The following is a 64,144-nucleotide window of genomic DNA, read 5'->3' on the forward strand; positions in this document are numbered from 1 at the left end:
TCCTGAGATGGAGGTGGACCAAAAGACTCCCGATCCCAAGGGAGGGGTTCCAGCCGAGGGAATTGTAGATAATGCCGAAGGGCATAATGTTGAAAGTGCTGAGAAGCCCGCTGCTGAGGGTTTCTCAGCTGATATTGCTAGAGAGGTTGAGGCTTTCGTCCTCAACCCCGAAGAGGAAGCAGAGGTCATTGTCATCGGCTCTGCTGAGGAGGAAGAGAAGACTGCTGAAGAAGAAGAAGTTGAACCCCAAAGGGTTCATGAAGCTCCTGAGTCTTCCTTCCCCTCCTTCCAGACGCTGCACTCTGGAGAGATGGGGTTCTCGGCCTCCCGAATTCCAATTCCAGATCATATCTGGGACGTCATATGGGGCCAGAACCGAGAAGGTGCAGAAGCCTACTTCGGCAGTTTTGCTGGAATGTCCGAAGTAGACAGGGCAAGGGCCTGGTCGTTGAAGGCCACTGCTGGGATGGGTGAATCCAGCAGATCTGTCCCAGACCCTGTAAGGACGAATCAACTGCTGATGATGCAGGTAAATCCTTACTCTTGTTTCTATTTTTCTGTTCAGCTCTTCAGCTCTAAGTTATTATGTTTGTTGTTTTTTTTTTTTACTGAGTTGTGCCTCTGCTTTCAGTTTGTGCACAATCAGACTCTCACTGTAGAGCTGATAGACACCCTACAAGATAGGGTGGACGAAGCCGAGCATGCCCAGAAGGTGGCTGTTGAAGAGCTGAAGCTTGCTCAGATGAGGCAGGCAGCAGCTGAAGAAAAGCAGAGGGAAGGGGAGGAATACGAAAAGAAGGCTGCTGAAGCCCTCCAGACCTTCTGCACTGCTATGGAGAGGGAGGTTTTCCCCCCGCTAATAGAAGGGGAGAACTTTCTCCGAGATCACATGGGAGTGGACGTTACCAAATTCAAGGCTGCCATTGAAAGCCGAATCAAGGATGGAGCTACTGCACAGGCTGAGGTACAGCAGAAACTGGAAGCTTCAGAAGCCAGTAGGATGGCTGCTGAAGAACAGCTCCAAGCCCAAAACGTCCAACTCTCAGAGGCTGTTGCCGCTGCCGAAGCTGAGAGAGCGAAGCTGAGAGAGGCTGAGGATCAGCTAAGGGTCAAAAATGACGAGCTGACTCAACTGAAGGCTGAAGCTTCAGAGGTTCAGCAAGAGCTGAACAAGCAGAAGGGTGCCTCTTCCAAGCTCGCTGAAGAGCTAAATCAATCCAAGAAAAACTTGGAGGAGGTACAGAAGAAGCTAGCAGATGCTGAAGCCCTGCTCAAAACCCGCATTTATACTCAAGAAGAGTACGAGATGGGATTTAAGAACGGGTTCAGAGTATGCCGAAGACTTTGTCTCCATGCTGAGCCGAATCTGGACTGGTCCAAGTGTGCTGAATGGGGCCAGGATCCAGAAGATCCCCATATGAAGTTCCCTACTCAAGCCGAAGCTGAGATTCTTGCAGCTGAGGAAGCTGAGGAAGAAGAAGAGAGGAGGGAAGCTCAGCAGGGTGCACAGCCTGCTTCATCTGCTGCTGGAGCTGAAGCCAGCATTGCTGATCAGTCTGATCCTCGGGCTGAAGCATAGGAACTCGGGCAGTCGTCTTCAGAATCTTGCGGTTCATCATGCGCTTAATTTTAGACTTGCCGCTTCTGAAAAAATTATTTTGCCTTGTTTTTTGCTTCAGCTTGCCTTGATGTACAAACTGCTTTATTTGTTTTTGTATTGTACCTCGGCAGCTGTATTTTTCCGCTTGTGGGCGGCTGCCGATATTTCGTTATGTCCTAGACAATTCTGAATTCTGTAGCTCATGACATGAGCCTTTGATTTTTATCTGATGCATTTCTCTTCGATTACTTCGCCTTATTTTGAATGCTTTACTTTTTTCTCAAAGACTTGCTAAGTACAAAGCTTTCAGCTTGCAGAATTCTGCTGAAGATAAACTTGCGCTGACAGTGCTTCCTGCCTCCCTCAGTAATCTGAAGACTCAGGTCCTTGGATTACTGAATTGGATTTCTGTCTAACTTTAAAAACGGGTATCTGAAACACAAGGCCAACTGAAGGCAATGTTTCGAATAATGGTTTTCTGGGATACGAGGCTCAGTTAAGGCAATATCCCAGACTTGTCCACAGATTTAGGCCTTTGGAGAGCAAGTCTTGCTGAAATTTAACCTCAGCTGAAAGACCAGAGCTCTTTGAAAGGCGAGTTCGTCAGCAATCTGAAACCCAGTTACCCGTAGGCGAAGGTTTCAGACGAGGCTGAATAGATATTTTATAATAGTTGCCGCTATCCTTGGTTTTCTCTCTATCTTTAGAAATGGATATCTGAAACACAGGGCCAACTGAAGGCAATGTTTCAAATAATGGCTCTCTGGGATACGAGGCTCAGCTAAGGCAATATCCCAGACTTGTCCATGGACTCATGTCTTTGGAGAACAAGTCTTGCTGAAGTTTTAGCTTCAGCTGAAAGACCAGAGTTCTTTGAAAAGACGGGTTTGTCAGCAATCTGAAACCCAGTTACCCGAAGGCGAAGGTTTCAGACGAGGCTGGATGAAAACCCTTAAAGAGTAGATAGAATGAAGAAAACTTAAAAGAATAAAAAGTTGCAAAATTTTATAGAAATGGTGGCTCTGAGGCCTTTCATTAATAATTCAAAGTGTACTTACAAAGATTGTTCTGCCCCGAAGGGTTTACACATGGTATTTCTTAAGTACATCGGCGTTCCAGTGATTTTTCAGCTCAGTTCCATCTAACTGGCGGAGTCTGTATGTCCCTGGCTGAAGCTCATCATAAATTTCATAAGGTCCCTCCCATGCAGCTGAGAGTTTCCCATGGATTCGGCCTTTCTGAACTGCAGCAGCATTCCGAAGGACAAGATCTCCAATTTTGAGAGGCCTTGCATGGACCCTTCGGTTGTAAAATTTGCTGATTCTCTGCTTGTAAGCAGCCATTCTGTCTCGGGCTGAGCCTCTCACTTCGTCAAGGAAATCAAGGGATTCCTTCATAAGTTGCTCGTTCTCAGCCGAGAAGTGGTGCACTCTTAAACTTTCAGAACCGACTTCCACCGGAAGAACGGCTTCGGCACCATACACCAACTCAAAAGGTGAATAGCCCGTTGCCTCTTTTTCAGTTGTCCGAAGCAACCAGAGGGTTCCTGGAAGCTCCTCTATCCACTTGGACTTTTGATCTTCAACCCTTTTCTTCAAGGCGTTGAGGATTTGTTTATTTGCAGCTTCGGCTTGGCCATTACTTTGTGGATGACACACTGCTGAATATGCCAGTTTGATGCCGAACTGACCTGTGTACCGCCTCAGCGGTAGATTATCAAATTGCCTTCCATGATCAAAGACAAAGACCCTCGGAATACCAAAGCGAGTAATAATATTCTGCCAGATAAATTTCCTGACAGTTTGCTCTGTGATATTCGAGGCTGCTTCAGCCTCAATCCATTTGCTGAAATAGTCGATGCCGACTATTAACCATCTTTTTTGGTAGGGTGCATCTGGAAATGGCCCCAGAATATCCAGCCCCCATTGGGCAAATGGAAGCGGATTTAGGATCGGCTGAAGGTTTCTAGCTGGCTGATGGATGACTGGTGCGAATTTTTGACATTTCTCGCACTTCCTGACCAGCTCCTTGGCGTCAGAGACCATGGTGGACCAGTAATATCCGGCCCTCAATGCCTTGTGGGCTAGGGTCCTTCCCCCAATGTGGTTTCCACAGATGCCGAGGTGAATTTCCCGAAGGATATAATCTGCATCTGTTGGTCCCACGCATTTCAGCAATGGGGCTGAAAAGGACTTTTTCAGAAGCTCTCCTCTGAAGACGACGAACCTTGAGCTAGTTCTCTTCAGCTTGGAAGCTAGAATTTTGTCTTCGGGGATTTCTCCCCGAAGCTTGAAAGCTAGGATGGGGTCCATCCAGCTGGGCTCTGGGTCAGCGCAGCACACTTCGGGTGCTTCGTCGACACTTCTTTCTCGGCGCACCTCCACATATACAGATCTGTTCAGCTCGGTGAGAGTTGAACTGGCAAGTTTGGAGAGTGCATCGGCTTGAGCATTCTGACCCCTTGGGATCAGCTGCACTTCAAAGGTTCTCAGCTTTGCAATAACTGATTTGATCTTGGCAAGATAATTTACCATGGAGGGCTCTTTGGCCTCGTAACTGCCACCAATCTGATATGCAACTAGCTGAGAGTCCGTTTTCAGACAAACATGCTCGGCTTCCAGAGAGATGCACAATTCTAGGCCTGCAATTGCTGCCTCGTATTCAGCCTCGTTGTTCGAAGCCTTGAAAGAAAATTTTAGTGCATACTCAAAGGATTTGCCTTCGGGAGAGGTTATCACTACCCCTGCCCCCGAACCATTTACGGTGGAGGATCCATCCGTGAACACGGTCCAGATTTTCTTTTCATCATCTAACGTCTCCTGGTACGAGCATTCGGCCAGGAAGTCCGCTAGAGCTTGAGCCTTGATGGCTGCTCTCGGCTGGTAGCTGATGCTGAATTCAGTGAGCTCAAAGGCCCACTTGGCCAGCCTACCTGATTTTTCCACTTTGCCGAGAACTTTTTCCAGCGGCTGATCTGTGAAAACCACTATCTGATGGCAATCAAAATAGGGCCTCAACTTCCGAGCGGCTACCACTACTGCAAAGGAAATTTTTTCGAGTAGAGGGTAACGAGTCTCGGCATCTGTCAGAGTGTGACTGACGAAATAGATCGGTTGCTGAATTTTGTTTTCTTCCCTCAGCAGCACTGCACTGATGGTGGCCGGGCTAACAGCCACGTACAGATATAAAGTTTCTCCCTCCACTGGACTAGCCAGAGTTGGGAGTTGAGCCAGATGCTCCCGAAGCTGCTTGAAGGCCTCTTTTTGCTCTTCTTCCCAAATGAGCTCCTTTGTTTTTGGAAGTTTCAGGGCTTTGAAGAAGGGTAACCCCTTGTCCGAAGCTCTTGAAATGAACCTCGAGAGGGCTGCCATTCTTCCGTTGAGCCGCTGAACGTCCCTTTTTGTTTTCGGCTCAGGAAGATCTAGAGCTGCTTTAACTTTGGAGGGATTGGCATCAATCCCCCTCTTGCTGACCATGAATCCAAGGAATTTCCCTGACTTCACCCCGAAGACACACTTCTTCGGATTCAGCTTCATTTGATGTTTTCTTAAGGTGTTGAAGGTTTCAGCCAGGTCCTTAACATGGTCTTCAGATTTCTTGCTTTTGACGATTGAATCGTCAACATAGACTTCCATGTTTCGGCCTTTTTGATCGGCAAAAACTTGATCCACCAGCCTTTGATATGTTGCCCCCGCATTTTTCAATCCGAAGGGCATCATTTTGTAATTGTACACCCCGGCGTTCGTGACGAATGCCGTCTTTGCTCGGTCGTCGGGGTGCATGAAGATCTGATGATACCCCGAGAATGCGTCCATGAAACTAAGCAAGGCGTGACCGCTCGTCGAGTCGACTAGCTGATCGATTCTCGGCAAGGGATAGAAATCCTTCGGACAAGCCTTATTTAGGTCCGTGAAGTCAACGCACATTCTCCAGGTACCATTGGACTTCTGAACCATCACCACGTTGGCCAGCCATTCTGGATACTGACAAGGCTCGATGAAACCTGCGTCCAGCAATTTTTTGACCTCGGCTGCGATGTCTCGGTTCTTATTTGCGGAGTAATTCCGCTTCTTTTGCTTAACTGGCCGACACGTTGGGTCGACGTTAAGCCTATGGGAGATGAGGTCTGGACTTATCCCAGGCATATCGGCTGCCGAGAAAGCAAACACATCTCTGTTGTCCCGAAGGAGTTGAATAAGTTCACAACGGGTGTTTGGATCAAGGTCCATCCCGATTGTTACACATTTCTCAGCATCTCCTTCGGTCAATTCGACCGTTTCAGTCTGATGATCCGTGTCCATTGCTGATGGACTGGATTCTTCACAATCTGGCCTGCTGTCTATATCAGCAGGCGTCCCAGACTTCTTTTTCTTCGGCTGGCTCCCTGAGTCTTTCGGCTCAGACGAAGAGCTTGCCTTCTCTTTTTCTGACCCTCTTTCTTTGGGTACAGAACCTTGCGCTGAAGCACGTAGGCCTTTCGGCTTCTTCGTGTACGGCTCTTTTTCTTTTTCTTTCTCCTCCTCATCCTCATCATCGTCCTCTGGGCGACTAGTGGATGGCTTGAGGTAGTTGCATCTTCGGGCTTCCTTTTGGCTGCCCTGGATCCTTTCGAGGAAGCCGGCGTCTGAAATGTATATCATCAGCTGATGATAAGTTGAGACAACCCCTTGGATCTCGTGAATTATGGGTCTCCCCAAAATCACGTTGTACACTGAAGGAGCATCAATGACCAAAAATTCGGTCATGACATTCCTAGCTGCTTCGTCGCAGCCGATGGTGACAGGAAGTAGGACCTTCCCATCAGGATAAGTTGAAGCCCCATTGAATCCGGATACTGGGTAGGATACCGGCGTGAGGTGCTTTGGCTTCAGCTTGATTTGATTGTAGGCCTTCCGAAACAGAATATTTGCCCCGCTACTACCGTCAATTAAGACTTTGCTGACGTCGTGGTTGGCAACCGTGGCGATTATCACCAACGGGTCCTCGTGAGGGTACGTCACCCCCCGACAGTCAGCGGATGTGAACGTCATGTTCGGCACCGGTGACTGGGGTGGCTGTATATCAGCATGATTCACCTGATGGGTCAGAGCCCTGAGGTGACGTTTGTGCTCCCTCCGAGAGCATGTTCCTCCCGAGATAACATGGATTGGAGGGAATTTTCCTTCCGCAGTTTTGCTGTTCTTTCGGGGGAAGTCAATTTCTTGCCGAGAGTCTTTCTCAAGCTTCTCGGCCTCTTTTTTCTCGCGGTGATCCGCGATATATTTTTTCAAGTACCCTTTCCGGACCATATCCTCGATTTGGTCCTTCAGCTGGATACATTCTTCGGTGTTGTGTCCCGGTGATTCGTGGAACTCACACCACTGGTTTTTATTCTTGCGCTGATACCACTCTGGAAGCGGTCTCGGCTTTCTGTAACTCTGCTCCTCCTTCGTTACACTGTAGATCTTAGCGCGCGGAAGGGAGAGCGGAGTGTAAGATTCGTACTTGCCCGCGAAAGGAGCAGATTTTTCCTTCTTCGACTCATTGGCCGAAGATTGTTCCGAGGCTTTCGCCTTTCCCTTTGCCTTCTGGCCTTGGCCTTCAGACGAGGGTGCTTGTTTTGTTTCCCTCCCCCAGATTGGGGTTGGGTTTTTGCTTTGTTCCACTCCTCAGCTCGGATGAACTTATCCGAGGCATTCAATGCCTCCTCCAGGGTCTGAGGTGAATTCATGACCATGAAGTCGGAGAACGGCCCAGTTCTGAGACCGTGCTGAAGGGCGAAGACTGCCAGCCCTTGGTCCAGCTGAGAAATGCTGGATGACTCGTTGCTGAAGCGAGTCAGATAGTCTCGGAGGCTCTCGGCCTCACCTTGCTGCAGGCCCATGAGCTCTGCGGTAGTCTTTTCTCGACGATTTGCCGTGGAAAAATTGCTCTTGAACTTGGAGGACAGATCGTCCCACCCAGTAATTGAGCCCTCTTTAACTCCCTTGGAGATCCACGCTTGCGCGACCCCCTTGAGAGTGGTTGGAAAATATTTGCACCAAGTTGCTTCGGACCTGGGGCAAAGATGCATATGAGCCTCGTACGAGGCAATATGGTCCTTCGGATCCGAAGTTCCATCATAAGTAATGTGCGACGGGATTTTGACCGTCGGCACATGGGACTCCAGTATCCATTGCTCGAATGGAGAACTGGAGGGCAGCATCACGGCTTTGCCCTTATTCCCAGCCGAAGGGACCGCGCTCCGCCCTCTCAGAGAGGTAGAAGTGGTTTTCGTCCCGGGCTGGGAGGTCCGGGCCTCGGCTGCGGGATAGGAGAGGCGACTGTGCACACTCCGTTCCCTATCGCCGAGCCGGTCGTGAATGCTTCGGCGAGCAGTTTCTGGCCGAGAGGCAGAACTGCTGCTTTTATGGGTTCGGCTCGTGGCGAGCTGAATGGAGGAATCCCTGAAGAAGTGAGAGTTCCTGTTTTTCTCCCTCTCGGTTCTCCAAGTATCCTCTTCCCATTCGCCAAGCTCCTTAAAAGAGGAGAGTTTCCCCCCCTCCTGGCCGAGGCACCTCTGCTGGTTTCTGGTTTGCGGAGGGGTTCGGCCGCGTGGAGGTGGCACGTTTTGAGCCTTCATGGCTTCCATGAGGACCGCTAGGGCTCTCACTACCTCTTCTGAGTTGGGTCCCGTCAAGGGTGTCCTCGGCTGAGAGCGAGAGTTGGTGCGAATGCTCCGAGATTGGCTCCGAGCATGAGATTGAGTCCTTTGACTGGACCAGTCGTCCTCATTTGACCGAGGTGGGCTCGGCGGATGATTGGACTGGATGATAGGAGATTCGGATCTCTCCCTAGGCTCCTCCCGAGAGTCGGGTCCCGCGGAGGGGCTCCTATCCCGAGGAGGAGATAGGCTAGAAGTGAGGCGTTCCGAGGGACCCCCTCCTAGTGACTTTCGGCGCTTTCTCATGGGAGAAGCCCCGTCGTTTTTGTTCTTGCGATTCTTAGCCATTGGAACTAAGATTAAGGTAGAACGATTGAAATTGGCTTAAAGATTTTTTGAAAGTCTTCCCCACAGACGGCGCCAAATTGTTTCGGGTAAAAACAATGGGACCTTGCCGAAGGTCCAATGAGGTGGTGAAGATTGGGCTCGATCCAAGTGATGATGGACCGAGGGTTTCCTGCACAGCAAACACACGTAAACTAGCCTCGGGGGTGTTGCCAAGGAAGGCCCCTCCGATGCTAAAGTTAGTACAATGTGTAGAGAGAGAAAGCTATGCAAGAGAATTAATTGCTTGAGGCTTTGTGTGTTGTGTACAAATGTGATATTGATGGCTTTTATACCTTGGCATATATGGGAGAAATGGGCTTGGGCCCAATTGACTTGCCTTGTGGACTGATCTTGACTTTAGCATTATTTGGAGAGTTGAACCTTGACCTTGGGCTTTTAATTGGATCATTTAATGACTTGGCCCAATTGGACTAAATTGGACCCAAACAATAATTATGTACTCTTCAATATACACGGCCATGTGGTTCATGGTACATGGTTGTGTAGTTCCTCTACTACAAGACTTGTCACACGATCATGTGATTCAGGGTACACGACCATGTAGATGGGCGCACTATTTGACTGCGCGAGTTACACGACCGTGTGGGTCAAGGTACACGGCCGTGTGGTTTTGGTTCGTGTGGTTATTAATTGGGCTTTGGCCCAAATCAGTTTCTGTTTTGGAGAGTCATAAGTTGAGTGTTTATTCAGAAATCTGAGAGTCTTTTGTGTATTTCTCATCTGTGAGATCTGAGAGAGATAACATTAGAAACCTGAGAGACAATCAATCTGTTTCTATGATTGGTCTCAAATCTGTTTGAATCTGTAATTTGTATTCCCCAAGATCAATAAAACTATTACTCTCGCCTGCCCGTGGACGTAGCCAACATACTGTTGGTGAACCACGTAAATCTGTGTGTTATTTATTTGTTTTGCATTTATTAATTTGTTCTTTTTCACATTCGTTACAACACTATAATTAATTTGACCGTTATTTTTCATCATACTAATTCTAGCATTAACAGCTTCAATCATTATAAATAAAGACCTTGGAGTCCAAGCATTTTAAACAGGCACCTTTCTCCTGTTTAGAAATGCAAATATTCTTGAAAATCTTAAATGGAATCTCTATAACCCTCGAGGTAAAACCTAGCAACACCATTGTCGATCTCAAATCGATGATCGAGGCAAAAGAAGGGATTCCGATGGACCAACATCGTCTTATAATGGGCGAGAAAGAGCTAGTCGATAACAAGGTCGATTACGAGGATTGCTACGAACGTACCTTAGCAGATTACAACATCAACAAGGACACAACCCTCCAACTTACCTCTAGACTAGTTGGTGGTTATTTCCGTTATTCATTGATTCCTGCTTAATTATGAAAATTGGCTTACGAATACAACTTAAACAAAAAGATATGTCGCAAGTGTTACGCCCGACTTTCACCTCGTGCTACCAACTGCCGTAACAAGAAGTGTGGCCATAGTAACCAACTACGTCAAAAAAAGGTGTCTCGATATTTTTCACGATATTTTAAGTAATAAACTAATCATACAAGTTTTACCTCTATTTCTTATTATTTGCAACAAAAGAATTTTTTACGTCTCACATATAACACTTCTTACCTAGGCAACTTTTCATGAATTGCATTTGTTAGCCTTGTATGTTTTGCACAATCGTGCATTTTTTTGAGTTTTAAAATTTTGGTTGGTGTTCATCATTTTATCTAAAGCAAATTTAACTTTCACACTCCTATTAATCATTGAAACTTGTACAGAAGTATCTCATTTTACAAACAATTACAAGCAATCAATGTCAAAGACGAATGTTTTACACGCTTTAAGGATGTTTTTGTACAATTTCTTTCTAATAGTGAAGATGTTTTGGCAAATAAATCTATTCAGTGATTCATTGTCACGGACTTCTGATCATCCCTTAGAAAGACAGACACCGACAAACAGAATGTACAAAGATAGAATTAATACAAAATTTGGCAACAGGACTTGCAAAGACAATATGCCATGCTACACAGCAAATCTCAAATCAGACTACACTCTCTACAGGTCTACAATCACGACACGTCGACACAATTTCTCTTTTGTACTATACTATAATGTAATGAATGCATTTATACACTTAAGAATTAAGAAGAAGACTTGGGTATCTTGAATTGTTTCTTCACAAACTGGGAAGCCTCCCAATCACCCCGATGGCACAATATTCTCAGCAAGGTCTCAGTATCAGCTCCTAGTTTACTTCGTCCACCGTGTCCACTTGTGGATTTTAAGTCTTCAATCAATTCTCGGGTCTGCAAACAGTGACAAGCAAAAAACCAAACATGAGGTTACAATAGACTGTATAATAACTCACTCCCTGCAGAACTTCTAAACCCTAGGTTTTTCAGTTTATATGACAGGCTGAAAATGTATTTTTTTCATGATGCATCGAATAAAAATACACATTTAATATGATGATTTAGCTTTGATTTAGAGGCATCACTACTTCACTAGTGTCTGAATTGGTAAGACTAACAAGAACATCTTTCATTCAGTTGCCACTTTAAGAAAAAAGTTCCTCTTTCCAAAGCAAACAGCTATTTTCATGCTAACTTGCCCACCAACCTCTCTCCAGCAGTACCAAGAGTGCCAAGATCACCAAAACACCTCAGCACGACTGCATGACTCCAGCCGTTAACGTGGTCTAGAGAGGTCAAAATGTGGACTCTTATCCATCTCACAGTATATAATGCTGAACCTCATCACAAAGAATGAATATTGAAACTTGTTTGACATGAATCACCATGAATTATGCCTACCAAACAAGATCAAAATTGCCAGCCTAGCTCCATGAACAAATTGCCCTTGCTGCTGGACTTGGGAAGGTTAGGGTGCATAAGGTCTTACCCCTAACTACTCAAGACTGGAAGCAGTAGAAGTACTATGGATGAGAGTACAAGAAAAACTCAAGCCCAAAGTACTAGTATCCTAAATGAGACGCTTCAAGAATATAGCAAGTCCATAATTATCTGATTGGCATCAACATGGAACTAATTTATCACTACAACAGCTTACCTCATATCCGAGCAATTGTGTTATATGTCGTGCACGAGACACTAGATTTTCCACTACTCCTCGAGGAAGACCATCTCCTCCAGAAATAAAAAACTCCTGCAATAATATACCGCAATTATAAGGCTGAAAGTTCATTTTGTTTGACAATAATAAGTAGTTTCCAGACCAATGCATAGGAGGTTCTGATTAACATATTAGAGCTTGTTAGGTACTTAGGTTCACCTTATTCACACATGAGTATAAATTAATCGAGGGTTGTTTTTTAAGATAAGACTTTCAAAAAAAACATCAGATAAGCAAGTATTAAATCATCATTCGGATTACTAAACAATTTCATTTTAGAGACATTTACACTTAAATAAACTTGAAATCAGATTCAATTACACGTAATCAGATCAAATCACCACATATCAAAAAATCAAACTGTTTGATTTCCAGTACTCCATATCTTAGTTTTAAAAGGCGCAAGGCGCACCAAGGCGCAAATGGTCCTTGCAGCCTAGGCGCGAGGCGCAAGGCGTGCGCCTTTTGTATGCAAGGTGCATGTATTTATATATTTATTTCAAATTATATTTTACTTTGATTGTACATGATACCAATTAAAAAGATTCATAATAAATTAAATAATGATATATGTAAATCTAAGGTAGTCTGAATTTGAAAAAATGTCCACCATTCTTCAAATTATAACTTAAACCTTAGTTATTTTCCTTGAGGCGCAAAGGCGCAAGGCGCTTTGAGGAGCACGAGGCGCGCGCCTTCCGTAGGTGTCTGAGCCTCGACTAGCTAAAGCCCATTTCCCAGAGCCTGGGCCCGAGGCGCGCTTTTTAAAACTAAGTCCATATATAACAGAAAATCTGGTACAGTTGGGATATTGGCTCTACCTTTAAAATATCTAAATCTTCTTCGATCAGTTTGGCATCACTTTGAGAGAAGATACGAGATGGGCCTCCATCTAACAATACCCGTATCAGACCATCCTGAAAGATAATAAAGGTACTCAGTAAAAGAAAAAAGAAAAAAATGATATTACAAAGCGGACAGAAAACCCTAACAAAGTAAGACATATATTAAAAAATGTGCAAAAAGAATTTTAATAAAATAAAGAAAATATTTTGCTTTCCCAAATATAATTAATGAGGAACTGACAAGAGATGCTTGTAGAAGACTAGTCACGAGTCGATCACGTAGAGGCTCCATGATTATAACACATAACTGATTTAGTGCCTGCAAAAAAGGACTACATTTTAGTACCAGAAATGCAATCAAATCCAGAAAATCCAGACACAAATGTTGAACAATGAAGAACAAACTTCACACTCCTTAAGCTCATACAAACATACCGCACATAATGCAATTTTATGTCCTTACCAGGTCAAGTGGTTCAATTAATGCTTCCAATCTAGTTTGAGAGACACTGGGTTTGTACAAATTGTCAATAAATGGTTCCCTTAACTCACAAAAAATGATCTTGGTACCTACATTACATAGAAGAGAAACAAAGTCAAAAGCTACGTGGAGATATGTAGAGAAGGGTGGGACAAAAAGAAAAGGAGATAGATAGTGAAAATTAGGCCAACTTAGGTGTTTTTATAGAAGTCAGACTCACCAGTATATTCGCAGATTCTGTCAATAGCAGCATTGAAATCTTTTCTGCTACCCTCAAAAGTGTTACTTTGGTTTAAGCCTTTTGAATTTTCATTGAAACTCTTCTCTGCAAATCCAAAAAAGTGGACAAACAGAAAAAGGCTTTAGAACAATGCTAACTGAAAGAATCTCTCTGCATATTTTTGAAGGGGTGGGGGGACTTGATCCATTATTTCTTGGATGCACGTTTCATGTTACAATTGCTTCAAAGAAAATACTAAGCATTAATAATGTTATTTTATATCAGATTTCCTCAAATACACTCTGTTAGTCCCAAAATAAATTTAAAAAATTGCTAAGCTTAGCCATCTAAGACATGGGTGAAGTTGCACAGGAGATATACATAATGTAGATACAAGTGATAGATGGTACATATAGCAGTGATCACCAATTAAAACAAGTCATTTTTCTCACATAGCTTCCATATTCTCACATACAAGCAATTCTAATGGTAAGAAAGATTTAAAGGCCAAATTAGGTCAAGATGTTTGAGAGGATTTAATGTCAAGTTTGCAACAATATAACTCCTGAATTATAGTTAAGTTTCATAAGGCTCTGCAACAAATCGACCCACTAACTAAGGCACCACTAATCTACGAGCTGCCTATTCAGAAGCTACAATCTATAATCTGAGCTGGGGCAACTGAAGATAGAAAATTGTGATGAAACATACTGGTAATCTTGTCAGTTGGCTTCTTCTTCAACCATCGCTCTGAAATGCTGTCTTCCAGCTTACCAAGATGACTAACTGCATACTGTGATTGTAAAAGGATCCACATCAGCATATATTAGGGGAAAAAAGTACACAAAAGAGAAACCCAAGTATGCAATATTTTAATACTTGAAAAAAAGATTTCATCACTTTCATAATCTGTCTCATCATTTGTCCAAGGCAACATGGCAATTCTAAAATCATAAAAGTTTATAGCTAATTAGTGGCATATTATTTTTAAAATGCTCAAATTAGATGTGTGGCCAATAATAGGCAAACATCATCATTACGATATCTCCCAACTCTTTTTATTTATTCATTTATTTTAATTTTATTGCAGTCAATCATTACTTCAATTTTTGCATTTGAATGTTATATACAATAATTAGAATTTTGACAATATTCAGGATTTCACTCATTTCAGGGACGTCCAGATTTGGAAAAATTGAAGTTACAAATCATGCAGATTGCTAGGAAAGAAACCATACTGTAAAATGATAGATTTGTGGAATATTATAGAAGATAACAAACAATGTCATGCTGTCAAAACTTCATATCCTTGATTGGCCTAAAAAGTAAACTATTCATGCTTTAGTTTTACTTTCAATATTAGTGGAGTTACTGTTATCAACTTATCTCAACAACTCAGTATTGAACATTAGAAATAATCTATAAATAACAAACAACATAATGTTGTCCAAAGTACGTTTCCCTATTTTGGAAAATCAAATTGTAGAAACTGGAGAGATAATGGCATTTTTTTTAATGATCAACTTCACTACCCTAATATTTTCTTCAGATGAAAATTCAGTAATTTAATAAAGGATCAACTTACATGAAGAGTATTTAGTTGAACACACAAAACTGGGGTAGGTAAAACACTGATCTCACTAGATTTCCTCTCTTCAGGGAGTTTTTGGTGGTCCAGAAGCTCTTTTTTCACAAAGGCCTTAATACCAGCTTCCTTCCGATATCGTGTGAGGATGGGCACAGGTGGCATGAGATCCTCTTTGCTGGCTATACATCAAATCAAACAATAAATATAAAAAAATTACCAGAAGTATTGACACCAATGAAGAGCATGCACGATGAAAACATACAGAGAAAAGGTAAATTGATAATGTACTAACACCTTTGTAATAGTAGACACAATGTTATGTAGTTACTAGAAAATGAGAAAGCGAGATAATATGAAAATTGTCCCTAAACAGAAAAGCTAAAGTTTAAGGTCTCGTCACTGCAGTTTCTAATTAGGATCAGCTCACTGCCAACAGTTGTGTATTCACTAAAATTTCCATCATATTAAATCCCGTTAGCATCACCCCCAACCTATATAGTGCCTCCTGGCTGGTACCTTATGCTTCATGATAAAAAAAACGAAACATCATCTGTTCTCATTGGTAGATGACACATTGAACTAATATTAAAAAGCCAAATTTGTAGAGTTGATTCAGAACCAACAAGACTACTAAAAATCTAACATTATAATACAACCAGAAAAAACAAGCATAAATTTGCATGTATAGCATGTATGCTTACCCAAATTAGCGACAATAAGATTAGAATACCCTTGAAATGCATTGTCAATACCACGGCATAAGCTACTGAGCTCCCCAGAACCCATTGGAACTTTAAGATCAAAAAATTGGTCCACTGTCTGCATGATGAATATAAATAAAATAAATAGAGTTAAAGACCTCTTCAACTTGGATGTAAATGGCCAATACACAAGAGGCCAATGTTGAAACAACATTATGAGTAATACTTATCACCCTCATAGTTGACGATATCCCAGATTTGAATTATGACTGTACAGGTTTTTATGGTACCATTATCCCAAAATGGGGGGCCTAACAACCCTATCTATGTCGAAGAAGTAAGGCCAAAAAAAGAAATCAAGATGAGAGTTTGGGTGTTTGGTTATGTCAATTCCTTTGTATAGATACTTGATAAAATTGCCATTCATTGAAAAAGTAAGCTCCATATTAACACCAAGTAAATACTAAATAATGGTGAAAATACCTAAAAAAATAAAAAGAAAATACCTCTTCAATAATCCTGTAGACTTCAACAATTGAAGTTCCATGGCGCTGCTGAGGTGATACTGGATCCCATCGCTGTAAAAGTACAAGAATTAAAGATCATAATCCATGGCGCCATGGCGGAGACAAGAAAGAAAATGGGATATTTAATAAGTTACAGAAAATGAAACACATCACTTAGTGAAAGTGCTTTCTAATTTGAAACAATAAATAAATATTGATAAGTGAAAATTTTTCCTATAGAAACAGAAATTGATATGTTACAAAAAAAAAAAAAAAAAGTGTATTCTTTTGCATGGGAGCAATTATCTGGACAGGAAACCCAACTACAAACACTGAATTACCCTGCCAAAACTCAAACCAATGAACTTTAAGGTGATGAATTTAAGGAACAGGATTTACGTGAAATATAATTTAAGTCTGACATTATTGGCAATAGGAAGGCCTCAAATTCGAAAAAGATTGAGTCAGTGGGGGGTTAGATGCTATACTTCAGGGAATTAAGTTTACATGGTTAGTGAAAATTAGTTGAAAAATATCACAGCATTATACTAAAAGATGAATTTTACACAAATAAGATAACATCCTATTTACAGGCCAGTACGCTGTCCTTCACCGCTATTACAAGGCACAAATGGACAACAATAAGGCCACATCTTCTGTATATAAATGGCAGTACATATGAGAATTAATTTATTAACGGGCGCAAGGTTGAGAATGACCTCAATAAAATAATACATTTTAAGCTCCACTTAATGGCTCTGGCACATTGAGAGAAGAATCCAGTAGCTACAGTGAGAAGATATCATCATTCAAAAGGAGTATACAAGAGAAAGAACTAGGAAAAGCTAGGCACTAGTAATCATATTGAACTAGGCATACCAAAAGCTTGTTGACAGAAAATAGTTGTAATCCTTGCTAAGAAGCCACTACCTAAATAGCTCTAATGGTTCATTGGGCCCATACCTTTCCAGTCCTTCATGCTTCTATTGCGTGCTTAATTTGTACTTCGTAATTACTAAAACTAAAGCCTTTTTACCATTTTCTTCTAGCTAACGTTCTTTCATTTCCTCTTATTAGTATATTGGAGAAATAACTACCATATCTGCGAGGCTTCTACCACTATACTTTACCTAATTCAAGTAATAGAAGACATTTCTTCCCATTAGAAGGTAGGCCATGTATGTCTCCCATATGTTCTTGTAGAATACTTCAAAGTATAGAGTTATTTAAACGGGTACACTCAATTTCTCTAAAAACCTGATTAAATGACAGATGTGTAAAAAAGACTCCAAATTTTTACAGCACATATGCTTTCTTTTCCATAGTTGTTTTCAATCCATAATGATTGCCAATGGGCGTTTACTGGATCCCATCTGCCCACAAACCAAACAAGCCTATATCTTCAAGAAGAAATTACCATGTGCAGACACTAGACAGCACAGTCAGCTACAAAGTACTTGCATTCATAGGAATGAAAAATGTGATGAAGGCCACCTTTTACTTTTACAAAACCTTGTGCTTGTCAGCCTTCTTTTATTTTACGTGCAAAGTGTCACCTTATATATCAAACTAGGACAAAATTCTGGCTATACTTAATTTACTGAAGGTAAGAATAAATAAATATAAGTTACTAGCTGCATGCGAAGTCTGCTTGGCAATCAATCTAATGAAACTACAGAAAAGTTAAACTATTAAATTCTGCAGAAAAGTGAAATGAAAGAAATCTTAAGTTTCCACTTGGCTGTTCATCATGAAACTATAAAATAATATACAGAGAAGGGATTTAATTTCTGTAACTAGAAGCAAGGAAATGAACCAAATAAACACGGCGCTTTATCCTTTTCTTTAAAAAGGAAAATTAAGATTTTTTATTTGCTTAGATTTCCAGTCTTTTCATCACTTTTGAAGGCGCAACAAAAGGAGGCAAATATAATTGAGAGTTTACACAAATACACATAATTCCTTAGTTTTTCCTCATACATAGTTTTCTCGATCAACAAGCTATAAACCTAAAATTACAGTTACCTTACATTTACACTTTCAAACAGATGTCCTCATAAACTTAGAGTTCCCAAACGCAGAGTACATATATGGATTACAATCATAAGTGAAAGAAATATATAAATTCAAAAAAATAAGAAAGTTATGTAGTTACCTCCTGTTGAATGGCACGCTCAACCCAATTCTGTATCCTTTGCAGCTGTGCATTGACCCAGCGCATTACTAATGTTCCAGATAAACTTTCGATCTATGCAAAGGAAAGAAGAACCAATAAAGTGATTCAACATACCCAAGAATATGATATATGAAAAAGAAAAAAAATGCAAAATCCACAAAAGGCCTGATTCCAGTCATGAAACTTAAAAAGAAAGAGTGAATTTAGTTAGTACAGAGATAAAAGGCATCTTCACCCAGTAATACACTAGCAACTTAGATGAATTAGAGTGTCACTCTTTATATTATTCCCTCCATTAAAAATCAAAAGCCACCTTAACAGCAAAACTATAGAGGGACAAGAAGCTCACAATCAAACGATTGAAAAATGCTTGATTCCAGAAATCAAACACCCCCCCCCCCCCCCCTCTTCTCTCTAAGAACATGACAATTAATAGAACAAAACACAAATGGACAACAAACTAAAATTGATAAATGAAGGCAAAATCAATTGGCAACTACATAAGCATGTAACACTGCATATTTTGACCAATTCTAAAAATGAATGTACTGTAAACAGCATCTGCTCACCTGATATCTCCCAATTTTTTTGCAGTATGTCTCAGAAACCTCTTCACCAAAAGTAGAAGTCAATAGGCCCAGAATATACTGCTCAAGACTATGAGCTGCTGGAAATACAGATACTATATCCTCAGTCAAATGCTCAGCACCATCAAGGAATGGTTTCTAGAGAAATGATTACGGCCGTTACTCTTTTGTAAAACCACATTAATAGGAATGGACAACGAAGAATACCGAGAAACATATCCTAGAGAGAGACATAAACTTACCAATTTCATTCCATAAAGCTTGTGAAGAAGAGATGTTGAAACAACAAGTGCTTGTGGATGCCACCAAGACAAAATTGGGACAAACAATGTAGTCTCTTTCTTCAGTAATTTCCTAATTTCTTCAGCAAGCAACGTCAATGGATGTTCATGCACTGTTTCTGAAGTTGTGTCAACAGCATGTAACGTCTGCAGGGTCATACAATCTTATTAACGTCTGCAGGACAAGTTCTCTATAAAATATCAATGTACAAAACAAGTAAAGCTCAGTCACATGTTATCCCAGAATAACAGCAGTAGAAGCAAGCCACAGACCCCTATCCCAAGTTATCACAAATTTTCCCAAATAGTTTTATACTTCGTATGAGCGAAATATTTGACCTGACATTCCTCTCCGACCATGAAATCTAAAGAAAGACCATTTTCAACAGGGATAAAGTGTAGGTCAACATTAAGCATGTTTAGAGAGCAATTTTATGAATTCTGGCAAGAAGTGCACCACTACTTAATGAACAACCATATAAGACCCGTGAAATTATAGTATAAATCAATACTCCCTCCGTTCCCGAAAAAGTCAACTAACTTACTATAGACCTTATTTTTTAAAAAATGTTTGGAAAAAGTGGGTAGGTGTAAGTGTATAAATTATGAGAGATAGAGTAAAAGGAGGGTGAATGTAATAAAAAGGTGGATAAGATAAGAGAGGGGGAATGGAAAGGTGAAATCAGTGTAGGGTAAAAAGGGTGAGGTAGTAAAAAAAAAGGTATGACAAAAACGGAATAATTAAAAGCTATTCAAACTTTCTAAAATAACCAAAAGAAAAGTGAGGCGAATTTTCGGGACGGAGGAAGTGTAAAAAATAAAATAAAACATCATGATTAAAGCAAGCAAGAGCCAAGTAAGATCCTTAACCTCCAGTAATGAACTAGCATTATGAGAAAATACATTATGAGAGCTATTTTATGAACTAGCATTCCTTAGTTGTATTTGCAACATGCTAGAATCGCTACCCTCATAATAATATCAATAAACCCATATAATGCATAAACGTCTACCCTCAAAATGATACCAATCAAAACTTTTCAGCCCATCATACAGAACAAAATTCTCAAACATGCATCTTCAATAGGCATCTTAAGCAAATTGAGTGACTTACCCGGGCAAATACACTTTTAATTGATGAGTTTACATACGATTCAATCTGTTCCTGATCGCTGATAGTAGACTGCATGAGTTTTCAAGGGGAAAAAAGGAAGAACATGTTAGCCTTGTAAATAAAAAGAGCTATTCTGACATGGGAAAAGGACTAAGACATACTTTTAAGAGTTGTTTACATAAAAAAGGGAAACAGGAAACATACAGATTCTGATTCCTCCACAAGTAGTCTGCGAGAAACCATTGCGACAGTTGCAATATTCTCCATCTTGTGCGAATCCTATCAGATATATATATATGTAAATAAAAATTGGAAAAAAAAAAATCATTTTCTAACTTCTCATTCGGAGTAGCAAATGGAAACAAGAACAAAATGGAACATTGGGCACAAAATGAAATCACAAACAGCAGTGTCTAGTACTTAGGAAATATGTTTAATCAAATGAATATGTAGATGCAACAATGTATTCAAGCAAAGCCTGTTCTGTTAAATTAAGGCTTTTCTCTAAATGATTTTCACTTGTCATTGCACTAAAAGGAATTCTGCATTCGGTGATTCAAACTCACCCCAACAACATTGACTGCTAGTCTGCTATTGCTCTACAATACATAGGTGTGTTACTAAGTCAAGGTTCCATAGCTAGAGAAATTCAATTGGGAGGTGTTTTAGATGATAGAAATCCAGGTACATAATGCTCCGTCCTCTTTCTACACTATAAGTGTGTACAAGTTTGATTTGTCACAAAAACTACATGCATGTTCATTTCCGTGCTTGGATCAGCATGTGAGCATAATTTCAGTATGGTTAAAGCGTCTTCAAATGCATGTTAGAACAAGGTAAAGATATGGCTACTGTTGAATTCTTGTTGCAATACAGGTTAATTGAATTCTTTTTTACAAGTATCAAAACAACATTGCTAACTTATACTCCATAGTTCTGTATTCTAAACATGGTTTCGTAGTCCCTCTATAATTTCTAATCTAACCACTTAGTATTCTGCAAAAGAATTGAAAAAAGGAGAGAAAGAGAAAGAGAGAGGGGTAATTTCCTGTAGATTGTAGTGGGCTCAATATCTAAAGATCAGTCATTAAGAAGAAAAAAAAAAGGGGGAAATTGCAGGATAAAATTTGATCATTTTAGGAATGATTCAATGTGGGTAAGATATAGAAAACAATAAGGAAAGTGGGTTAATGTTTAATTAATAGAGGGATGACAAATTAGGTACAAGAATTGTCCTAATGAATCACACAAAGAAAGAGGCAGATCCAATTTATAAGGATGAGAAGGCATCTGGATTGTTCAATGATCCAAATTTAATTAAAGATAGTAGCATCATCCAAAAATGGCATATTTGTAATTTCTCGCAACCTATGCAGCTGAACCAAAAGATTAGGACAAAAATAGTTCCCAGAGCATATTCAATTGCATATCTAGAAGGAACCCAACTAGAAATAGTACATGATTTTGTTCTGAATTACACATTATAACAGTTTGGTCCTGATTCCAACAACAATTTGTATTGTTCAACCAGTATCTAAAAACAAAACATACATACAAATTACAAATTGTGCTCTGACTAAGGTTCCTTAGACAAATTACAAATTACAAATTGTGCTCTGACTAAGGTTCCTTAGACAAAGTTCAGAGACATGTACATGATGTTTTTGAATCAATATTAAATCTCAAAGTATCACAAAAAAAAACAAGCAAGCAAGCAAAATTGAGCTTAATTTAAAATTAAAAAAGGAAAGAAAGAAAGAAAGAACCACATAAGCAAATGCAAATTAAAAACCTTGCTGAAAGAGTAAAGACTGACCCAAATCCACATATAAACTAACTTTAACTGAAATGATAAGTGAACATGGCACACCACAAGCTCAGCAATTGCCTCAGTTTAATTAGTAAAGATATCAATACATGTACGTAACTGACCTCAGAAAAATGCAGGTGATAGTCTGCAAGCTGTCTATTAGCCCACCTCTGGATTGGCCCAAGGAATGCTTGAAGAAAAGATGTACTTTGGGATCCTGTTTCACAATCTGTCTTTGATTGCAAGCTATTCAGGTGCAACCTTTCCTGTGGGCCACGTTGTTCTTTTAAAGGGATTCTCTTCAACTGCTCAATGGCATGTTGAAGCATTCCTTTCTCACTTGTAATCACATACTGTAACGCAATACCCCAAATGAGTACTAGTAATAAGCAATTATTGATTGAATATATATGAGTTTATTAATACAAAGGACTGTCAAGTATTTCTAGAGATATTAAACAGATATAGCAGTATAGAACAACTACAGATGAATACATAGGAAAACAAAGAGACAAAACATAAGAAAAAAGTTTGTACAACTAGCAGGCCACGATTAACAAGTGCAACAGATTTAGCTAAAAAGAGGAGACAAAGCACACATAAATTTTTATAAACAATAAAAAACACACACACACAGAAGACATTTAAACAGAGTGTATATAGCACTTACTCTGACCTAAAAAAAAACTATTGACCTTGTTATTTTTCTCAAAACTCAATAGTTTATCTCACAGTCATGAGTCATCTTTGCTCTTTGGCCAATTACACTTTTTTCATGGCTTTAATTAGAGTGGCGGATCCCCGTGGGTAACAGATTTATTGACCTAATCCCTTAGAAGAAGCTTCGGCAGGGAATACCTTTCTGTATTTCTTTTCCAAGCTACTACCAAATATCCCATAATTCATCATGCAACTACTTCGACTTTCTTGTGCCGTTATGGGAGCAATACTTCTTGGGACATTTTTATTATAGGAAGATCCCTAAACCCTATTGAGGGGGAGTTTTTATGCAACATGACTTTTTATTTTTATTTTTTTTCACTAGGTGCACACTTGTGAGACTAAAGAGTGTGGTGGTGATGGTCATGTGATTAATCTTCTGGTGTTTTCACACGTCATACTTCCTATAACTATTTTTTAAAAATAAAAAAGAAATTTAAAAAAGTCCACAACATTTTCCAAATTCTTAATTCAATTAGAGCTTTAAAAAGCCAAGTTTCCAAAAAGCTTTGCGAAGGGCACCAAGGTGCAAAGGGTTCCCAGAGCCTAGGCGTATGTCTATCGTATTCTAGGCACAAAATTTAGTTAAATTTATCTAAAACTATTCCCGCCAACTAAAACGTGGTAGCTATAAAATGAATTAACAATAGCACAAATACTATTATTTATAGTTTGCCACTAATTATAGAATGAAATGCTGTACAAAGTAGCATATTTTGTGATTAATTATTTTTTCATAGGGAAGATAAGAAAAGGACTCTTTTTTTCTTTTTTTTTTTTTTTTGGGGGGGGGGGGGGGGGGGTGGGGGGGAGGGGGGGTGGTGTTACTGTCAAATGTGTCAAATACATACATATGCGTCACATAAAAGGGGGGGGGGGGGAATTAGGTGTTACACTGATGCTAGCAGGGAGGAGTGGGGGACACCTATAGTCTAACAGAATACCAAGATTAAACTCTGTGACAGAAGAGCAAGACCACTTTTCATCCTAAATTCCATAAGAAACTTGAAGAGCTCCAATTCTGACAACAAAGATCTCCAGAAAATATATGAGAAAAAGAAAGTATTGCTCTTTAGAAGTCAATTTCCTTCAGCTACTTATTTTGTTTTATCACTTCGATTAGCCGACAAAATGCCAGCTAAAATCATGCTTTCATCTAAAAGCAATTGTCTCAATTCTAAATGGTTATGTTAAGCAAGATTGATCAAAGATAGAATGATGAAAGAATTGATACATCGTGTATACTCTCATGGATATTAATTGAATAAATTTTACAGTTTTTATTACATAAAAGCTGGTTTTGTTTCGGATAACCAATAACATATTCTCATGCTGTCTCACTTTCCGTTAATGGTTTTTTTTTCTACACACATTACTTAATTTCATTTTTGGCATATCCCTATACCATCTTACGGTCTTACCCCTCTTATCCCACAATATATACACCTTTCCCATCTCTCTCTCTCTTACTTTTTCTTACACCCACCCAACTTTTTCAACACACACACACACACAAAAGAAACAGAATCATCAATGATTTTCAGGTATTATATATAATGCAATGCTAATTTAAAAGGCATATTTCGATGAGTTTAAGGTAAAGGAGTATCATAATTCATATACCTGACGAAATAATACCCAAGCATAACATGTATAGTGGATGGTCTCTGTTATTCCCAACACACGCCATGTTGCCTTCAAAAGCTCAAGAATCTCTTCCACTTCCTGCATTATAGATGGGTTACATAAATAGACATGTTTTCAAAAATAAAGGAATATGAAAAGGCTGGCTCATGACTTCATGAGAACCCTAAACATATCAACCTTCAGCAAACTAAAAGGTAATAAAGTGACATGCTTTGAAAGGCTAGGGAGGCCTACTGCTTACATCTATCATGGATGAATTATACTAAGAAATGAATTCAATTAATTATCTCAAATGGTTGGTAGATTTATTCCATTCAACTCAAAGATTCTACATGAGTATGGTTGTATACATCCAAACCTTCTTCATAAAAGCAGCATAACCCCAAAGTTGTTTCTGATTGACCATTAATGTGATACACAGCAACTCAGGATTGAGCACAGGGTAAAATTCAAATGAGAATCATTTATAAAGCTGATAAGTTAAAAGCAAGATTCTGAGACTTATCATCATGAAATAAAAATTACAAGGAATACCAAATGTTCGTTTTCAATTCCCAGCATCCCCAGAATTTTTCCTTTTTTTTTTCATTTCGGGGGCGGGAATTATGAATACTGACCTCTGTAAGCTTTCCTTCATCCAGAATATCAAAGACACTAAGCAGCAACTTCTCATACAGCCGAACATTAAGATGATAGCCATCAGCCCAGTGACAAATTTCACCAGTTAAGTCACCACGAGCTGCCCTTTCTGCAAGAGTATTAGCAACATCCCTAAGAGATTTTAAACATTCCGACCTTTGAAGTTCTCCGGTATTTGCTGGAAGGAACTGGGGAAAAAAAAAAAACAAATATATATGTGAAGTAAAAGTAAGGCAATTCATAGGAAGGTGACACAGACGAAAGTCGTAAAGAATACCCACCTCAGATTCCTCGATTTTAGCTAGAAGAATCCGCACTTCATTGGCCTTCCGTCCAGATTCTCCGAAACCAACAACGGGATGATTAATGAGCCCTTCCTCCAACATGTTTAACTACACTGACACAAAATTATATCGAGCATGGATATTAATTGAAGAATATCTAGAAACTGGCATCATGGTGTCAACCATAAACCAAGAGATGGACCCTATGCATATATAAATTTGTTCAGATTCATGCCAGTACAAAGCGTAAAGGCATGTATTAACTACAGACACAGCAATGACAACACGCACAGGGTAAGTGAAAGAAACGGAGGATGTTACCTGTCTTTTCTGCCACCTTATATATGCCTTTTTGTCAGGGAACTCTGTGCGCGAAATACAGCATAGCAATTCCAAAGGTACCAAAAGGGTGTCCATTCTTTTTCCTGCCTTTCCAGCAAGAGCATTAAGCAAGCCCTGTCTTGTTCTGATATCCATAGCTTCTGAAATCTGAATTTACAAGCCAAAATAAAAGGTATAAATGGCAACATTTTAGCATGTCATCTAACTTTAAAATCAGAGATATGTCAGATGCCAGATGAATCTAATTCTAACATGGTTTGAAATATTCTTAACAAGCTTACTCTCTCACTCCAACATGCTAACTTGGATTATAGTGAGCAGCAATTTTATTCAGCATTTTGGACCCAGGTTCCTACAATCCACACCCGGCCACCCGGGAAATACAAATGACTAGTTATGAAACAAGGCTTATACCCTTAGTTAAAATATTACTTATTCCCCCACTTGCATCCTTAATGAACAATATTTTAGTCCAAGTTAATTCAAAATACTGAATCCCAAATAATGCCATGTTTTAACCATATCAACTTTATTTTTCTCCTCACCAACTCTTAAAAATTTTGAACTTTAGAAGTGACTACCCACAAGGCCAAAGCACTAACAAATATATTCTTATACAACGCACAAGGTAGATTTAGATCCAAGATTAGCACAAGGGACCAAGTAGAAATTGCTTGGTTGTATAAGATACTCTTTTCAATAGATAATTCAAGGCTTTTACACTGTATCACCTTATGGACCACAATTGAATTTTAGCTGCATACAGCAGTTACAAGAACAAATAAGGAAACTTCTAGAACTACCCTCTTGATTAGAAACAGGGTCAACAAAATGGAAACAATTACGGATGGAGACTTAAAGCCTTTAGATGGACTTACCTCCATTTGAACCCGCATAGTCTCTAACAAACCAACCAAGCCAGGTGCACGTTGGGGCTCAGCTGCAGCAGGCTCAGTTTTACTACGCCCAAGCTTTTTCAGTAATTTGGATGACTTCTTCTCTTTCTTCTTTTCTTTTGATGGTACTATAAGACCTCTACTCATCACATACAGGGAGATGCAGAATGAGAAAGATGCTCACTGATTAGAAGAGGAAAGGGAAGGAATGCAATGACATTAATGTGCATTATCTGACAATACATAATGATCAAATGAATATAAAGTGCAGCCCATGACTGACAGCATACCCTGAAGCTCCAGCACATGCTAAAAGGATCTCATAAGCAGTTTCACGAAGATCATCATCAGTGATACCTGAAAATAGAAATTAAAATTATTAGCATCCCCATCATGACAAAACATCTTCCAAAAGTAATTTTATAAATTGAAACACCAGCCTTATGCAGCAATAGATAATTATTTGAAATATATTTGTGGGAAATGGAATATGTAGCACAAAAGCATTTGGCAGAGTGCAACTTCACTAGCAGACAAAGAACAATCAAGAGAGGATTCGTTAATTGTATTTACAATAGTCAGGCACTTCAACAACTTTCATAATTAAGTCCTTAACATATTCAAAGCAAATCTTACAATGGCAAATATATTTTACATTATTAATCTATATAATACCTTTGTTCTTTGAAGTTCCATCAAATTCCTGTAGATATGTAGTTTAATGCAATAAAAGAGAGCATAAGTTTTGGGACCACTTGCTTCGTTCACTATTCTTACAAAAAGAAGAAAGAGTGGAGTTCAATACATTTCAGGGAAAAGAGGGAGAGAGCGGGCCAAAGGTCCATAAAAAAATTTACTCCCTTTGTTTCCATAAGGTTGACTAGCTTAATACAGACTCTTATTTCTAGGAATGCTTTGGATAAAGTGGGTAGGTGTAAGAAAATAAGTGACTAAAGTAAGAGAGATGGAGTAAAAAGGTGGGTGGGCGTAAGGAAAAAAAAAAATAAAGAGAAAGAGAGAGAGTGTGTGTGTGTGTGTACAAAAAGGTGTAAATAGTGTGAGGTAAGAGGGATAAACTAGGATAAGGTTTTTGACAAAAATAAATAAATAAATAAGAATTAAAGTAGAGATGAGTTAAACTTAAAAAAAAAAAAAAAACAAAAAAAAATAAAATGGAAAGCAAGTCGAACTTCTGAGAATGCAGGAAGTATAGAGTTTACGTGTAGGAGGAAAAATCTAAGTGGGTAGAAGTTGTAAAACTTTAAAGAACGAACCAAAATGGAAAGTGAGTAAAACATCATAGAATGAAGTTTGTAGATTCTTTTCCACAAATTGACGGAAAGTATATTAGTGAAGCACCTCTATTCCAATTTAAGCTTTTCAATTTATTACTTTTTATGCTATTTATACTGTACTTGCAACAATTAATATCTCACAAGGCTATAAGTTTTGGCCATTCTAAAAGCATACAGCTCAATTTTGTTTTCTGTAACTTTGAGAGAGTAGTGTAGTCGGTAGACCATTTAATGCCAAGGATGACTTTTCAAGACGACCAGTCTACTACTCGTTTTGTACAAGTTTCCAAATAAATCCTGTAAATATTCTACCATGTGTTTAATATGAAGATCTTGTATATATGCATCTTTGAAGGAACTTTGAACGTTCATGTGCTCAGAAGATAACTTCGGAAAGCAAGCTTCAAGAATTATGGCCCAAGCTATGATGTTTGTGCAATTGATTCAAGAGGAAAATTTATTAATCCAACTACCGTCATTCCATTTACTCAGCACTGGCAATCCAGTTCTACTCAGCACTGGCAATCCAGTTCTACTCATTTTTAATACTACTCATTTATCAACATAAGGTTCGTTTTAAACTTTTGATGAAACTTTTCTTTAACTATTAAATAATTTCTTTGATTTTTTATTTTTTTAACTATCATCATAAGGAGTATTAACCATACATAAATTTTCGAGAATTGGTAGGAGAGATCTACAAAAACAGGCCTTTTACACTATGCACATGCATCAACCGCTACTAATCTAAGCCATATATCGAATAACAATTCTAAATAATACACTATCTTAACTGAAAACCACTGATGCGGCAACAATTTCAGAATATTCAGCACTCAAGATTCAAACATTACGTGCATTGTCAGTATCAAACTTAGCAGGCTCTGCTTATAAGACACGGAAATAACATGCATGACATAACTGCCTAACCATACTTGCCTGTAGCAAAACTTGGTAATACTGCCACAAGATCAGACGCATCATTAGGCATTCGCCTTGAAACTCTTCTGCTATCAACTTCTTCCAAGTCATCATCATCCTCAAAGTCCTCAATGTCATCCACTGTCAATTCTTTAGCTTGATTCGAACTGAAAGATTCAGCCTGAGACATACTCCTCCTAGACAGAAAATCAACATTTGAAGACGGATCTTGCATAGAAGGCTCTGAGTTCGGTTCCAAGTCGTCATCAACCACCTCCGATTTTGACAAACTCGGAAGAATGGTTGGTGGGGCAACTAATGGTGCTGGTGGTGGTGCTCGCCTCGGGGGTGAACCAGAAAGTTCATGGTTTGTAACAAGAAAATACTCATCACTAGCCCCGCCATTATTCTGCAAAGATAACGATCACATTTATTATACGACGAGGTCGACGACAGACCTTACAAGTACTTTCATGGCAACTTTGAATCAGTTAAGCATTATCTCACCATAAAAGGGAACTCTGAACCATCATGATAATCTCTGATAGCTTCAGAGAGTTCAAGCATTTCACCTACATTATTAACATCAATGAAATAAGCAAACATCCAATTAATACAACAGTTAGGGTTTCGAGTTCAAACAAAGCTTAACATCCCACCTTTTCTAACACAGTTAAGAACATAATCAACACTGACTTGATCTAGATCCACATCATCTAATGAAACAGCCCCAGGAGGAAGTATAACTTTCTTAATCAAGCTACCAGAAAGCATAAAATTCAGAAGCACACGTCGGTCACGCCGATATCGTTGTAGAAGCTCTAGCTCACTCTCCCTAATACAATTATACAACAGTAGAAATTAAAAACCCACCAAAATCATCATGAAAATCCCACATTGCAGAAATCAAAGCTTGATGAATAATTGAATACAATATGATTTAAACTGAAATGAAATGGAGTGTTCACATACCCTTCCATTGAATTCAGTTGCAAATGTATGTACCACCAAATTTACCTAGCAAAATAAAGTAATCTCATCCAATATCAAAATCCCATCAAAAAAATTGAAATTTTTTTGAAATAAGATTAAATGTTGAGATTTCATGCCACTATATCAAGATTAACAGACCCAATTTGACAAATAGCTTCATCAAGTAAACCCATCATTAATATAAGTAATAACTCGAGAATCTATGAAAAATTGATAAAATCATGACAAAATTCAAGAATTGAAAATGACAATGGATCTATAAAGAAAAAAGATTAAAGGGTTTCATAAAGAATCAAATGAAGTCGCCAATTTTACAAGCTTACTTACCAGGAAAAGGCAACAAATCAAGTTCACTGCATTCTGAAACTACAGTATGAAAAGAGAGGGATTCGAGAAGGAGAGGAGAGAGAGATTGAGTCAGCAAGAGTGGTGGATTTAGTTGGATTTAATTTATAAAAAAAAAAAAAAATAAAGAGGGGTTTAATTTTGGTTGGTATTTGCAGCTATTTAATTTCTTTTCTCCAATCACATCTATCAAACTATGAACTATCGTTGTACAACTTGTACCACAACGTTGAAAACATTCTGCCACCAGGTACTCCCTCTGATCCGAGTGCTCATTCCGTCCCAAATTACAGTTTTTTCGGATTATTGTACTACATATATACATCTCTATTTTCACACATAAAATTATAAAAATAATTATAAAAATTTTGATACTAATAATATTAATAAAATATAAAATTGATTCCAACAATATTCTACATAACATTATAAGTACGGAGTTTATAATCTCTTAGAAATTTATGGTCAATTTTTTACAAAACCTAAATATTGCTAAGGGGCAAAAAATAAATTGGGATGGAGAGGATGTACGATAGTTAATAAATGAGTAAAGTAGAGTAATGGGATTGTATCGTTGTATGAACGGAAATGAAATTTGGGGGAAATGTCTCTAATAATAATTTGAGTCATAAATGACTAATAATGCTTGTTGGTATAAAATCTATATCTATACTTAGTCTATAAAAAAGCAAACCAAAAAAAACGTGTCATCATTCTATTACACTTCCATATCTTCTTCTTCAACTCAACGTGCCACATGTCGTTTTACATTTTTTATTGTTTATTATACAATTTTTCTTAACTCTTTCATTAAACACTTCATCTTCATCTCCCCTCTTTAATTCAACCTTTTTAATTTCTCTCTTTGATTTTAGTCCCTCCATCTTCTTTCTATTAAGTCTCATTTCAATTAAAGTCCCACAATTTTTATTTCTTTAATTATGTTTTCATTTACATATTACACTCATAATTATTTATTGGTATTTTCTCACTCATCTCTCAATGCAATTTTCTATGAACAAGCCGTGCATTGCACGGGCCAGAAGACTAGTTGTGCTTAGATGACATTACCATGATATCGATGTACTTCATTTATGTCTTATGTCAATAAACGCAAAATGCTTTGTTAGTATCAATAGGATTCTTTGTTGGTATTAAGATAATATCACAAATACTCCGTAAAATTTCACACCAACAAGTTTTATTAGAGTAGTTAATTACACAAAGTTATTAGAGGCTGGAAAATGCTCGAAATTCGAAGTATGGTGTGCATATTTTTAATATATTTTGTATTATGATGAAAATTTGGTATTCATATTCCGCTCAAACCAAGTCGAATACTTTCAGTTTTTTACTTGACTCGAAGGTCGATCTCAAACTAAGGCTTGTTCTTTGTAAAGAGTCTAAGACAAATTGTAATTGAATCTGCAAATATAGATTCAAAACAAATGAAACAAAGTGTTGAATTTATTAATATGATAATTTATGGGTATAATCTCTTTTTTGCTTCTCTGATTCGATATCCACTTTAACTTTGATTTGGCTCACGGGTTGACTTGACTCTTTCGATCGTGATGTAGAACTTTGACTTGAGTTGCTGATTGAGGGCCGGTTGTATGAGGCTTGATCTCGATCAAAGATTGTTGATGTAAACCTTTTACTTGAATTTATTTTTGGACCAACGAGACTTGATCTTTATCAAAGATATTTGATGTAGAGGTATGAACTTATGATGTGCTTGATGGCTGTTGTTCTTCTTCTAGGTTTTGAAAGGTTTTTTTTGGAGATGTTTAGGATTATGATATGTTTTCTCTATTTTTTTTGATGTAGTCTCCTTAAGCTCTTCCTCCCAAAATGAAATAGAGAGGACTCCAATTATAGTGTGAATGACTCATATGATTAGAGTTTAATGTGTATTGGGATTTTGACTTGGTAATCGTAATTCATTTATTATAGTTTAATCCATATATTCAGTTTAAACCCTCAAAATGAACCTATCTATACTCTATACTTTTTAGTATTTAAAAACACAAACCATAATTTTTCATATGACATATGTCATCACAAGTCACTCAATACCATATATGACACATGTCACCCCTTTTAATCTTTTTGTTTAAGTCTTAATGTATTCCATAACTTACAAATTCAATTAAGAAAATGAAGTGTTTCATTTCCATCATAATAAAATAAAGTTGAACCAATTAATATACTTCACATAAACATATGAATTGAATTATATAAAAATTTCTTTTTAATTCCTACACTTAAAAGATAACTTAAACTAATATGTCATTTCATATCCTACAATCTTCATGTATATATACGTAATTAAATTTCATTGTCATTTTCCATTGTTCTACCCTCATTCTTTTTTTCCCTTTAAGTTTTAGCAATGAAACAATTACTTCGTATTTCATATCAAAAGTTTCAACTATTGAAAAACATACCTACATATGAAATAACTTAGGTAAGAACCCGTCCATCGAACGGGCCAAAAGGCTAGTTTAATCAAATAAATGAAATAAAATGGGCTAATTTAATACATTTCACCCAAATGGATTAATTCAAATTATTAGTCAAATAACCCTTAAGTCAATAAATTGACTATTGACCCAAGTGCTACACTCTTAAACTTATTTTGGATACTCATTACGAAATACTTACTCCGTTTCTATTTAATTATTTATTTCAGTGCCCTATTTCAACTTTTACGCTATTTACCTGCACCACTTTGAGTCTTTGACTATTGTTTTTGCTTTTAAAATAAAATTATACAAAGTACATAATTATGCACGTGCTTGTTAGAATAGTCACTTGCATATTTTTCAACTATTAACTTTTTGTAATCTAAACTTATCGATAATTAATGATATACTTCCTCTGTTTTTTTATAGTTGTAATACTTCTCTTTTCACACTTGCTGATGCTTGTTTTGGATCGTTAATATCTTTAATTACCAATATGTAAAAATTATAAATTTTAGATATTAAAATTACATAAATCGTGACGAATTTAAGATCCCACACGACTATATTTTTACTCATGTATAAATCGTTAAAGCTAGTCGAAGTGAAACACATGAATAGTGTAAAAGTCAAACTGTTACAACTATATAAAAACAGAGGAAGTACTATCATTTAGTCAAAGTTATGCATTGACAAATGTACCGATTAAACCGGGCATCTAAATAAAAGGGAGTAATTTCTAAACTCCCCACATAAACCCAGAATTCCCCGTCATTCCGGTTGCTTATTCTCTCTCCTCCGTTCTCCGCCCCTTCATCAACCGCTACGATAAGGTACAACGATCCAATTAGGGTTTCGTACTTCTCACAATCGTTTGATTTTCGTTCCAGTAATTTAAATTTCAATTAGCTAAAAACAATTTCCTTTTTCATATGCATTTAATTTTAATATTGGTTTGAATTGTATTTTTGTCGTAATTTCAGCTTCAATTTGGTGGGACTCAGCAATGTTTAAGAATACATTTCAATCGGGATTTCTATCCATTTTATACAGCCTTGGGTATGCTATACTTTCATTGAATTCAATTGAATTCTATATATATATAAAATTTTGATTTTATTTGTGCATAAGTATATATATTTTTAGGGATTTTCTTATACATTATTTGATTCGTATATTGTGCAGGAGCAAGCCTTTGCAAATATGGGATAAAGAAGGTAATTTTTAATTTTTAAGTTATAAGATTTAGTTTAGGATTATCAGAGGATAATTTGGTATGTTTATATAATTATAATGTTATGTTAGTGAAACTAATAAGATGCTTTTGTTTTCTTGTATGATGATGCATTGATGCCTACTGTGCTATTACCTAATTGCCCAATTTGAGAATCTCGAATCTCAATTGGGTTTTATTGGGGTTGTATTGTGGTATCTGGTATGTTATGTGAAAGATGTTGGTATACTTGATATAATGGAACACACAAAACAGGATTGTGCTTGTATCTTTTTTTTATCTTTTTTGAGAAACGATATTTGTACTGTTTATTATAGTATAAAACCGAAGGTAAAAGGCTAAAAAGTTGCTTCAGATTGTTGTTTCATCTTCATTGATGATGCTTCTAGTTCCTTAAGTTTTTGCAAATGTACATAGATTTTAGTGTGGCTACACGAAAGGCCATTATTTATATTGAAGCTGTGCTTCTTATACAGGTTTTTTATTGGTTGCCTTAGAGCTCTTTAATGGGCACAACTAGCTGTGTTAGACAAACTATTCACTTATCTCCCCCTATTTACTGTTCATCCTTATGTCGTTATTAGAGGGTGTGAAGTGTCGAATGATGTTTGGTAGGGGGGCTGAGTAATGAGGGTACCATCTTTTTTTCTAGTAATCAAGACTCTCTCTTGTGCGCTATATGGCACATGGTTATCAGGAGCTTATAGAGAAAATGTTATACCTTGGCACCTTATTAAGGCCCTCATACACTTGTGCGGATCTTAAGCGTACCTATAAGGTTCTCTTTTTCTTGCGTCTGGGGTATCTTAAAGTCGAAAAAGACAAGATTACAATGTTTTTGTAGAAGGATACCATCTGGTATTTCTCATGTAGTTTGTCACCATCCTCTTGCCGCTATAGCCTATAGCTCTGTGTGCTGTGAATCTTGTAAGTTGTAACATGACTTCAATACTCTGCATAACTCTATTGTATTAAGAGTTTCCATATTTTGTCACATATCCACAAGTTGGGATTAGATAATTCTTTTTCTTTTTTTTTTGTTGCTGAATATCTAGCATTTGTTTCCAATATGGAAATTTGATAGCTTAGTGCCTTTTATTTTTACACCAAAATTTCATCACTGAACTTCTTATATCTTCTCCTTGTCGCCAATTCATTTGGAACTCCTGCAGCTTCTAAATCTTTTCTTGAACCAAATATATGGGTTAAATAGCATAGACATAGTATGATTAGTGTCAGACTATCATCCATACACAAAGTATGGCTAGGGTCAAAGCTTTTGTTTGGATTCTTTGAGCATTGTCTTTATCAAACTTTTAGTCAACAATCTACTGTAGAGGTGGGCTCTTAAGGTTGTTGTGTTGATGCTTGTTCAACTTATCATAATACAAATATGACAAATGAACACGTTTTCTTGTAGTAGCCTTTTGTGCGACATAGCTATGTTGAAGTTTCTAGGGGTTTGTAGGAGTGATTGGCATGACCGCTTTTCTTAGTGGTGATGCATCAATATGGTTTACTAGGGTGTATGAAGTTTCCTCTTTTCTCCGCTTCCATCTCTGGTCTTTATGTTGCATTAGCATAGGTGGCCAAAATCCTCAAGGTGGGAACAAGGTTTAATAAATTCTAAATTTAGGTACTTGATGTTCCTTACGTTCTAAATAAGGGCATCACGTGCCTTATTCGATCTCATTTTCGAATAAGTGCATTACTTTCATGAATGGTATCTATCCTATATGTTCTATTATTTCTTCGTCCTCCTACCTACCCCTCGTCTATTCTTTTATTATATTTTCTCTCTTCCCATGGTCTTCATCCATTCACACTATCACTTTCATAGAATAAAGAATTCAACCACTGTCATTTTCTTTCAATTAATAATTCACTCACCCGCTTGCACATTAGTACTCTACAAAATTAACCCTCCTAAAACTATGTGCCCAACCAATTGATTATTTTATCTAGAAACAATAGGAGTAAAAGATGATTAGCATAATAAAAATTCTCAGATGTAAGCAATATTTTTTATTTTTTATTTTATTTTTTTATTTTATTATTATTTTTTATTTTTAATGGGCATGACATATTTGTGAAAGGTTTAATGCATTTTTGTTGTCCAACTAAGTGTATGCCCTTGATGTATGTATGTTATGCATAGTGTGCTGTGAGATGAGAAACCAACTAAGGTGGCAGCTTGCCTGTAAACTGAATTGTTTGAATTCATGGGTGTTCCATGCTGGGCTTCCTTTGCCACCCATTTCAGCAGAGAAAGTACTTTTAGCAATCAACGTGCCAGCTTGGTAGAGCAAAATGATGTAATCTAGTGTCCTAGGCGTGAGCTATTAAAGGATAGATTAATTTATCTTTCTTTCCTCGCTGCAATCTCAAATTTTGTCCACGATAGGCCATGTCAAATACTGTATTGAATAATGTCAAAGGTTATATACTTATATTGTCCTCTTTGTATGTTCAATGTTTCCTGTGAAAATTATACTCCTTGTCCAAAATAATGTTTTTGATGACCCAAGTCCTATAGCTTATTTGCTACCAGCCTCAACATTCATGATATAGTTTGTTTAGTTTTGTTTCACTATGTAGGCAAGTCCTATAGCTTATTTGCTACCAGCCTCAACATTAATGATATAGTTTATGTAGTTTTGTTTCACTATGTAGGTTTATCATGGTTCTTTAAAATAAATGGCAAAAAATGTAGGTATTATGTGTCCTCTGAAATAATATATGCATATTCATGCTTTCTGGTTACTGGAATCTGCTTTATGTTCCCTGTTTCTATTGCTTTGATTGGGCCTTTGCTTGAAATCCGATTAAGCATCAGCTTTCTGTATGGGATACTTTCTGCTCTTTCCTACTTCATGAACTTTCAATGTAATTTTATAGACCATGAATGGGTGAGCTCTGTCTCAAAAAAAGGATGAAAACTTTTAAATGGAGTACATTATTGAAAAATTCATCTGGAGTAAAATCAATAAGGCTGTCCATTGTTTGCAGCTACATGGTACTCAATCTATATCTATGCTGCATTGCATTTTGTTGTTTCTGAAAGTTTTTCTGCTTTTATAGTACTTTCATTAATATTCACACTATCCTTTTACATCAGTTCCAATTTAATTGTCATATTTCCTTTTATGGCATGAAACTACTAATATTTTATTACCTCTCTTCCTGCTACCACAATTTAGGGTCCCACACCCTTTCACATTTAATCAAAAAATTCTTCTGCCAGCCTTTAATAACTTATCACATAAACCCTGACCGTGTGATGATAAAATTGAGGATGGAGGGAGTAAAGTTTTGTTTTTAATCACTTCATTCCTACCCAGTAAAATTTGAACATGTATTCTCTCTCCCCCAAATTACTACATTTTCTTATTTGGGGTAACCCAATATACTTGCCCCACTTCTTGGGTCTCATACACCTATTTTTTCTCTTTTATCTTGTATATGCATAAAATCCCATGCATATGACTATGAGGGAAGTACATTGGGATGGGGGGAGTAGTTAATCTTAGCACAAGTTTGAACAGCTTTATACAATAGAGATAGTGATGCCCTATTGTTCTATAATGGCACCCTTTCTACCATTGAAGGTGGCAGAAGAAAGTTCCTCACAGGTTTTGAATGTGACTAATTGCAGTTTCTAATGGCCATATCAAGCGTCCGAAGGATGAGGATATTCAGTCAAATGTCCTTGAGATCGTGGGATCAAACATACAGTCGACATATATTACATGCCCTGCAGATCCAGCTGCAACACTTGGTATAAAATTGCCATTCTTGGTTATCATTGTGAAGAATTTAAAGAAATACTTCACCTTCGAGATTCAAATCCTTGATGATAAGAACGTGAGGCGTCGGTTTCGTGCTTCAAATTATCAAGTCTGTAAGTCTGCCAAATTATTTTATCGTCTTTTTTTTTTTTTTTTTTGTTGACTATGTTCAAATTATGATTTTCTTATAATTGTTCATCTTACTGAAAACTGTAGCTCCTCGCTAAGTTATACTTAATGAGTGATGTAGTTTGACACTTTCAATTTGTATGTGGGGAAGATGCATCTTTTTCCTGTTCTGAGGACATCAGGGACATGGATTCATTATGATACTAATAGGATGCCAATTTGAATTTCTGATATGCATGCAACTCCAGACCGAATGATCTCTATGTATCTCTATGTAGAATGTGACAATTTTTTATTTTTTTTTTAAAAAAATTTCCCGCTTTACCATTTCAAGGCTAAAAGTTTCTTAAAAGGAGTGTGCCTTTTGAACGCAAGACATGACAATTTTATTGATATGACACATTATTTGCTCGGAAAAAAAATGATGATTCTTGTAATAAAATAAATAGAATTGCTCTCTATGCTTGGTTGGTCTAGCCTTTTTGTTATAGTAGGAGCAAGGTTTCCAGCATTCTAGCCCTCTATTATTACCTCATTGGGAACCTTTTTAGGGGCGTTAGGATAAGGTTGACATTGATGGAGCATACTGTGAGCATTCAATATTTTTGCAATTAATATACTTCAGTACTTCCTCCCTCTGTTCCTGAAAGTTTGATTCAATTACCATATACTCTTGGTTTTAGAGAAGTTTAGAAAACGTTAGTGGGTATAAGAATCGGTGAATAAAGTAAGATGGAATAAAAGGGTGGGCGGGGTGAATAAAGTAAGAGGGTGTGGAAGGTGTAATATTGTGGGCTAATTGGGCAAGGTGGTATTGTGGAGCTACCAAATAAAGAATAAGCTATAAGTGAGCATCAAACCCAAAAATAGAAAGTGAGTCTTTTAAAGGAGTATATCAAACTTTATCTGCTGGCAGTTCAGAAAAAATTGTTCACTGCCTCTTCTCAATGTTGAAATTAATTTTTTTTCCGTACCTCTGATCACGTTGTTGGCTTTTGCAATATATTTATTGTGTTTTTCTTCCGATTGACGTCTCACTTCCTTTGTCCTTGGTCTCAAGGAAGTGCTAATCATTGACTGTTTTTTTTTAAAAATGCAGTCACTGACTCGAGTGAAGCCTTACATATGCACCATGCCTCTGAAGTTGGATGAAGGATGGAATCAAATCCAGTTAAATCTTGCTGATTTTACCAAACGAGCATATGGAACCAACTATGTAGAGACATTGCGGGTTCAAGTCCACGCAAACTGTCGCCTGAGGCGGATTTATTTCTCGGACCGCCTTTATTCAGAAGAAGAACTTCCTCCGGAGTTCAAGCTGTATCTCCCCATGCAGGCAAGTTGAATTAACATTCCATGCAAGTATGCAGAGCAGTTCTTAAATTTTACCTATCACCCTTCGCTCTGAAAAAACTAAATACTCCCGTAACTTGCAGAAATCATAAATGGGTGAGGAGCTGAAGCGCTATGGCTTTGACCGGACCTGGATGTTGATAGATTTACAAAATTTAGTCTCCCACCCCATGCAATAGCTTAGCCCTTATACTCTCATAGTTGTTTAATCCATGTTTAGTTGCATAGACTGTCAAAAAATTACCATCATTGGTAAACTTGCAGAAAATTACCATCATATAAGTAGACTTTGTTCTTTAATGTTTTGATTATATTGTGTACTTGTATACCTCTATCTTCCAAAATATTACTGTATTATCTCATCGACTGTATGGTTACATTTTACTTTTAATTACACTTACCAGTTTACCATTTGCACGGTTACTACTCCACTAGATAGTTCAACCTTTTCGCCAACTTATTCAGACCCGACCTTAACCGAACCTGATTAAGCTCTCTCAACAAATGTTGCTTTATATGTCCAGATTCTACGGAGTACTACAAAACCCTCTTTTACTTCATCTAGACATACGGTGTCCATTATAATAATACGAAGTATTAAAAAATGCTCGTAATCCGTGTCCTGACACATTCCCCTGTCCCTCGAGGCAGGAGATGGCGCTGCAGAAAAGGTACTGAATGATATCAGGGTCTGATGCTGCAACTGTTACTGTTATCATTCATTCATTCAGTACTTTTTTGCAGCACCTATTTTATTCATTCTCCCAAGGCACATGGTTCAGATTCAGATTGCCACGTTTCCTGAAGCCACTGCCTAAGTGCCAATTGCTAACACACTCGTGTCTACAAAGTACTGACTATGCTGCTGTTTCATTTTATTCTGCATTTCTGCGTGTTGCAGTATTGATGTGCGACACTACGACGTGTGTTCTTAATACATTGCTCACTTTCTACGTTTATTCGAAGAGGTGCCGTCATGGTTATATTTATTCTAATCAGCTGCCTTAACTTCCCTCTTTTTAATATTCATATTTATAGAAGTGTGCAGTTTAATACACTATGAATAGTTTCTCGATCCATAGTGTTTGTTCCCTTATCTTAACTTTTCGCCTTTTTAAGAGTTGTATTGAGTTAATAGGTAGTTTAGACCTGGGGTACATGATGTAAAAAACTCAAGAGGAGAGTCTATTTACTAAAAAGAAATTGAGGCAATATTTGAGGTCCAAGGGAGTAATGTATGTGTTGTACTAAAAATGTGCAAATTTTTTGGATTTCGCAATGTCTAGTTTTTACAAAGAAATAAATGACAAACAAATAAAGCTGCACAAATAAGGTAAATTTCCGTATAAAGTTAAGCAAATGGAATAAAGTTCTTATGTATATTTCCATAATCTACTAGTGCTTGGATTAGATGGTAAGGAAGTTGTAACTTAACAAAAATTTTGGGTTTGAGACTTGGGAATACACTATTAGGAGAGTTTTCCCTCAATGAGGGATTAACTCGGCCTGAGTTCGAATTAGTTATAGTAGACTGTGGACTACCGAGTGCACCTTGCAACCAAAAACACTTCTTTTTCAAAGTTTTTGCTTCCTAAGTGATAAAAACCAAGCGAGTTATGAGTAATATATTTACGCTTAATAATGCCTAAGCTTCCGTAAATTCCCATAATAATAAACTAACAAGCAGACATTAGATTGTCAAGAAGTAAAAAAAAATAAGAGATTTTGCTATCTATAAAATGATCAATATCTTGGTGCGTCGGGGTAGAATATTAGAGAGAGGTGACATAATATGTTGCCCGATTTCCGTTACCATAGATATGTTGGGATTGACGGCTAAAAAAGATTTCAAAATAGTCTTGGTATCCTAGCTCCATTAGTAGAGTTAGCTTCCAAGGGCAATTATAGTGATCCTCCAAAATATCAATAATCTTTATTTTATCACCTTTAATAAAAATATGATAAATATTATAATTCCTAGCTAGGAGGAGGCCATTACGAAGGGCAATGATTTCAGCAAGGAAGGTTGGACAAAAACCTAAGTTAGGCCCTGTTATTTTGAGCTGCTCTGCTTTGTTCTGCCCTACTCTGCTAAAATATGATATGCACTACTGAGCCCTGCTTTACTCTGCTCTGCTGACACCTACTCTACTATGCTAAAATCTGCTTTGTTTGTCTAGAAGTTCAAAAAAAAAAAAAAAAAAACAAAGCCTTATTCAGTTGCTTGCCAAAATGTTTTTTTTTTCAACTATTTAAGCTAGGAAAAATTGCCACCATTAATCCCAACTTTGCTCCATCCTCCGATATTAATCTCAATTTCAGTTTATCCCTTATCATTCCCATCTTTACACCTTATTAATTTTTATCACCCTCAACCGGTCATCCAACTTGATGTAGGAGGTTACCAGACACGTGTCAATGTGTGATAGGTCCAATTTTTTTTTTTTAAAAAATTAAATTAAAAAAAAATTAAAAAATAAAAAAAAAATCCAAAACCACCAATACCTTGCCGCTGCCACCCACGTCCAGGCCACTAGGCCAGCCCAACTCTCTTCCCCCCGAAGCGCCGGCCGCCGACCATTCCCCTTTTCCTTACCCCGTTGCCGGTGCTGCCCTAACCACTTTCCCTTTCCCCTTCGATCACCACGCAAACCAGCCAAGATCCCCCAAATCCCAACCATTGGCCACGAAATCGGCGACGAAATCAGCCACGAACATTACCACTAACGGCCGAAATCGGCCAGTTTAGGGTTGAAATCAACCATTCAGCCCCAAAATCAGTCAATTTCGGCCATTTTTGGTGGTCGTTTTCGGAGAGAGGTGGTTGTTTTTCGGTGGGGAAACGGTCAGTTTAGGGCTGGGGAAAGGGAGGGGTAGGTTTCTCGGTAGTCATGGGCTAGGAAGGGGTGCATCTGGTGTCAATAGTGGGCCAGGAAATACGCTGCGCTGCCTGTGGTGTTGGTAAGGGGGCTGGGTAGGGCTGGGTTGCGCCACCAGTGGTTGGGGCCGAGAAGGGGAGGTGGCGGTGGTGGAAGAGGCTGAGGGAGGGTTGCTAGGGGTTTTTTTGGTTGTGTTTTTTTTTTAAATTTTTTTTTGACCTATCGTATAGCGACACGTGTATAAATAATTACAAGTCAGCAAAGTTTACCTCTTCAACCAGTTCCAAGTAACTTGGGAGTGATAAAAATTAATAGGGTGCAAAATTGGGAGTGATAGAGAATAAACGAAAGTTGAGATTAATATTGACGGATAGAGTAAAGTTGAGATTAATCATGACAATCTTCCTTTAATCTAAAGTTATTACTTCGTATTTTTTTTTTAAAAAAAAAAAGTTTATTGTATTTGTAAAATTATATAATACCATTGATGTTTTACAAAAAAATTACATTATCTTTAATAACTACAAGATGAATAAGTTTCGTTAATTATGCTCTGAAATCACCCATATGTCTTAAATTTTTTTAATACAGATTTAATACATATAAATATACATCCACGTGTCATTTAATTATAAAAATGAACTTTATTTATACATGTCACACTTGTACTCATAATATCCTCTAATATCCTTAGACCATAGTCTATTATTTAAAAGTTCAGCATCTACTTTTTCTTTGAATAGCATTGCTTGAAATGAAAAAGAAAAGAAAGCATATCTAGAATGACTGTATGAGAGCTTCACTTATCAACCTCAAGTACTCGCTTAGTGGGTCCCATCCACACAACGTCCACCACAAATTTGATTTGGTTTTCCCAGCTGTTGCCTGTTTGTAGGAGCCCTTTTTTTTTAAAATTAATTTTTTTTTTTTAATTTTAAGATTATTTATGTCTTAATTTAAATTAAGTAATTGGGCCATGCTTGGCTTTAAGTTTGAGCTCCTCTTTTGACTTTCAAGTCAAGTAACCATTATTTTTTTTTTTTTGAAAGAAGTTCCCATTATTTTTGTTTATAGCTTATTTTATTAATTATGGGATCAATTTTTATTTTTTTTTAATTAAGGGGCATGGCTATTACTATTAATTTGTGTACTAAATATCTAAGCTTAAGAAAAGTGAGCTATGTGTTTTCAAAAAAAAAAAAAAAAAAAAAGAAAAGTGAGCTATGTGTGCTGGCTACAATCCATAAAAATCTACAATTATATTTTCGATTAATATTATTAGGTGCTATATGGATTAAGGAGTCCTTAATTCATTACGACATGTATGAGACCGAGTTTTTCTACAATTACATTAAAATTTTCTCAAAAGCTTAACCAATACCAAAAAGTATTTAGAGAAGTACATAATTTGACGCTTCCTTCGTGTGCCACAACCGTTTAGAAACTACAAATAATGAATGAGATTTTACTTTGTACAGTCTATTTGAATTTTATCAAACTATTTTAAGATTTCACATTTAAATGCATACCTCATACATTTCAAACTTTGATTATAAATTCAACCCACATTTTTTTATCTTGACTTTTTTTTTAAGTCTTTCACACCATTTTGGGATTAAATTAAAAGCAAGCATATCTAACACCAATTCCTTATGACTGTATTAAGGAGAGATACAAATAACAACCTAGTACTTGGTGATTGGGTCCCACAAACCAAGATGAACCACAAATTTGATTATGTAGGACCCATTTATGACACGTGTACCAATAGATTTACAAAATTTGATGAGAAGCTTTTTCAACCACAAATATGATTTGGTTTGTTTATTGTATTTTTCCTGTCATTTTATTGGCTTCTCTCACCCACAAATTTTTTCTGACCAACAAATACAACTTGCCTTCTTTCTTTCCTTTTTCTTCTTCCTTCTTATATCTTCCCTCGTTTTCTTGGGTTTTTTTTTGCTTACTTATACAAATTTTAAGGGGTTTTATATTTTATCTCAAAAATTCTAACTTGGGTTTTTCATATTTTTGTGATTAATTTAAGTTTTTGGTTCTTGAATCCCTACTTTGATCTTCTTCATTTGGGTGATTTTCTTTGATTACTATACTAAAAGGTAAGACTTCTTTCACTTTTTTTTTTTTTTTTTGTTGATTTGGTTTTATTTTTTATTTGTTGTTGATTGTTTGTAAAGATGATTTGGATGGAAGGAGTTAAAAATAATTCGATTAAATTTTGGTTCATGTAGTCAATCTCTGTTCATTTGGGATTGATGTTCTTCATTGATTTGATTTAATTGAATGTTGTTTGTTGCTAATTGTTTGTTAAGATGACTTAGGAGATAAATTATTGGTTCATGTAGTCGACGCCGTCCTCTGTTGGGATTGAGGCTTTTCTTATTGTCTTAGTTGTTGTGAATTGTCAGTAAAAAAATGAATTTGATATGATGAATTGATGTTCTAAAAATTTTCTGAAATCTGGAATTTTCTGGTAAAATTATGTGTTAAATGGGTTTAAGAAATTCTTTCAATTGGTGTTCTTGTTTAGAGGAGAGTGAAGAAAGATTAACTTAACCCATTAATTGATTTCTGTGATGAATCTGGATTTAGAAGGTTAATTCAATGAGTTTGACATAATCTAATTACAACCAAGTTCAAATCACTAAATTTTATTTGATTTTCTTATTCACCTCAAATTTCTTAGTATGACAATTGTCAAGACAAGTGTTAAGTCTATTTTCTACAAATGACAAATTTGAATGAACATAATAAATTTAATTTTTTGGGTTTTTAATTTCTGAATCTGTTGGAAAAATTGATTTGTTCATTTCAATGATTTTCAAATAGTCTGATTTATCTCCTTTTTCATTAGTCTCTTACACCCACCCCGACCATTAATATAATACGCATTGAAACAAATATAACAAAATTCGACATGATAATGTTTTTTCTCATTTAAGTATATTTTTAAAATCTAACTGTCAGATTACAAGAACTAGTAATTATTGTTTCTGTATCATAAAGTTTCTCCAATGAGTCAATGAGAAGTCAGCTCAATTTTATCAGTGCAGTCTAGAATGTGTCTAAATGTAAAAATCTGATTATGATTACAAAAACTTATACTTCCTGCTAATTTAGAGCTGGATCCGAAAAAAAAAACCCAAATTTTTTTTGTAATATTTATATTTCTCTCTGCAATCAGTTGTTCAACCACTGTTTCCCGAGGCAAAATTTTTAATTCAGATGGGGCAAGTAAAAATGAAACGGAGTTTGCCCGACATTTCACGTGTTGGGTTTTTTTAATAGAAGGGGGGAGATTGGGAGAGGGGACCAAATCCATCTTCAGCTTGAATGAATTAGGGAGAAAAAAAAAAATGTGTGCAGTAGGAAATCCTAGACAGTTGAATCGGTGACGGTGGCGGTGGCGGTGACGGTGACGGTGACGGTGAAGATAAGGTATGAGGGCTGACTGAAAGAATAGCGGCACATGATATTCTAATTGTATTTTACCAAAAATGCTTGAAGCTTGGGCTATATGCAATGATGCAGACTGCAGACTCACTGCTTCTCTCTTTTTTCTAACCAATTTAATAACTTTCTTCTCTCTTTATAAGTGGGCAGTATGTTAGGAATCCTTAGAACAATCTAATTTTACTTGGGTGAAGTAAAGAGTTTTTTCGGGCACCTCAAAATAATATACATGATTGTGTGACTTTTAATTCTAGATCAAGAGATTACGCTCTTTGATACTAACATAATCCTTTCCCGTTCTAAATTACCTGCAACACTTTCTTTCACATGAGTTTGATAGTATTTGCAACATTTGCATTTTTTGACTAGAGGTTTCTCTCTTTTTCACTTTTTTATTACATGGGCACTTTTTCTCGTCTTTTTCTATCTCTTTTCCCATCACATGGGCTTTTAACAGCTTGTGTTTTCGAATATTGCATGTATTTTAGAACGGAGGGAGTATAAAACTAATATATCTTAAATATCTTCTCGATTCTAGTACTTAATGAATTGTACCTTGTACAGTAGTTGTATTTTCTCCTAACATCTGTATGTTTTTTTCATCACACCACATCTCTCTATAAAGTCATAACACATTTTTAAGAGATTGACAATCTAACAAGTTTGATCTCCAAGTCAAATATGATCTATGGAGTATTCCAATCATATTGCAACAAAGACATTTATACAGTTATTCTGATGCTAATATATTGCTACTTGAAAATATATACTTAACAACTCTTTGTTGTATTAAATTTTCTTCAGGTAACTATGACAGATTGGTATTATGCAAATGATGGTGATCTCGTTGTTCAAAGAGATCAAGAGTACCTTGACAGGCTTCCATCGCCTGATAGTTGGTCACAATGGGAAACTCGTGGAATAGGAGGGAACTCTGGATGGCCAAACACCTTTGATTCAGGTAACTTTGCGAATGCAAAACCTCAGCAACAAACGTTGTTTGGTAGAACTGGCAACAAAGAGATTAATGGAGTTCACTCTCATGACTCGAGCAATTTTAAATCATCATCTGAAGATCCTCATTTTCTTCGTAGAGCTTCTGCTGCTTGTGCTCGTTCTGATTACTACTTCAATGATCTTGCAGAGACTGATTCAGCGGATGACATATTCTTGTACAGGCTTCTGGAGTTTAACATACTTGCTTTAATGCATGTAGGAAATCATGTAGCAATAGTAAAAATTTGTCAATACTTTACATTTTCCTATGAGCTAAGTATGGAGACCAAGCTTCCTTGGTGTAGTTGGCAGGATTTCAACCTTCAGTATTGACAGGTTCGAGCCTTGCTAACTACGGTTCTTGGAGTGTTGGGGGTGGGGCTTTCCCTTACCCTCTTGCCCCCCAGCTTCCAAGTGCTTGACCTGCAAAGGCCTAGGTATAGACTGAGTCGACCTTTGAGGGGTTAGGTCCACTCGGGTTCTTCATCTAACCTACTCAAAACTAAGAAAGGAAATTTGGATATCCCATTGAGGTTGGAAAAACTTTTTGTCTTATTGAAGAAAGTTTCAATTTGTTTGGGATGTCCAAGTGCAGTAGGCAATCAATTTTTATTCATCTACATTAGATTTTGACCATACTAGCCTTGTATTCTCTTGATTTTCTTACCCTTTTGTTTATGTTTTGATTTGTGTAGGAGTTCCTTGCTTGAAGATGATGTCCTCCCACTGCAATCTCTCTACATTGGAATGCCATCTGAAAGTGATTCAACGAACAAAATGATGGAGTTTCAGAGTATGTCTTGTGATACAGATGCAGAGGGAAACTTGAAGTGCTTCACAAATCCCAATCTCTCTTGTTCACAAAGCTCAGATAATGAATATTCACAGGCATCTAAACTTAGTTCTCGAAACAACTCAGGCCTGAGTAGCTGTCCATCAGTAGAGGTGAGATGCTGTCTAAACTAATGCTTTAATAAGTTTTTCATGTACATGGTAAATTGGTAATAACCTACTTCATGTTGCCTTGCCTGCATACTGTTGTTAGATTTGTTTTAATCAAAATTTTAATAAGGCATCTCTTGATTTGGCATGAGGAAGAAAAGTCATAATAAATAAAATAGTTAAGGCTGATTTTAGACGGCAAACATTAAGTTTGGATCAGTTCATATTACAGGCTATGAACCATTTGTTTTGGTTTGTTGTTTTGCTGGTATTAATTCATACTTATTTTTTGAGGTACCGGAGACTAGGGAACGGGTTCCGTCTAAACGTGAGGAACAAATGAAGACAAGGAAATTAGAGGCTAATAATGATTTTTCGTCAATTGAAGAATCGGTGCTGATGGGGCTTGAGAATGTCCTAAACCAGGTGGGTTAACTCATACAAAACCAACACCATCAGAGCATCAGTGTTCTGTTTTTCGATTCATTTATTTATTTATGTTCTGTGGCTGCTAATACTTGGACAATACTTTTTCTTGTAGTTGAGTGATGAGACTCGAATTTGCCTTAGAGATTCCATGTACCGACTTGCTGAACACTCAGAGCAGCAGACATCAAATAATGCTATGGAAGATGAATCTTCATTGCCTGAAACTAGTGATGAGTGCTCAAGGTACTTACAATCCTGCAAATCTAAATATTGAAGGATAGTTATAGTATGTATGTTAAATTCATTAAAATTGACCTTTAATCAGATTTGGCCTATCATTAAGTAACAAAAGGAGTATTGAATTAAGTTAAGTTAGTTTGGTGTCATTGTTACTGCTAAGAAGGTTTTGCTTCACTTAAAATTATAACAAATATGGAGAAAAGATTAAAAGAATTGGTTGTGAGTAGGATTATATTTTATTCATGTATTGCATCTTATATATGAACCTTGAGTCCCTCACTGCTATGTATAGGCATACAAAAGGCCAACATGACACAGAGTCGTGGCATTGGTCCTTTGTTGTGACCACGAGTCGATTTTTCAAGGTGTCAACTCAGGCATTTGGCCCTTGGATTATCCACTTAGACATGTAAGAGTGTAGACTAGGTCATCTTGTTGGCTAACCAACCTTATATTCAAAATCCCAATTGCCTATTAAGTAGTAAAGATTTAAATAAGTAGGTATCATGCCTTTTCTGAGTATTTTTCTGACAGTTCATTTCTTACAAATGGCGGCTTCTAGATCAAGAACAATGGAGATACCTGAATCAGAAACCAATGTAATCGACAGAGCTGTAGCATACATGATGTTTAACAAGGTGAATGAAAATGAACAAGAATATGTTCCTGCATTATCGCCTGAATATGTTCATAATGGCATGAACTTTGCTGCAACAAGAGACTCTGAGTCTTCTGATTTATTAGCGCAATGTGAATCCTACCAGTCAGATTTCGGGGTTGTTGAAAACACATTCTAAAGTTTCGACAAAACATAATGTATATATACTTATCTACTTAATTTACTTAGGTCATCATGCAGGTGCACTGAAATAGTTGCATTTTTGCTGAAGTTTTGATCAATTGCTCACAGTATATGAGCTAGTTAGTCAAATAACTTGAGAGTGTTAGTTTTGCACAATGTACTCTAGTTTTATATACATTGGCTTCTCACACGTCTTGATATGAATATGTGATCTGGGATTTACTTTTCCTCTATATTGAACTTCTGATTCATTTCTTGCGAGTTTACATTCACTGTCCTGATTACATTTTTGCCTCTTCTAAAGATTTATGCAGGAAACCCCCTTTTTTTATTGGCTGCTCGTATTAAGTAACAACTATGTGTGGCTAAGCCACCCTTGTAATGTCATCTTTTATGATCTTGTTCAGCTCATGGTAAACATTAGACAAAACCCGTAGTTGCTTACCAATCCACTGCTCTATCTCCTTTATGGTAGCAATGGACTAGAGTCACCTCCCAATCTGTTTTTGCAATTAAATCCCGGCACTTGCCTCCCTGTTAAATATCATTAGTTCAGCAAGATTTGCCCATCTGCTGCACCTATCAGCCTAGAAACTGCCATGACTCAGCCTTATTAGAGATGCAAATGCCAAACAAGGCGGAAAATGATGGTCTGATATACCAATATGATCACAAATGGTGCTGCTTTCTCCTGCCAGACCCGGAAATCCTATCACTGCTTCATTTGTATTTAGCTCAAACCAACCAAAGTCCAAACTCCAAAGACCAGGGGGTAGAACATTTCCTCTTTTCTACCAAAACTCCTTGCAATAACGCCACCTCCACAACCACCAAGTCCTTACAGTGTAGCATCTAGGCCAAATTCCTTTCCAACCATTGCTACAGGTTCCCACACCTACACTCAGTCATGTATGCACTCTGCAGCATGCCCCTCACTAGTAACCTGCAGCATACCCCTCACTAGTAACCTGCAGCATACCCCTCACTAGTAACCAAGCTCGGCGAGCTGCAGGGCAACTACTTACCAGAGGGCAACTACTTACCAGAAGTAGTGCTGTTTCATCACAAATTTGGCAAAGGGAGATCTTCTATAACTTGGTTATTTAGTCTTTTGGCATTAACCAGAATTCTGCCATGCATTATAAGCCATAAAACCACTCTCATTCGCTGTTGAGCAGGAATATCCCATCTCATATCACTATATCAGGGATCAAATCTTCATCCTTACAAATTATGCTTAACGTTTACGGAGTATTTAGGATCTATTTGGCTCATCTGATTGTTTGTTAGAATGTCCTAGGATATTTCTAGTATATATAGTGGTTTGTTTCAAATTATATTGAAATTTTTAAACTAAAAGAGCTTATATTATTTTGTCTGAACTAAAGAACTTGTATATAACTTGTATCTTTCAATTTAAGATCTTTTTTATTTGATTTGGTCTGAAATAATAAACAAGATCTTGAAATAAATAGATAAATCAAACAATGCTACCTATGTAAAAGCTCTTACATATGAATGGTAAATTACATCCCAACAAACTTTGTACTGTATTCATTAAGAAAATTTTGAAAATAATTTTTTTTTTATCTTTTTTATTTTTTATTATTTATTTGGAATTGGAATTGGATTTGCAGGACAATTGTCAATCAGTCTTGTATAAGACATACTTCATTTAATTAATTTATTTATTTAAGGGTAGTTTTAACAATTTTTGTGTTAACTTTAACTCATTTAAGGATAATTTCTAATTTGTAATGAGTTTGATTATGTAAAATGTGTATTTTTGTTAAAGACTAATACGATTAATCTAACACATATATAAAGGCTAATACGATTAATCTAATACACACTTTAAATAAGTCAATGAAAGTCAATTTGCGTACTCTCATTAGTAATCCAAAGAACACTGAATTATTGTCGAGCAATTGTCCTAACCAAAGGACACTAGATTATTGTCATTTTGTATGTACAATACGACGTAATACTTAATTTATCACATGGAGTACGCAAATTACATGACAATTATCAAAGGACATAATAAGAATATTGTCAAGCAATGTAATGAACACAATAGTACTAAATCAAGCACATGTAACATGTAAGATAATTGCATGGGCCCTAAAGCTTGGAAAACCACGCATATCTTACCCTTCAAAGAGTACATATACAAATATCATACATTAGCAACGTTAATCTTCCGTATATAGTACCTCCGTTACATATTATTTGTAAAAATGTCTAGCTAATTGTTGCAAATAATATGAAACGGAGGTAGTATATTCAATTATTCACTACGTACACCAAAGCTTAAGGCCAATTTTTTTCTTTCTTTCTAGTTGTTTCATATCTTCCTTCTCTAAAACAATGGCATCCAAGAGTAAAGTATTGATCATCGGAGCAACGGGATACATCGGAAAATTCATCGCCGAAGCAAGTGTCAAGAGCGGACACCAAACTTTTGCTCTTGTCCGGGAAGAAACCTTCTCTAAAGTGGATACACAAGAGTTTTTTCACACCCTTGGTGTCAATGTTCTCATTGTACGTCAAATTTCTTGACTAACTTCATTTCTTCTATTTCCATCAATCTCATTTTAGTTGTATTTTTACCACTTCTATATATATACTTGTATTTTCGCAACTAATTGCATGCAACTACGATATTTACACCCTTGGTGTGTTTGATTGGGAATTCACATTGTAATTAAAAAATCACAAGGTCAAATCATCCAACTACGATACTTATTTGGAAGTAAGGATCCCTTACCCTTCCCCCTTACTTAGTGCATAGCTCACAATTTTAAAATCGTGAAAGTTGAGGTCTAATTGACATTCTCTCGCTCATCTTTAAATAAAAATTGCGTATGGAGGAAGGAAATCTTAACATTTTTTTTTTCTATGAAGAAAAGTACATTTTTAATCTTTGAGTCACAATGTAGGGAGACATTTATGATCATGAAAGCCTTTTGAGAGCAATGAAGAAAGTGGATGTAGTGATATCAACGGTTGGTCATCGTCATGATCACTCTAACATACTTATCCATGATCAAAGGAAGATTATAACAGCCATCAAAGAGTCTAATAACATCAAGGTATGTCATTTATCACATCGTTTTTATTGAGACTTAATCCTTTTGTCCTTGTTTATCCTATTTGACTTTTCATCGTACGATCTCTAACACATGTACATTATAGCTATTTTCAAATCCGTTGTACATTTCTGCAAATGCTTTTTTTTTTTTTATGAAAATGTATATACACAAATTTAAAAAGTAGACATTATCATGAAGTCAATAACTGAATAAGATTGATTATGTTATTTCTTATGAAAGTACAAAGGGATAAGTATCTTTTAACTAAAAAGATGATATAGCTACTAGCTAGTTAAAACTTGGTCAATTAGTATATTTTGGTTTGGTTGATAATTTAGACTTTTCCAACCTAGCTAAGTCACATATATCTGTATATGCTTAGTATATCTTAACCTACAAACACATACTAGTTTAAATTCATCGCCGAAGCAAGTGTCAAGACCAATTTTAAAATTGCCCAAAAGTGACTATCAAATAGGGACAGAGGGAGTATTAAATAAGCATATACAGATATACATGTACGTATGAAGTCCAAAAAATTAAAGTATATATATGTACTCCATATATTTTATATACTAATTTTCTAGCTTATGTTTTCAGAGATTCTTGCCATCAGAATTTGGTATGGATGTTGATAGAGTTCACGCTGTCGATCCAGCTAAGAGTTTGTTCGAGGCTAAGTCTAAACTACGACGAGTAATTGAAGAAGCAAATATCCCTTACACTATCGTCTGTTCAAACTACTTTGCTCGTACTTGCATCCAAAACTTATTTCAGCATCCTGATCTTGAAGCTCCTCCAAGGGATCTTGTTCATATATTAGGCGATGGAACTCCAAGAGGTAAAAAGTATTCATATCTTCACGTACAAACTATTTGCGTGCTCAATACATCACATGATGTTAAGTTCATTACATCTTAAAGCTTGGTGTAGTTGGTCGAGGATTCATCTTGTAACCTTAAAATAAAAAAAAATAATAGAAAAAAAGGGTTAGATCACATCTTATTACGAATATATAAATCAAATTATATTCGCTTTACAAGTACTTATACATCGTATACATACTATTATTATGACAGTACAGTGAAGGATAATTCAAGTGGTTAGAGCTTTCCCACGTCTAAGGAATCCTAGGATTGATCGATTCTCATCACCTGCCCTTTAGCTCTCTACACATACTATTTTCATTCCGTAATATACGTGTTACACATAAATAAGATGTTGGTTCATTATTTTGTTGTGTTTTTTTTTTTTTTAATTTTTTTTTTTTAAGTTTTTATTACATTTATTAGTAACTTAATTAGCATATAATAGTAACTTGATGATTATATCATTTTTTACTTTGATAATAATACAGGAATTTTCAACATGGAAGAAGATATTGCCATGTATACTATCAAAGCAATGGATGATCCAAGGACCTTAAACAAGATCCTTTACATTAGACCCCCAGCAAACACCTACTCTTTCAACGAGCTTGTGTCTTTATGGGAGGATAAAATTGGCAACAACCTTGAAAGGATATATGTCACAGAGGAACAACTTCTTAAGAATATTCGAGGTATCAGTTCATGATATACCTTTTTCCTAAAATATTTAACTTTGCGGAGTAGAACTTATTAATTGGACCCCAACCCAATTTCAGCACTTATTATATACACCCGTTTGTAAACAGAGGTAGGTGCACCTAAGAATTGTTTTATACTCATTTATTTACTACGTATTTTTTTTAAAATTGTGCTAATATTGTTAATGGTTACGATTTAACATTTGGTTAGTGATACAAAAGGTTTATAGCTAACTTTAATTTTTTTTCCTTATTCACAGATGAGACAGATGCATTAATGAAAATGATACTATCAGTTGCTCACTCAGTTTTTGTGAAAGGAGACCAATGCAATTTTGAAATCAAGCCATCTTTTGGTTTGGAAGCCACAACACTATATCCTGAGTTGAAATACACAACGGTGGATGAGTTTCTCAATCAATTTGTATAAACTAAGGTTATTGACCAAAAAGTGTGGTCACTAAAAGCGGCTCTTCCTTATATTAATTGTAGTTCGAAGATGAATTCTTATGACTAGTTTTTTTTGTAAGATTTTGTAGCTTGTTTTGCCTTTGTTTTTAGGAGTTTTAGTATTGAAGTTTTAAAGTTTCAATTATTATGTTTCAATGCAATGCAAACTTAGAGCCTGTTCTCTTCAGATTATTTTCAGTTCAGTCAGTCCAGTTCTGTTCTTAATTTCTTTCTCTCATAAAATATTCAGTTCAGCTCAGTTTAGTCAATTAGAATAAACCCTTATCCTTTTTGTTAAAAAGCAACCAAGCATCTTACGGGCCCTCTATAACCTTCCAACACGGCGAGGCGCTCGTGCGCAAATATTTGGCTGAGGTCGCGCTCAGCCATCGCTGGCTGAGGTCGCTCCCAACAAATGAATATCTACTAGAAAAAAAATGAACACTTACTAAAAAACAAATGAACATTTGTTTCTGAACATTGCATTAAATAAAAATGAACATTTATAATATAAGAGTAAAATAAAAAGACTATGAAATTGAAAAAAAAAAGAACATTTAATATTATTTAACAGAACATTTTAGTTATAAATAACAATAAACCTATGATGTTATTGTTTATTCATCAACATTTTTTTAAGTTTCAAGTTAACTACATTGATTTGTTCAATTTTCTTGAATGGATATTATGCAACTGAGCTATATGATTTAATACCAATTAAAAAAATCAACAATATGTTTTTTAATAATGAACAAAATGCTAATGTCTAACATTATAAATGCTAATGTTTATTGAACATCCTTTATTATAAAAATGAACATTTTATACAACTGATGAACAAAACAAAAGTTGTACTTCATATTAATTAAAAAATAAAATGAACATTTATTTTTATAAGAATGAACATCATACGACATGAAAATGAACATTTATTTTATAAGAATGAACATCATAGTGCATGAAAATGAACATTTGATTATTGAAAAATACAAAATTATTGTAAAATAGGTTCAGTGAGAAAATGTTCATTTTTATTAAACTAGATATTCAATTTGGCGGTGACCTCAGCTAGTGTCGGCTGAGTTCGACCTCAGCCATTAACTACTGGCACTCGTGTGTATTACCTCTTCCTAATCATTGAGTCCTCAATCCACTAATCAGCATATTCTCAATAGTCACAAGACTAAGAACCACAAATCTATGAGCCAATTGTAAGAACCTTCCATGAGTGTACCTACAAGAAAGCTCTTGCTCCCGATAGTTTATTATATCATTTGAAAAGTGATTATATTATCTAACTAAATTATTTAAAATACGACTATATCATTTAAAATATTAGAAAAAGAATGTTAGAAAACTTGATTACATTAAAGAGTATACAAGAGTATTTATACGTAAGTAAGCATGAGACTATGACTAGATACATTAGAGTATATGTTTAGATACATTAGACAACAGTTAAGAAAATCTTTGACAATCAACCTAATTGTGTACATCAAGGAGTAAATAAAGGGATAACAATATCATTATCCTTTACACTCACACCAAGATAATTCAGGAGGTTTGTGTGTTGCCGTGTGACCAGCTAACACATTAGTAACCCCTTACCGACCAGTAACCCCAGATCAAGTAACCCTAGACAGATTGAGTAACCCCTGACCAATCGAGTAACTCCTGAATGACTAGGTAACCCTTGATTGACCGAGTGAGTAACCCTTAACTAATTGATCGAGTAACCTATGACCAAGCTTAAGTAACCCTGACTATTCTTTCTAAAAAAAAAAAAAATAATAATAATTAATATATGTGGTCGGCCACATGAAGGTTTGTAAAGATAATTATATCATCATTTAAATAGTCATTATTAATCTAGGCCAAAGGACATTGGATCATTGTCAAACATTTGTCATTAGTACAATAGCACTTAACTTTGCATATGAAAAATGTTTTATGGGTCCTAAAGCCTACAAAACCACGCATATCTTACCTTCAAAGGATAAAAGACAGAGACTACAACACTACACATACAAGTTATACAATTGATACAAAGGTCATATTAGTAATTTTAATTTTTAAAGAAAGAGTACGGTCACATTTAGTAGTGTTACTACATCTAGCACTGTCAAAACGGTTTGACCATTCGGTTTCGGTTCGGTTTGAAATCGGTTCGGTATTCAATCGGGTCGGTTTGGAATCGGTTTAATTGTCTCAAGGGTCGGTTTTGGTTCGGTTTAAATAGTTATCGGTTCGATTCGGTTTCGGTTTATTCTTAAGCGGTTTTAATTCGGTTCGGGTTGTAAACAGTCCGGGTAGTAAACGGTTCGGTGCAGACGGGATGCGGTTTGTTAACGGTGCGGTGCAAACGGTTTTTATCCCGGTTCAAACAGTTTCGGTTGGAAACGGTTTCGGGTTAAAAACAGTTCGGTTCTTTTTTGGTTCAGTTTATAACTGGTTCGGTTCTTTTTCGGTTCAGTTTTTAACTGGTTCGGTTCTTTTTCGGTTCAGTTTATAACTGGTTCGGTTTTTCGATGGTTTAACCACTTTAACATTATTCATATCGGTTCCATTTCAAGTTTACTAAATTACGGTTCGGGTCGGTTTTCGGTTTCAAAAAATAAAATGTTTATCGAGTTGTTTGGATTCGGGCAGTTAAATGGTTTTGGTTTGAAATTTGATAGTACTTGCTAACCTTTTGCGTTCACAAGTTTTATATAAAGTCGCGAATCATTTCATATTTACTATTTAGGCATCATATTATAAACAAATTCTCATTGATTTTATAAATACATATTATGTTCTGTTTCAAGTTTAGTCATACTGATCTTACTAGTTTATTACGAAGTAGATTATAAGAGTTAGTGTATTAATGTATTACTGTGTTTACAATTAGGTTATTATATGCTTCTTATTTAATCATTTATATACATGACTAGAGGCAGTAGTGTTGCTAATAGTTTGAGGCAGGGCCTGAGCCTGCTTGTTTTGCTCTTGTTTGTGAACATTGATTATCCTTAATGAATGATTTGCCTTGCTATTTTAAAAAAAATATTCTAAGATTTCTAATATTTAATCCATTTAATTATATTCCCGTCAAAAAAAAATTCATTTAATTATATAAAAAAGTTTGTAAACGGTTCGATTTAGAAGCGGTTTGAATCATAAACGGTTCGGTTTATAACTAGTTCGGTTTACAAACAGTTCGGTTTTTAAATGGTTCGGTGCAAACGGGTAGCAGTTTGCTAACGGTTCGGTGTAAGCGGTTTTTTTGCCAGTTTAAACGGTTTCGGGTTGGAACCGGTTTCGGGTTAGATACGGTTCGGTTCTTTTTCGGTTCGGTTTTCTTTCAGTTCGGTTTATATTTGGTTCGGTTTGTTAACGGGTTCGGTTCTTATACGGTTTAACATTATTCGGGTCGATTCGGTTTCGGGTTTACTAAAATACGGTTCGAGTCGGTTTTTGGTTTCAAAAAAATCGGTTTTTAATCGGTTCGATTCTCATTTGGGTCGGTCCGTTTCGGGCAGTTAAACGGCTTCGGTTTGAAATTTGACAGCACTAACTACATCGTATTCTTTTTTTTGGTTGGTTATCATTTCGATTTCACTACGTAACTACTATATATGTACACCAAAGCTCAAAGATAAAGGCCATTTAATTAGTTACTTTGATTTCTAGCTTAGCTAGTTGCTTCTTTCCTTCCTTTTCTAAAACAATGGCATCAACCAGCAAAGTATTGATCATCGGAGCAACGGGATGCATCGGAAAATTCATCGTCGAAGCAAGTGTTAAGAGTGGACACCAAACTTTTGCTCTTGTTCGGGAAGAAACCTTCTCTAAAGTGCATACACAAGAGTATTTTAAGAGTCATAATGATGTCCAAGTTCTCATTGTAAGTCAAAATTCTTACACAGGCCCTAAAAAGAGAGGTAAGGGAATTACCCTACTTCTAATTAAATGTAGTTGTTGGAACTAGAACTCATGACCTCAAAGTCACAAAGTGAGTTCCATACCAACTTCACCAAGCAAGCTTAGTTAAATGTTTCAATGTAACTGTATAGTACAATCTACTGATGTACTACGTAGTATATTATAAGAGTTTCAACAATCTAAGAGTAAAAATATTCATGCATGTAGGGAGACATTTATGATCATGAAAGCCTTTTAAGAGCAATGAAAAAAGTGGATGTGGTAATATCAACGGTTGGACATCGTTCTCATTCTAACATACTTATACAAGATCAAAGGAAGATTATTGCAGCTATCAAAGAGTCTGGTAATATTAAGGTATGTACTATGTCATTTCACCTTATTTTTGTTGAATTGAAATTGTTTTTATTGAATTAAAATTATTTCTACTAAACAATTTTTAATATATCAACGCTGCTCGTTGATATAGGATATCAATTTGGATTTGCTCATTTTTGAGCCTTGGTGTATAGTAGACTAACAATCACATTTATAAGTCCAATCCTACATACACACATATACAAACTAATGGCCGAAAAATTTATAGAAGACTAATGGCCTATTCTGTTCAGCTAAATTTTAGTTTAGTTCAATTCGGTTCAGCTCCAATCAGTTCAGTTCAGTTCCTAATTTCCTTCTCTTATAAACAATTCATTTCAACTCTATATAGTTCAGTACAGTTGAGCCCCAATCAGTTCAATTCAGTTCAGTTGTTTTCAGTAAATCAGAATAGGCCATAACAACCACATTTGATGATACCATATTTTACTAGTATCGTAGCTTATATTTATGTTTTCAGAGATTCTTGCCATCAGAATTTGGTATGGATGTTGATAGAGTACACGGTGTTGAACCTGCTCAGAGTTTGATTGAGGCTAAGTCTCAAATACGTCGAGTAATTGAAGAAGAAAATATCCCTTACACTTATGTTTGTTCATACTACTTTGCTCGTACGAGCATCCAAAACTTCTTTCAGCCTGAGCTTGAAGCTCCTCCAAGGGATCGTGTTCATATATTAAGTGATGGAACATCAAAAGGTAAAAAGCATGCATTTATACTACTTTCACGTACAAATTATGTCCATGCTCAAAAGATGATGTTTAGTTCACTTATATTACTTTCAAGTACAAATTATCAGCATGTCTTATAACCCGCATATAAATGAAATAGACTCTATATTATGGGATATTAGAGAGAATATATGTCAATTATTTGTAACACATTTTCCCTACTTTTTCTTCCTTTTAATTTGCTCGTATTCTTTTTTTAAATGTTTTTTTTTTTTTTTAATTTTAAATTATTCATCCACAACTTAGAGCAAGTTTAGCCCCTAGTCTTAAGACTTGGATGTGACATCATTTTTGGTGGTCCCCATTGAAAATAATGTCATCAAATTCTTATTAAGGCTCACTAAGAGTTACACAAATTTATCACTTTAGCCCTAAGATTTAAATATTTGACATATTATATGTAGAAAAGTGTTAAAAAAAAAGGGATAATAAAAATAAAAATGAAGTGGGTCCCAATCTCAAGTCTTAAGTTGAGTCTTGAAATTTCAAGACTCAACTTGAGACTTGCTTGAGATTTTTGAAGAAAAATGAGACAAGTCTTAAGTATAAATCTTAAGACTCAAAATGATGATGTCACCCCAAGTTTTAGTCTTAAGACTTGGGGCTAAACTTGCTCTTACGAAGTGTATAATTTTAAGAAATGGAGCCCACCTTTTAAGCTATGTTTAGTTTAACTTATTTTAGAATTAATTAGATTTAGATCAGATTAGATCAGACCAGATTTGATAAGATCATTTTTTTTGTAAAATTGTGTTTAATTATCATTGAATATCTTTATTTTCGTTCGTTCTTTATAATTTTTTGAAATTTTCATATTTAGAATGTAAATATTAATGCTAATCAAATGACATTGACATCTTTATTTTAATAAGATGTTGAATTGGTTCATTTTGCTTCGGTTTTTATTACATTGATTAGCATATAATCATTTTTGAATTTGTCAATAATGTAGGAATTTATAACATGGAAGAAGATATTGCCATGTATACTATCAAAGCAATAGATGATCCAAGGACCTTAAACAAGATCCTTCACATTAGACCCCCAGCAAACATCTACTCTTTCAACGAGCTTGTGTCTTTATGGGAGAATAAAATTGGCAAGAAGCTTGAAAAGATTTATGTCAAAGAGGAACAACTTCTTAAGAACATTCAAGGTTAGTTTAATTAGGATTCTATAGTTTTTAAACTTTGTTGGAACTTGATTTATATTTATAATAATCTAGAGTCTAGACCTCTACCCAATTACTCTTTCAATATTTCATCCGTTTTATAATAATTGATACACTTTTATTTTATTTTATTTTATAAATATTATTAATGTATCAAGCATTCAAGCTTGACTATAAAGTTTATCATATTATAGGTATTTTTTCTGTTTTTTAATTGCACCATTTTTCTTTTTAAAAAGTTACATATTATTTGCACAAAATCTATTTAAGATGTATTTTCATATACTTTTTGTCTGTGCATGTTCCTATACAAAATAAATACCCATCCTACCTTTGCTTACATGGGACATTTACCTTTGTTACCTAACTTTTACTCCTTTTCTTTTAATTTATTTGTACTCACATAGTCACATGGACATTTTTGTTATTTAATTTCTTTTTAAATCTTTATTATACCCATATTACCCAAACCAAATTAAATGGTGCAAATTTTCCATTCAAAAAAAAAAAAAAAAAAATGGTGCAATAATTTTTTAAAGGAAGAACGAAGAAGTATTATCATCATGTAAAATATTCCTAGATAGATATTTGTATAAAGTTTCATAACATTAACTTAAGTTTTTATTTTACTACAAAGTAATATTTAAGTATTTTTTACTTAGGGTCAAATAAGTACATCAACAAATGTGAAAACTGAAAAGCTTAACTATGTCAATTATTCCGTACTACATTTTTGTAAATTTGTGCTATTGTCATTAAAACAAAAAATTTAAAGCTTCTTCAATCCCTTGTTCACAGATGCAACAGATGCATTATTGAAGATAATACTATCAATTGCTCACTCAGTTTTTGTGAAAGGACAACAATCCAACTTTGATATCAATTCATCATTCGATTTGGAAGCCACAATACTATATCCTGAGCTAAAATACACAACCGTAGATGAGTTTTTCAGCCAATTTGTATAAAATCATATACTATCAATTGCCTACACCACTTTTTTCTCTCTTCATTATTTCGGTATGTTATTTTAATATAGTATTTTTGAGGCATGGTGTGGGAGAATCATTTATGTAGGCGAACATTCTATTCAATAACATTTTATCAAAATGGGCATATGACCAGTTGTTGGAAAGCCATCGAAACAAATTATCACCTCCGACGTGAATCATTGATGTATTGCACACCTTCAGATCAAATCATTTGTAGATTGAGAGATATGTGATTTGAAGTCAGTTCATTACAATTTGACATCAATTCAAGGCATAATTATAATATGTTTACATTCTTTGAAAATCATGTGTTGATACCCAAGAATTAAGGGTTGGATTGGGAGATCGGTTTAATCTCAATTGAAAGAAAAATCCCCTTACTTTTTTGATAAGATTGGGAACAAGAACAACAGAATGAGTTTGGAAATAGATGAGGTCAATTTCCAGCATTTGATTACTACTTTCGTTCCTGAAAGAAGGTTATGTTTGCATAATCGGTAGTTTTACGTGGTTAATAAGGAATATAAGATAGTGAAAATTAATGATTCGATGTCACATAAGGAGTATATAAATCCTCCCTTTCCCCACCATTGCCACCCCTCCTCCCCATTTATTGAAATTAAATATTTGTATACTCACAAATCCTAATGCAACTATTCTTATTTATAGTGCACCAAATTTTTTTTTCATATTTAATACTTAAATATTTCTCTTTGGTGGGGAAAGGGAGGATTTTTTTTTTTATTATCAAAATTTTAAAAATTAAATAAATAATTTATTTAAACTATCATAATTTTTTATTAAAAAAAATGGAAAATGATAAGCATAACCCTAAGAGTTATGAATAAGAAGCTCAAAAAGAAAATATTGAAGAAAGATTAATATTAATTACATTGATCTGTGCGTGATTTTATCATGAAATCGATCTGTGCGTGATTTTATCATGAATTCCAAACTTAAATTAATTCCATTTTGGGAAATATATTTAATGCTTATACATAGCCCTAAGGACTACATATAACATTACCCAAAAAAATTAACCAATGAGGAGATGACACGTGCATTGCAATCTGGTATAACAAGTGAACTTACCTGCTTGGTTTAAATGAGAGAAAAATTAGAAACTTAGGTTTATTTTGGGCAGATTTAAAGGTATATGCATTTTGGGAGAACGAAGCAAAGGTTGATTCGTTGTTGTTAAATTTTGCACGTTAACAAAAAGTCCGTCTTAATTAAGAATGTGTGCTAATAATATTATGGATATTAAATTCTTGCAAAATTAAAAAATGTTGCAAATATTACAACGAATAGTACTGGGAAGTTGATGAGTACGGAGTAGTTTACGTGTAAGGACTACAAAGTAGTTAAATTCAAAAAGCCCGTACATTGCCCATATTAGGGTCTGTTCTCATTGACTAAACTCAGCTTAACTAAACTGAACTGAACTGAAATAAATATTTTATAAGAGAAGGAAATTAGGAGTTGAACTGAACTGAAATGAACTGAACTGAATTGAGCTGAACTGAACTAAACTGAACTGAATTGAGCTGAACTAAACTGAACTGAACTGAATTGAGCTGAACTGAACTGAACTGAACTGAATTGAATTTCAACGTAAGAGAATAGACCCTTACTTATTATCAGAGTTATTTGGTATATCTAATGGAAATATAGTGGAAAGAAATTAAGAAACAAATAAGTTGGAGGAAAGAAATTATTTAACTCTTACTTTTCCATTTATTTGGTTTAATCATGAAAATTAATCGCTTAAACCTATCTTCTTATATATTTTTGTTTGAGGAGAGTAAGGTAATAACAAATGGGTGGAAACAACAAGACTTGCGTGGACCTGGTCCACAAATATATTATTGTGGACCCGAGATTTATACACACGCAACTGACATTATATTGAACATAGTGACCCTTATTTTTAACATAGTAACCTTATTTTTAACACGGTAACCTTTATTAAAACTTGTATAACGTTTAATATTATTCTGAACTTGAATACAACGTCATGATCCTAAATTTAACATAGTTACCTTATTATTTATATTGATCAATATATAAAATATTTCATTAAAAAAAAATTAACCTTTTATAGCTTTTATATTACCAAAATAACTCTTATTTCAATATAGTGACCTTTTTTTTTATTATAATGACTTTTTTTTTATTAATAAAACAACCATAGTTTCTCTAATATTTGTGGTCCACAATAAATTAGTGTGAACTGGTTCAATTAAAAATTCAGTGGGTTTCTGGTGCGGCTGGCCGCACCATGCGGCAGGTTGTCAAATCAGCAAATGACAAAGTAACCCCCAGACAAAGTAACCCCAAGACAAAAGTAACCCCTGACTGACTTAGTAACCCTTGACCAAGTAACCCTGACTGACCTAGTAACCCCTAACCGACCTGGTAACCCCCGACCTAGTAACCCCAAGTAACCCCTAACCAACCTAGTAACCCCCGACCTAGTAACCCCTAACCGACCTAGTAACCCCAAGTAACCCCTGACCGCTGACCTAGTAACCCGAAGTAACCCCTAACCGTCCTAGTAACCCCCGACCTAGTAACCCCAAGTAACCCCTGACCGCCGACCTAGTAACCCGAAGTAACCCCTAACCGTCCTAGTAACCCCCGACCTAGTAACCCCTAGTAACCCCAAGTAACCCCTAACCGACGACCTAGTAACCCCTAACCGGACCACCTAGTAACCCCGGATCTAGTAACCCCTTACCCACCACCAACAAAAAACTACCAGCAACAACGAACCACTACCAACCTAAACGCCTTGCCACTAGCCCCTAACCCACAAACAAACTCCGATCCAACCAAACCATTAAAAAAAAAAATTAAATCAAACAAATACCTTTAAATTTAACAATGGTTTCGAAAATCACTTCAAATATGGCTAAAAAGGCCAAATTCGACCATGAAAATTCTAGATCTAGAGTTTTCATGGCCGAAT

At 36.1% G+C, this 64,144-nt stretch overlaps 5 protein-coding genes across 8 annotated transcripts; 4 read left to right on the forward strand and 1 right to left on the reverse strand.

The window, feature by feature from the left end:
- Nucleotides 1-10,568: 10,568 nt before the first annotated feature.
- Nucleotides 10,569-30,426, reverse strand: LOC145593680 (protein unc-13 homolog). 2 transcript variants are annotated; one of them, XM_081649993.1, is made up of 27 exons: nucleotides 30,120-30,425; nucleotides 29,772-29,816; nucleotides 29,459-29,634; nucleotides 29,307-29,371; nucleotides 28,818-29,208; nucleotides 26,874-26,940; nucleotides 26,566-26,722; nucleotides 25,667-25,834; nucleotides 25,343-25,453; nucleotides 25,040-25,249; nucleotides 24,399-24,500; nucleotides 22,178-22,408; nucleotides 20,450-20,524; nucleotides 20,246-20,314; nucleotides 19,093-19,278; nucleotides 18,833-18,988; nucleotides 18,243-18,335; nucleotides 16,088-16,159; nucleotides 15,582-15,699; nucleotides 14,878-15,059; nucleotides 14,004-14,085; nucleotides 13,293-13,397; nucleotides 13,055-13,161; nucleotides 12,833-12,910; nucleotides 12,568-12,663; nucleotides 11,684-11,779; nucleotides 10,569-10,920 (listed from the first exon to the last, which is right to left on the reverse strand). In XM_081649993.1, the coding sequence occupies exons 2-27, from the start codon at nucleotides 29,777-29,779 to the stop codon at nucleotides 10,756-10,758; spliced, it is 3,366 nt and encodes a 1,121-aa protein (XP_081506119.1). In that variant the 5' UTR covers nucleotides 29,780-29,816; nucleotides 30,120-30,425; the 3' UTR covers nucleotides 10,569-10,755. The 2 variants fall into 2 exon arrangements, with proteins under 2 accessions (XP_081506119.1, XP_081506120.1); XM_081649994.1 differs by lacking the exon at nucleotides 16,088-16,159 and having other exon boundaries at nucleotides 30,120-30,426.
- A 2,929-nt stretch (nucleotides 30,427-33,355) lies between these two features.
- LOC145595573 (uncharacterized) lies at nucleotides 33,356-39,512 on the forward strand. Its single transcript, XM_081651986.1, has 6 exons — nucleotides 33,356-33,438; nucleotides 33,589-33,664; nucleotides 33,791-33,822; nucleotides 37,495-37,736; nucleotides 38,856-39,092; nucleotides 39,193-39,512. Exons 2-6 carry the CDS (start codon nucleotides 33,612-33,614, stop codon nucleotides 39,199-39,201), a joined length of 573 nt encoding a protein of 190 aa, XP_081508112.1. The 5' UTR covers nucleotides 33,356-33,438; nucleotides 33,589-33,611; the 3' UTR covers nucleotides 39,202-39,512.
- A 4,370-nt stretch (nucleotides 39,513-43,882) lies between these two features.
- On the forward strand, nucleotides 43,883-49,101 carry LOC145593681 (protein LNK4-like). 3 transcript variants are annotated; one of them, XM_081649996.1, is made up of 7 exons: nucleotides 43,897-44,105; nucleotides 46,264-46,420; nucleotides 46,604-46,631; nucleotides 47,151-47,400; nucleotides 47,692-47,823; nucleotides 47,939-48,069; nucleotides 48,629-49,101. In XM_081649996.1, the coding sequence occupies exons 2-7, from the start codon at nucleotides 46,270-46,272 to the stop codon at nucleotides 48,861-48,863; spliced, it is 927 nt and encodes a 308-aa protein (XP_081506122.1). In that variant the 5' UTR covers nucleotides 43,897-44,105; nucleotides 46,264-46,269; the 3' UTR covers nucleotides 48,864-49,101. The 3 variants fall into 3 exon arrangements, with proteins under 3 accessions (XP_081506123.1, XP_081506121.1, XP_081506122.1); XM_081649997.1 differs by having other exon boundaries at nucleotides 43,883-44,105; nucleotides 46,264-46,631; nucleotides 48,601-48,740; XM_081649995.1 differs by having other exon boundaries at nucleotides 43,894-44,105; nucleotides 46,264-46,631.
- Nucleotides 49,102-51,083: 1,982 nt separating this feature from the next.
- Nucleotides 51,084-54,202, forward strand: LOC145595574 (phenylcoumaran benzylic ether reductase Pyrc5-like). Its single transcript, XM_081651987.1, has 5 exons — nucleotides 51,084-51,409; nucleotides 51,808-51,960; nucleotides 52,561-52,801; nucleotides 53,318-53,521; nucleotides 53,788-54,202. Exons 1-5 carry the CDS (start codon nucleotides 51,236-51,238, stop codon nucleotides 53,955-53,957), a joined length of 942 nt encoding a protein of 313 aa, XP_081508113.1. The 5' UTR covers nucleotides 51,084-51,235; the 3' UTR covers nucleotides 53,958-54,202.
- Nucleotides 54,203-57,554: 3,352 nt separating this feature from the next.
- LOC145595576 (phenylcoumaran benzylic ether reductase Pyrc5-like) lies at nucleotides 57,555-61,248 on the forward strand. Its single transcript, XM_081651988.1, has 5 exons — nucleotides 57,555-57,863; nucleotides 58,109-58,258; nucleotides 58,740-58,977; nucleotides 59,963-60,166; nucleotides 60,980-61,248. Exons 1-5 carry the CDS (start codon nucleotides 57,687-57,689, stop codon nucleotides 61,147-61,149), a joined length of 939 nt encoding a protein of 312 aa, XP_081508114.1. The 5' UTR covers nucleotides 57,555-57,686; the 3' UTR covers nucleotides 61,150-61,248.
- The last annotated feature ends 2,896 nt before the right edge of the window (nucleotides 61,249-64,144 follow it).

The sequence above is a fragment of the Chenopodium album genome, chromosome 19, assembly GCF_948465745.1.
Source record: "Chenopodium album chromosome 19, dcCheAlbu1.1, whole genome shotgun sequence".
In the NCBI taxonomy this organism is placed as follows: Eukaryota; Viridiplantae; Streptophyta; class Magnoliopsida; order Caryophyllales; family Amaranthaceae; genus Chenopodium; species Chenopodium album.

What these genes read in the sequence shown, in the direction of transcription:
- LOC145593681 (XM_081649995.1), top strand. Translation starts at nt 46,270, where the DNA reads ATGACAGATTGGTATTATGCAAATGATGGTGATCTCGTTGTTCAAAGA. An exon ending in GTAGCTGTCCATCAGTAGAG is followed by an intron (nt 47,401 to 47,691) that starts GTGAGATGCTGT and finishes TTATTTTTTGAG; the next exon opens with GTACCGGAGACTAGGGAACG. An exon ending in TTGAGAATGTCCTAAACCAG is followed by an intron (nt 47,824 to 47,938) that starts GTGGGTTAACTC and finishes TTTTTCTTGTAG; the next exon opens with TTGAGTGATGAGACTCGAAT.
- LOC145595573 (XM_081651986.1), top strand. Translation starts at nt 33,612, where the DNA reads ATGTTTAAGAATACATTTCAATCGGGATTTCTATCCATTTTATACAGC. An exon ending in TCCATTTTATACAGCCTTGG is followed by an intron (nt 33,665 to 33,790) that starts GTATGCTATACT and finishes TATATTGTGCAG; the next exon opens with GAGCAAGCCTTTGCAAATAT. An exon ending in TTCGTGCTTCAAATTATCAA is followed by an intron (nt 37,737 to 38,855) that starts GTCTGTAAGTCT and finishes TTAAAAATGCAG; the next exon opens with TCACTGACTCGAGTGAAGCC.
- LOC145595576 (XM_081651988.1), top strand. Translation starts at nt 57,687, where the DNA reads ATGGCATCAACCAGCAAAGTATTGATCATCGGAGCAACGGGATGCATC. An exon ending in AAGAGTCTGGTAATATTAAG is followed by an intron (nt 58,259 to 58,739) that starts GTATGTACTATG and finishes TTATGTTTTCAG; the next exon opens with AGATTCTTGCCATCAGAATT. An exon ending in ACTTCTTAAGAACATTCAAG is followed by an intron (nt 60,167 to 60,979) that starts GTTAGTTTAATT and finishes CCTTGTTCACAG; the next exon opens with ATGCAACAGATGCATTATTG.
- LOC145595574 (XM_081651987.1), top strand. Translation starts at nt 51,236, where the DNA reads ATGGCATCCAAGAGTAAAGTATTGATCATCGGAGCAACGGGATACATC. An exon ending in AGGCGATGGAACTCCAAGAG is followed by an intron (nt 52,802 to 53,317) that starts GTAAAAAGTATT and finishes ATAATAATACAG; the next exon opens with GAATTTTCAACATGGAAGAA. An exon ending in ACTTCTTAAGAATATTCGAG is followed by an intron (nt 53,522 to 53,787) that starts GTATCAGTTCAT and finishes CCTTATTCACAG; the next exon opens with ATGAGACAGATGCATTAATG.
- LOC145593680 (XM_081649993.1), bottom strand. An exon ending in GCATGTGCTGGAGCTTCAGG is followed by an intron (nt 26,723 to 26,873) that starts GTATGCTGTCAG and finishes TGTGATGAGTAG; the next exon opens with AGGTCTTATAGTACCATCAA. An exon ending in CACAATTGCTCGGATATGAG is followed by an intron (nt 10,921 to 11,683) that starts GTAAGCTGTTGT and finishes CACTGTTTGCAG; the next exon opens with ACCCGAGAATTGATTGAAGA.